The sequence below is a fragment of the Talpa occidentalis genome, unplaced genomic scaffold (genome assembly GCF_014898055.3).
Source record: "Talpa occidentalis isolate TD23 unplaced genomic scaffold, MPIMG_talOcc4v2.1 talOcc4.17, whole genome shotgun sequence".
Taxonomy (NCBI): domain Eukaryota; kingdom Metazoa; phylum Chordata; class Mammalia; order Eulipotyphla; family Talpidae; genus Talpa; species Talpa occidentalis.
The window spans coordinates 58,252,466-58,304,131 of record NW_023601754.1 but is presented as its reverse complement, the minus strand read 5'-3'; the positions used below and the strand labels follow the sequence as shown (position 1 = coordinate 58,304,131).

At 57.9% G+C, this 51,666-nt stretch overlaps 3 protein-coding genes across 3 annotated transcripts; 2 read left to right on the top strand and 1 right to left on the bottom strand.

Moving 5' to 3' along the window:
- Positions 1-1,342: 1,342 nt before the first annotated feature.
- LOC119248826 (pregnancy-associated glycoprotein-like) lies at positions 1,343-9,032 on the top strand. The gene is made up of 9 exons (XM_037515700.1): positions 1,343-1,395; positions 2,801-2,960; positions 4,416-4,533; positions 4,625-4,743; positions 5,812-6,008; positions 6,871-6,987; positions 7,447-7,591; positions 7,678-7,785; positions 8,868-9,032. Exons 1-9 carry the CDS (start codon positions 1,343-1,345, stop codon positions 9,030-9,032), a joined length of 1,182 nt encoding a protein of 393 aa, XP_037371597.1.
- A 12,242-nt stretch (positions 9,033-21,274) lies between these two features.
- On the top strand, positions 21,275-28,999 carry PGA5 (pepsinogen A5). The gene is made up of 9 exons (XM_037517765.1): positions 21,275-21,327; positions 21,754-21,910; positions 23,814-23,931; positions 24,725-24,843; positions 25,443-25,642; positions 27,040-27,156; positions 27,535-27,676; positions 27,768-27,866; positions 28,850-28,999. Exons 1-9 carry the CDS (start codon positions 21,275-21,277, stop codon positions 28,997-28,999), a joined length of 1,155 nt encoding a protein of 384 aa, XP_037373662.1.
- Positions 29,000-32,441: 3,442 nt separating this feature from the next.
- Positions 32,442-51,347, bottom strand: VWCE (von Willebrand factor C and EGF domains). The gene is made up of 20 exons (XM_037517695.1): positions 51,238-51,347; positions 49,587-49,681; positions 49,383-49,472; positions 48,806-48,931; positions 48,380-48,496; positions 47,198-47,314; positions 46,243-46,371; positions 44,446-44,873; positions 44,256-44,349; positions 43,072-43,154; positions 41,671-41,758; positions 40,434-40,519; positions 39,460-39,577; positions 38,870-38,955; positions 37,393-37,489; positions 36,066-36,148; positions 35,039-35,129; positions 34,877-34,959; positions 33,969-34,059; positions 32,442-33,784 (listed from the first exon to the last, which is right to left on the bottom strand). The coding sequence occupies exons 1-20, from the start codon at positions 51,345-51,347 to the stop codon at positions 33,147-33,149; spliced, it is 2,850 nt and encodes a 949-aa protein (XP_037373592.1). The 3' UTR covers positions 32,442-33,146.
- Between the last annotated feature and the right edge of the window lie 319 nt (positions 51,348-51,666).

Sequence of the window (51,666 nt, the reverse complement as noted above, 5' to 3'; positions counted from 1 at the left end):
CGGCACCAGTGCCTGCCCACGTAGTCCAGTGATGGGAGCTCACACTCCATGAGGGCCAGGGATGCCCAGCCTTACCCTGGGGGTCTGCTCTTTTTCTCCAGCCAAATCCATCTATTAATTCAGTAACCTTGAAGAAGTGGGCAAGTTTGTAGATCAAATAGTCTCTCAAGATGAAACCAAGAAGATACAGAAGAATTGAATAAACCCCATTACTAGCATGGAAATTGAAAGAGTAATTAAAAATCTTTGCCAAACAAAAGCCCAGGGCCAGACAGCTTTACAGACTAGTTCTATGAAAACTTTGAAGAACTTATGCCCATCCTGCTCAAATTATTGCTCAACACCCAAGAAGAGAGAAGGCTTCCTGGTGCATTTACAAAGCTGGCATCACCTTAACACTGAAACCAGAGGAAGAGGCCTCGCATCCATATAGCTAAATCCCTACAGAGTGTGAAAGAGTCATCCCTCCATCCCCTCCCCCACTTCAAAGTGCCAAGGTCTTTCTGCAATATCAAAGACGCATCACCCTTGAACCCAGACTTGGCTGGCCCTCCCGCTTCAGCCACATATTCCCTGAACAATACATAAGACGTTGCATCGAAGCCTCCAGAGGCTGACTGGAAATTGCTCTAAACGCAACCCAGTCCACGCAGGAAAAGGGTTCATGTTATATGAGTAAGAGGGGGCTAAGGGGAGCCACCAGGTTGCCAATCTGGGCACAAGCCAGGCTTGATCTGCCCCCAGGCCCCGGTAGCTGGGCTGCCCCCACCCCATGCCTAGATCTTGGAAGCAGAGTGGAATATAGGTGTCCCTGGCCTGCATCGTCCCACTGGATCCCACCCCAAAGCCACTCATGAGCTGCCCCCCAAGTCGTCACGCTCCCATTTAACCTCTTTTCCTCCTAACAGTCTCCTTTCCAAGGAAGGCCAGCAAGGCGTGCTGGGTGGTGGGGTGGGGGGCGGCTCTCTGGGAAGAATGCGGGGTGATCCTAAACACCAAGCGTGACACCTGGCACTTACTGTTATCACATTATTAGCGGGCCTTTCCCTCCACGGTGGTCCTCTTTATTACACCATGTGGTTCTGATTTTTTTAACCAAGTCCCAAGGAAGAGATCGCAGTAGAAATCTCTGTTTTTGAAGGATTTCCTAAGTGTCCTCCTCAAGAACACTGAGTGGGGGCGGGGAGAGGGTTAAAGATCATATCAGGTAGATTTGTCTTTCTTATCAGGATCCTTAGCAGCCCTGGGGGGACAGCTAGGGCAGGTGCAGGTGTACATAAGGACCACGGTGCTGCAGGCGCAGAGCCAGCCCCGCCCTGAGCACTTGAGTCAGGAAGGAAGCATGAAGTGGCTTGGGGTCCTCTGGCTGGCGGCCCTCTCAGAATGCTTAGTCAAGTAAGTTTGGGGACATGGGAGAGACGGGAAGTGGGGGGGGCAGCAGCCTTCTTTCTGGGTTCTTTCTTGCTTCCTTCTTCTCCCTAGCATCCGGGGAGAGAGAGGGGAGGGCAATCTTTCTCCATCTTAATGTTCTGGGCCGCGTGTACTGCTGAGTATCTTGCCACTTGCACTGTGGGGCGTCTGAAATCGGCCCCCAGTGCACGGAGGGTATTGGGGAGAAATGAGTGACCACTCCGCATTGGTGGGGACGGTTTTTAAAACCGAGGAAGCTGACTGTGACACTTGTCTTAGCTGCAAGGCAGTCAGTTTTCCATACCTGGCCAGCAAATCTTCCAAGTGTCTGTGAAGGCCTTCATCATGGACACTGTCCAGATGGTCTTGTGAGCTCCTTTGATCTCAAAGATGTGTCCTTAGGCAGCTTCTGGGAGCGGGGAAGGAAGTAGACCCACATTCCCAAGGGGATGGGAGGAGCCTCTCTGCCCTGGTCCAGCTGTGCAGTCACCCCTCTGATTGTCTTCCTCCCCAGGGGCCCAGGGGTGCTGGGGCAGGCCTGCAGAGTTGCACAAGTCCTGGGGCGCCCCTCACATCAGCAGTGATGTGCAAACGGCGCTCTTTGGACTTGCTCAGTGCACATCCTGTGCAGCTGTCCGCTGGGTCCCAGCTCCTCCTGCTCTGTCCACTCCAGGAGTGGGTGTCCCTCCGTCTTCCTCTTTGTAGACCTCCCTTCTATTTCTCTCTATCTTTGGATGTCTTTGTGTGCAGAAATCTCTGGGATTTTTGTTTGTTTGTTTCTGTTTTGATTCTTTCTTGTTCCTCTGCCCTTCTCATTTCCCTAACGTATTGTCTGTCTCGGCCCCCTTGAGTGTCCCCATGTCCTAGTTCCTCTGTCACCCCTCCTGTCTCGATAAACCCTGGAAAGAGAGCAAAAGGGCCACATCTAGACCCAGCTTTGCCTCAAACAAGCAGTGGGCCAGCGACTAAGTCACAAGCTCCCTGAATTTCCACTCCCCCCTCCCTCCCTCCCAGGGCTTCTTTGAGAAAGATACAGCGAGGTTGCCACAGCAGCTGTGGTGCAGACGATCGTCACCATCAAGACCTCCCGACATGGGAGTGTGACAGCCTCACCCCACTTAATACCCAAACATCCCAGAGAAGGGGGTCATCATTCCACCTTTTCACAGATGGGGAAACTGAGGATCTGAGTGGTGATGTGGCTCACTCAAGATTACACCATCGACCCTGTAGCCCGACCTAGGTCCACGACTGGCCCCCTCATGTCCTGTCCTAAGACGACGCTCAGGAACACAGCGGACGATCACAGCTCGGGCGCTGCTGCAGCTGGCAGCCCTGGCAGCTGGTTTCTGTCTCTAATTTCTTTCGCTTTCCCAATGTTGCCTTGAAGGATCCCCCTGAGGCAGGTCAAGTCCATGAGAGAAGAACTCAGGGAAAAATACTTGCTGGACGGCTACCCAGAGAAGCAGCCCGACATGCCAGCCTACAAGTATCTTCACAGATATCTGAACGAGGACAAGACTTTCATGCCCCTGAGGAATTACCATGACGTGAGTGTGGTGGAGGGGACGGCACCCCCGAGCGCACCCCAGAGTTCTGGATGAACATGGGTGGTCTGGAGGCGGGAGCGAGAATATTGGGGCAGGGGCTCCCATAGGCAGAAACACCATAGGGCAGGGACCCCAAGCCTGCCGTGCTCGAGGGGAGATATGAGGTATGCTTGCTCTCAGGTCTTGGGGTGCAGTGCCCAGGCCCAGGTGGCAATGAACACCTGTCTCTGTGCCAGCGAGTTATCACCAGGCACCAGTGAACCATGTGTCTGGTTTGAGGGGGTTTGCACTGAGCTAGGTGAGTCACTGGATTTTAGGTGAAGGCTGAGCCACATCTGATCAAATGACAAAGTCAAATGAAAATCGGGCCTCCCCGGTGGCGCAGCGGTTGAGCGTTGGGTTGAGAAGTTGCCCGCAGCCTCTGCAGCGCTGGTTCGATCCCGGCTGCTCCCCGGCCACCGGAGGAGGGTCCCACATGGCGCGCAGACCTCTCCTGCCGCCCGCTGCTCCCCTCAGCAGTGTACTTCGGTCCTTCTGCCTGCTCTGCTCCCCGCTCTGGCTCTGGTGAATTCTCTCACCCTCCCGCTCTTTTGACTGTACCCGGTGCTTGTATAAATAAATAAAAATAAATTAAAAAAAAAAAGTCAAATGAAAATCAAGGTCAGTACCCCAGGTAGAGGGGTGTAACCCCTGCAGCCCCAAGAATGACTCCAGTTAAAAGTCATTGAGCCCTTATGGTACAGGATCTTGTAAAAAACTAACATTATGGGAACTGTTATTGATAGCAAAAGGTCCTGTCTCTTCTTCAAGAAAGCATCGCTCGGGCCTCCCCGGTGGCGCAGCGGTTGAGCGCTGGGTTGCGAAGCTGCCCGCAGCTTCTGCAGCGCCGGTTCGATCCCCGGCTGCTCCCCGGCCACCGGAGGAGGGTCCCACATGGCGCGCAGACCTCTCCTGCCGCCCGCTGCTCCCCTCAGCAGTGTCCTTCGGTCCTTCTGCCTGCTCTGCTCCCGGCTCTGGCTCTGGTGAATTCTCTCACCCTCCCGCGCTTCTGACTGTACCCAGTGCTTGTATAAATAAATAAATCTTAAAAAAATTTAAAAAAAAAAAAAAAAAAAAAGAAAGCATCGCTCAGCCTGAGACAGGCAAAGAGTAAATAGTGTTCAGTAAAAGGTACTGATGTGACACTGTGTTGCTATGACATGTTTTGAGTTTAAAGGAAGTGGCCTGGGGTCACCTAGGAGGGCTTCCTGGAGAAAGAAGCACTCTAGCTGGGCTCTAAGAGTAGAAAGGCTTCAGGGGAGACCGAGGCACTGGCCTGAGCAGGGGCTGCAAGGTGGGGCAGATGCAAAGTGATTTCAGGAGACCTGGGGACACTCTGATGGAAGCAAGCACCCCAGGAATTAGGGGAGACCTGGGTAGCCAGGCCTGCCCCTTCACCTCAACTCCACCCTGCAGATGGCCTACGTCGGCAACATTCATGTTGGAACACCCCCTCAGAACTTCAAGGTCATCTTCGACACGGGTTCAACCCACCTGTGGGTGCCCTCCATCTACTGCTCCAGCGCAGCCTGCAGTGAGTACCCCGTCCCTCCTTCTGCATCCCATACCCCCCTTGGTCCTTGACAGGCCCTAAGGATGCTCACCCCCTCCCATGTCTCCTGCAGCTAATCACCAAGTCTTCGACCCTCAGCAGTCATCTACCTACGTGACATCTTACGAGACTTTTAGCATCTTCTACGCCTCCGGGGAGGTGTCCGGATTTCTGGCCTCTGACAATGTTCAGGTAGCGAGGAGACGGGAAGACCAAGAGGTTGCTGCGGCCAGCCTGCCGGGTGTGGTCGCCGCTTACTGGCCAGCCAGGAGCAGCCCATCCTTTCCAGCAGCTGGCTGCCTGCTGAGGGGTCTGGGGGCGGATGTGGCTCTACTCCCTTCCCCGTGGTTACAACTCAGGGCTGCTTTGGGCGTGAGCAGGCAGAGGTGAGGAAAAGAGGTGGGTACCTTTGTGTTCTCAGCGCCCCTGCCAGGCACCTTAGCCAGAGTAATGCCCACGCGCTGCCACAGCCCCACGCAGCAGCCACAGAGAGTGAGTGCTTTGCCCAAGGGCACATCCTGGTGAGCAGTGGAGAGGAGTCAGAAGTCATACATGCGGGGGTCGTGGCGGGGAGAGGTGTGCTGGAGGCTCTTGGGGCAGCCAGGGCTCCAGGTCCCCGAGTAGGGAAAGCCAGACCCCAATAAATGGGTGCTTACCTTTGGGGGCCTGAAGGATCTGATGAAAACTAGATTCTTAAAGAATCTAATAAAGACTATGGACTGTGTCCCCCAAGGCACCTGAGCACGCACACACACACACACACACACACACACACACACACACACTCGCACCCATTTCCAAAAGCACATTTCCCAGGTGGAACTTTCACACCAGCCCTGATGGTCATGCAATGTCACGGGCCTCTGTGTTCCTGGGTGGACGCAGACTCCACCAGGAACCGCAAGGAATTTGCTCTCTTTCTGTCATCAGACTAGCAGAAGATAAAAAAAGGCTATCCTGCTCTTCGCTCATTTTGTCCTCAAGGGGGAACGATTTAGTCCCCTTCTGAGCCTCAGTTTCCCCACCTGTTAAAAAAAAGGAACCAGGGATATTTGACAATTCAGAAGATGTTGGCAAGGGGAGCAAGAGTTGGAGCAGACTGCACAAACACCACCCACATTCCTGATGAGCTTGTTACACCCATCGGGGCTCAACTGGGGCACTGCCAGGCCTCAGCTTTTCATGGTAATGCCCACCTCCACTCAGCCCAGCCCTGCCACATCTCAAAGCCTTACACGGGAACACCTTTCTCTTCCTCAGATCGGGAACCTTATTGTCATGAACCAGACACTGGGCCTGACCCTGAAGGAGGGCGAGGCTATGAAAAATGGGCCCTTCGATGGTATCCTGGGCCTGGCCTACCCTGGCCTCTCCCGCCTTAAGATCACCCCCTTCTTTGACAACCTGCGGCAGCAAGGCCTCCTTTCTCAGGAAGTCTTCGCCTTCTACTTAAGCAGGTAAGTCTGCATTGAACAAGCCCTTTCTCCAACACAATCTGATCCAGAAGTTTCCTGAGAGATAGTCTAGTACAGGGGTCAGTCAACAAACTGTGGTCTGAGGTCCAAATCTGGCCCACCACTCACTTTTGTAAATAAAGTTTTATTGGCTCACAACCATGTTCATGCATGTATGTTTGTCTGTGGCCGCTTTTGCTCTGTAACGGCAGCCTTGAACAGTTGCCAGAAAGATCCTGCAGTCTGTAGTGCTAAAATATCAACAAGCTGGCCCTTTGCAGGAAAGTTTGCTGACCCCTTGCGGTTCAATTCCCTCATTCGACAGATGGGGAAATGGAGGCTCAGAGAGGAGGTTTGCACACAATTTCTCTGTTGGTACTGGAATTGGCAGCACTGGAATTCACCCCTGAGGTGCACCTCCCCAAGAGCAGGGGTCACAAGGGTTCTGGGAGGGGAGGGGGGAGACCACAGACCAGAAGATTGAGGGTTGGGAAGACTGTGTCTTCCCACCAAAGGCAGAGGTGGACCCATGATTCCATGTGTGGTTGAGCTATGGGCTCCAGGAAACCTGGGTTCAAATCCCAGCTCTAGAGCATGATTGGAAGCTGCTTAGTTGATCTCTCTGAGCCTCCAGAACCCTGAGCCCAATCAAAAGAGATGACTCATTCAACAAATATTTTCCAAGCAGGTAGGGAGGGCAGGCAAGGAATACGTATAGACGTGAAAGCTGTATGAGGTGTGGCCCACGGTGGACACAGCCCCAGACAGTACCTGGCATTTCACCGCGCTTGTAGAGAGTCACCTGTTACTCCCCCCCACCCCCCCTCCCCCGGTAACAAGCTCTTCCTCTTCCTCCTCCCCTCAGCAAAAGCAAGGAGGGCAGCGTGGTGATGTTCGGAGGGGTGGACCCCACCTACTACATTGGCGAACTCAAGTGGGTGCCCGTGTCCAGACCCCTTTACTGGCAAATAACCGTGGACAGGTGAGTCCCTCCTTCCAAGGGCTGTCACGAAAAATGCTCCATGCACATGTGTGTGCACAGCGTGGACACACATAACTGCACATAGACACACTCATGCACACACAGAGACACACAGGTGCACACACAGACACACATAGACATGCTTGTGCACACACAGGCACACAGATGCACACACACATAGACACAGACACTCATGCACATGGACACACACAGACACACTCGTGCACATATAGACACACACATAGACACACAGACGCGCTCATGCACACACACACAGACACGCTGCCCAAGGATTCATAAACACCCCCCAGGTGCATGCAAGAACGGTGAGGGTGGGCTTGACCAGAGCGAAGGAAACGGGGGGCAGGATCGAACTGAAGGCTGTTCTGGGGATACCAGGGATTGCCGGTGGCCAGAAAGGTAGCAGAGTGACCCAGGTGACTGCTTGTCCCCTGTCAGCATCTCCATGGACGGGATTGTCATTGCTTGTTACGGAAGCTGCCAGGCCATCCTGGACACCGGGACTTCGCTGCTGGCTGGCCCGGCAACGGAGGTCCTCAACATCCAGAAGAGACTCCGTGGCAGGCACTACTACAATGAAGAGGTGCAGGGTCATGCCTGGGGTCACCCGGGGCTCCCCTCAAGGAAGGATACGCTAGGCCAACCTTGTCCCCTCCCTTCCCCTGACAGTTGGTGGTCCCCTGCGAGGCCAGGAATACCCTGCCTGACATCGTCTTCACCATCAATGGCTTCGACTTCCCTTTGCCAGCCAGCGCCTACATCCAGCTGATCCGCGTGGTGAGGGGTCAACCCCTGGTCTGGGTCTCAAATGTGGGACTTGCAGGAAAGGGGGGCTGCCACCCAGAGGCCAAGTCATGCCAATGCAGGCACTGCTGCGCCTCCACCCTCACCCCCAAGTTGAGGCGGGTGCCTCCCACAAAACAAACCTCCAGGTAGCAAAGGGCAGCCAGGACACCATCATCCTCAGATAAACAGGGAGCACCCGCCGGTGCAGCGGGGTGCTAGGCATAAGCAGAGGGGACACATGGCCTCTGTCCTCAAGGAGCTTCAGTTGAACCAGGACGCAGGGGTGGGGGAGCCTGGAAGTCAGCTGTGGCAGGCCCCAGCCAGGCGGCAGGAGCAGCGACAGGCGGGGACAGTCCCGGCGTGTTGTCCCACCATAATTACCAGCCAAGCGCGCTCCTCTCTCCAAGCGCCCTGGACCTAAGGTCACCCTGGACCTAAGCCACGACTTCCCCTTGGTAGCCCCAAGTCCGGCTCTGCGAAGGGGGGTATGAGCCCCTCCCCTGGTGGGGTGGTCACATGCTGCAGTGAATAAAAGATGCAGAGAGCTGGCAGCACCTGGCAGTGGCTGAGGCTGAGTAGATGCCAGCCCGGCAGCGTCTGCAGAGGGTCTGCAGAGGAGACCCAGGGGGTTCGTGAGCCTTTAAGAAAGAGGGGGCTGAAGCGGATCTAAACCCCAGCCTCACCGCAGCCCTCGGGGGCCTGCTCAGGGCAGGCGGGTCTGCCGGGGCTCCATGCCCAGGGCACCCCAAGGTGCCAGGGTACCAAGAGGCGCCGGGAGCAGACCCTGCGGGCTGCAGACCCCGGGGAGCAGGGGAGGGCGCGAGCCTGGGCAGGACGGCTGCCGGGGTCCCTCTCGGAGAGGAGGGGCTGGAGGACCGGGGAGAGGACAGGGGTTCTCTGCCGGGGGAGCAGCCCGACCGGCTGGGAGGGGATCCCGGCGACCCTGGGCCCCCGTGCGCTCCCCTCTTCTGCAGCGGCGCTCGCCCCCGGAGGGCAGGAGCGGGGCGCGGGGCCGCGGCGGGCTGGGGGTGCCGGGGCGGGCGGGCGCGCGGGGCTGACGGGCTTCTCCCCAGGGCGGGCCGCGGGCCCGGGACGGCTGCTACAGCAACTTCAGGCCGCTGCGCGACGCCCCGCGGCCGCGCTTCTGGGTGCTGGGGGCCGTCTTCCTGCGCAAGTTCTTCTCCGTCTTCGACCGCGAGAACGACCGGATCGGCCTGGCCCCGGCGGCGTGGGTGTGAGCGCGGCCGCAGCGCAGGCGGGACCCCCGGCGCGTCGGGCACCCCACTAGGGCCGCCGCCCCCCCAACCCCACCCCGAGCTCGGCGCGCGCGCAAAGCAGAGGGTTGCGGGGCGACGCCGGACCCCGGGCTCGCTCTCGGGGACCTCGGGGCGCCAGGCGCTGGAGGAAGGGGCGGCGGGGGCGGGGGGAGGGGGGAGCCCCTCCTCAGCCAGCAGCAATTTCAGGGGAGCAGGACGAGCCGGCGCTGGAGTCCGCTGACAGCGCGCTCAGATCACCCCGCGGCTCTGCGCCCCTGGGCTGTTTTAGGACGGTAGAGCTCATGTCAAATGTTTTACTAAAATAAATAAATATTTTTCCAATGGTCCCTTCCTGTTGGGGGGCGGGGGGAGTAGGAATGGGGCTTGAATCCTAACGGGTATGGAGTTTCGGGGGGCGGGGGGGTATGGAAACATCCTAAAACGGAATCGGGGTGATGGCAGCATAATTCCGTGGATGTGTAAAAAACCACTAAACTGTACACCTTAAATGGTAGAACTGATGACATGTGGAGCTCATCTCAATAAGGGTGTGTGTGCATGTGCGTGTGCATGTGTGTATGCATGTGCGTGTGTATGTGCATTGTGTGTGCGCATTATGTGTGCATGTGCGTGTGTGTGCATATGCGTGTGCATATGCGTGTGCATTGTGTGTGTGCATTGCTTGTGTGTGTGCATGTGTGTGTGCATGTGTGTGAACTGCAGGGCCCACCCCTAAGGCTACTGTGCCGGTTAAATGGACTAAGCTACAGGAAGCCTTTAGGGCAGTGACTGTCCCTGGGTGGCGCGAGCAGAGAAGGCCCAGAAGGATGTAACGTTGTTAGTTCTACCCAGGAAGCAGCAATAAGGGCAACTTTTCTCCTTATATTTTTCCTAGTTTTTTGTTGTTGTTGTTGTATTTGGGCTTGTTTTGTTTTGCTTTTTGCTGACAGCTTTTAAGAGGGGAGAAGGCCTTGCATCATTCTGTAAAAGGCAGAGGGTTCCAGCAGGAAGGGGGTCCCCCCTGGCGGGGTTACCTGCTGGAGAAACGGTTTCCCGCAGAAAGGCGTTTGCGGAGCAGCTGGTGACGGGCCGCCACCCCGCGGCCCGAGGCCGGAGCGGGTGCCACAGCCACGCCCGCCGCCTCCCGTTCCCGCCCGTGGGCCTGACCTTGCTCCATCTGCTTCATGGCTTTTTAGCGACATGAAACCAGCACGAATTCTCCCACCTTTAGACCTGCTAATCCCACTTAGATAAATAGACTCCAAATATATACTCCCCCGCCCCTGGAATCTATTTATACCCGTGAGAGTTAGAGATCAGCCTAGATTCTAACTGCAGAGAATATCGGATCGACTATTTGCGGCTCTTAAAGTGGTGGCTGTACACTATGAGCCCCGCAAGACACCCCCCTTCCGTCAGGCCTTCTCAGGCCTCTTTGTCTAAAATATCATCTCTTTCCAGCACCCCTGCCCCCTGTCCACTGCCCTGCTTTCCCTTCCCCCAGCATCCCCACTTCACACTCTATCTCATCGCTTTGTTTACCCCACGACTATCCGTCTCTTTCCCTGGAGTGTAGAGTCCCGAGGACAGTGGCTGAAGGCTGTCATATTCCTCCACAGGTCCCCCCCACCCCGAGTGTCTAAATGAGGGGCTGGGATGGAATAGATGCTCCATAAATGTGGGTCGGTGGGTGGAAGGTGAAACCAGTGATAACAGCACACCATATCCTAGGTTTCAATTTAGTACAACTCTATAAAAGCAAAACACGAGGACCTACCCGGCCGACTACACGTATCTGCTTGGGCTGCCACAGGGACACGATACAGGGACACTGAATGTTCGGTTCCAGGCCATCTTAATACAGTGAATATCGCCATGAAGTCACACAAATGTTTTGGTTTCTCGGTGCATAAAAATGTTATGTTCAGACTACACTGTACTTGGTATGTTAAGTGTGCAATAGCATTGTGTCTAAAAAAAGGGGGTACATACCTTAATTTCAAAATCTGAGCCATCATCTGACCTTCAGCAGGTGCTAATCTCTTTGCTGGAGGCTGGGGTGGCTGTGTTGGTTTCTTAATATAAGGCAACGAGAAGCTTGCCACGTTCAGGGGCTTGTCCTTTCACGGAAGATTTCTCCAAGGCATGCAATGCTGTTTGATAGCAAATGACCCACAGCAAAAACTCCTTTCAAAATTGGAATCAAAGGGCCTCCTGGTGGCCTACAGGTTAAGTCTCAGCACTATCACTGCCATGGCCTGAGTTTGGTCACTGGCTAGGCAGCTACCCACATGGCACAGCAGACCACTCCTGTCTTACCGGCTGCTCCCCTCAGCAGTGTATTTCAGTAGATCCACCTGTTCTGCTCCTCCCTCAGTCTCTGGTGAATCCTCTCACCCCCCGCACCTCTGGCCTACACCCCAGTTCTTCTATGCAAAAATAAATTTTTTTTTTTTTTTTGTTTCTTTTATAGAGGCATGTTTTATTTATTTATTTGTTTGTTTGTTTTGTTTATACATGCACTGGGTACAGTCAGAAGCGCGGGAGGGTGAGAGAATTCACCAGAGCCAGAGCGGGGAGCAGAGCAGGCAGAAGGACCGAAGTACACTGCTGAGGGGAGCAGCGGGCGGCAGGAGAGGTCTGCGCGCCATGCGGGACCCTCCTCTGGTGGCCGGGGAGCAGCCAGGGATCGAACCGGCGCCGCAGAGGCAGCGGGCAGCTTCGCAACCCACCGCTCAACCGCTGCGCCACTGGGGAGGCCCTGCAAAAATAAATTTAAAAAAATCAAAATTGGAGTCAATCCTCTCAAACCCTGCAGCTGCTTCATCAACTCAATTTACATCCTCTCCTAACTCCTTTGTTGTCATGACAACACTGCTCAGAGCATCTTCAGCAGGAGAGGCTCCATCTCAAGTACCCACTTGCTTGTTCCTCCATGAGAAACTGTATCATGTGATAAAATCCATTCAAGTCTCATCACAAGACAGCAGCCATGGTCCCGGCCTCAGGCTGCACTTCTCATTATGGTTTCTCGCAGTTTCCGACACTTCTGCTGCTGCTTCCTCCACTGATGTATCAAAGCTCACCCATCAAGGTTGAATCAACATCTTCCAAACCCCCATGAATGCTGGTTTTTTGACCTCCCACGAATCATGAATGCTCGACAGCATCTAGAAGGGCACGAACTCTCCAGAAGGTTTCAATGTACCTTGCTCATACCCACTGGCAAGCTATAACCTAAGGCATGTGCTTCTTAGATAATAAGACTTTAAAGCCAAAAGTTCTCCTGGGTCCATGGGCTACACAAAGGATGTTGTATTAGCAGACATTAAAGCAATATTAGTCTCTGCGTCTCCACCAGAGTGCTTGGGTGGCCCAGGGCATTGTCAATGAGCACTGATACTTTGAAAGGGATCGTCTTTCCTGAGTAGCTGGTTGCAACAGTGGCTGATAATAGTCAGCAAACTGGGCTGCAAACAGGTGTGCTGTCATCCAGGCTGTGGTTCTGTTTCTAGAACACAGGCAGGGGAGATTCAGCATCATTCTTAAGGGTCCTCAGATTCGTGGGATGGCAAATGAGCATTGACTTCAACTGAGTCACCAGCTGCATTAGCCCCAGCAAGAGAGTCAGTGGGTCCTTTGAAGCTTTGAAGCCAGACACTAACTTCTCCTCTTAGCTATGAAAGTCCTACATGGTGTCTTCCAGTAGAAGTTTCTTTCATCTACATTGAAAATCTCATGTTTAGTGTATCTGCCTTCATCATGGATCTTAGCTACACCTACTGGTAACTTCTGCAGAGCCTACATCAGCACTTGCCTTTTTATGTGAGGGAGATGGCTTCTGGCCTTACACCCCATGAACCAACCTCTGCCCGCTTCAAGTTTTTCTTCTGCAGCTTCCTCACCCCTCTGAGCCTTCATAGAATTGAAGAGAATCAGGGCTCGCTCCAGATTAGGCCTTGGCTAAGCCAATTTATGCCTGGTTTGATCTTCTTTCTGAGACACTCCAACTTTCTCCATAAGAGCGGTAAGGCTGCTTCGCCGCCTTATGGTTCCTGTGTTCGCCGGGGAGCGCTTTCAGTTTCCTCCATGGGTTTTTCCTTTGCATCCACAATTGGCTCACTGTTTGGCACAAGAGAGTTAGCTTTCAGCCTGTCTCAGCTTTCAACCTGCCTTCCTCACAAAGCTTAATCATTTCCACCTTTTGATTTAAAGCAAGAGGCCTGAGGCTCTTCCTTTCAATTCAACACTTGGAGGCCTGTGGGGCTATTCCCTGACCTGATTCCAGTGCTGTTGTGTCTTGGGGAATGGGGAGGCCCAGGGAGAGGGGGAGAGATGGGCACGTCCGTGGAGCCATCAGAATACACACGGTTTGTAATTAAGTGGGTGTGCTTCCTGGTACCCCAAAACAATTACAACAGTAGCATCAAAGATCACAGATCACCATCACACACATGATAATAATGAAAAAGTCTGAAATGTGCAAATGACCAAAACGTGGTAGAGAGACGTGGCGCCAGCACGAGGCACTGACAGACGTGTGGACAGAACCCGTACGAGACACGCATCTGAGCAGCTCGGTAAGGTGAGACACGCCATGACCTTGAAATTCGTTTTCTGTACCAGTTCTGGAGCCCAGAAGTCCACGATCAAGGTGCCAGCAGGGCACTGTCCTCGAGGCTCTGTGCCTGGCTGGTGCACGGCGTGTCCAGGGCTCCCAACTCAGGCCCACACTGCGAGCTCATTCTGTCTTAATCGTCTCTTCAAGGACCTTATCTCCAAACATGTTCACATCCTGAGGCACAGAAGGGGGATTCAGACTTCAACATATGAATTTGGGGGGACACAATTCAGCCCATAACATGGAAAACACAAAAAAAGTCTACAATGTCGCCAAAGAAGGTAGGAATCAGCCTCACGAGCTCCTGGGCCCACGGCTCCCGGAGGGGGCGGTCAGGTTGCATCTGCTGGGTGTGGGGGCAACAGAGGGGGGCTAGGGGGAGATCTGAAGGTTTACAGAGGTTGGGGGGCTCCCTTCTTCCTCCAGCCCTCCACATTTTGCTTCCCCCCCCCCAGCTCCACTGTTGCCCAACGTGCGGAATAAACGAATGAGAGGATTGAGGCAAAGGGTTCATGAGGGTCTGAGAACTCAGGAGCCCGGCCAACGAGGGTGGCACAGGCAGGAAGTGAGGTGTAAGAAGATGGCAGAGCCTCCCCTGTGGATTGCAGGCTCACCCCCGCCCCGGGCCAAGGCCTGAAGACCCCAACACTGCTGCAGCTACAGCAGGGCCTTTGGGTGGTGATGGCGGGTGGGGTGTCCTGACTGCTCAGAGAATGGCGTGTCCAGCCGGAGCTGGAGGCCCAGGACCGGGGTTTTAAATGCCCTCGGCCACACCACCAGCTCCCTCCCCTGGAGCCAAGCAGAGCAAGTCACAGGTCAGAAGCCAGGCCTCAGGTCACGCCGAGAAGGAGCAGGGCCCAGATAGGACCAGGTTAGCTCAGAGAGGACCAGGTCCAGAACCCTAGCGATACGGAGGACAAAGGAGCCGGGACCCCGTGGGGCAGGGGGAGGAACGGGTTATCACCAGGGCCTTGACCTCCAGACCCAAGAGAAGTTCACGTCAGGCCACCGGCTCTGATAGGCCCACACTCAGGGGAGGCACCCTGGGGAGGCGCAGGGGGCTAGGGGGGCCAGAGGGGGGCGTCTGACGAGCCCTGTTTCCCGCTGTGGGGCTTTGGGCCAGCTCCTTGGTTACGCTCCAGTTCCCGGGAATTTTCCATACCCTGGTTAACATCTCCACCCTCCGCCAGCCCACTCCCAGGTTCCGTGCTCCAGTTAACCCCTGCTCTGCCCCGTGCTGACTTTCTGCTTCCCCCAGGCGCTTCTGACTTTCACCCCAAGCAGGTGCAGGACTGATTCTGAAGACCTGGGAGGATGGGCCTGAGGCTGGGCATCCCCCCGCCCGCATGCCGTGCGGGTGAACACAGTCCCGCTGAGGGAGCCTCCGCCTCCTCCCATGTCCTGACCATCCCGGAGCTTGGACCAGGTGCCAGCACCTCGCAGCCGCGGGGCCCCAGACTCGGGACTTTCCAGGTGCTGGGTCTTACGGCCCAGGCTATAAGCCCCCAAAGATGAGTGAGCTCCTGCTAGCCCCAGGGGCACCTCATCCATTCATCCATCCATCCATTCACCTCATCAAGCTGTCGGGAATGGGTCCTGCTGCAGTTGTCAGACGGCAAACCCGCTGGGCTGGCACACCCCTGGGAGCAGAGCCCGCCACCTGCAGGGAGCTCCCACCTGCGGGGCGCTGCCCACGACCCTGGTGCTGCCCACAGTCCCTGACACTGCCCAGGGTCCTTGGCTTTCCTCTCCTGGTGGGCCTGGGGGTGGGCTTCGGAGCTCTGGATTGGGCCCTCTGTGCATGCCTCCGCCAGGAAGGGGCCTGTGTTTCCACCACATTCTGAGAGGCAGTAAATGCTTACAGGTGTGGGCTCGGGACCAGCCAGCCTGGGTGCAGACCTGGCGCTGTCCTGCCGGCTGTGTAACCTTGAACAACTGACTCTGCCTCCGGAGAATAAGGGTTTCCTTATTCTCCTTATTCTCCACCTATCCTAGGGTGGTGCAAACAATACTAAACTGACACACCAGCCTTCGTCCTTACTAGCACCATCGCATTCACAGTGTCTAGGCCTCGTGCTCATCAGCCCCTGTCCACGCTCTCGCCCTGGGGCCCAGGACTCCCACCTCGGCCAGGTGCCCGTTCAGGTAGGAGGGGCCTCATTCATCTGCCCCGGGGCCATTGGAGAGGCTGGGACCAGCTTCTCTCCCAGCCCTCAGAAACTCTGGAAGCGAGACCAAGCAGGAATTGGTTTTCCTTGGGGGCACGGAGGAGCGAGAGCAGCAGGAAGGAGCTACCTGTGCCTGTCCCTTTTCAATTACGAAGCACAACAAACATGTAAAAATATGCTCAAAGCAACAATATACAACCTAACATAGCAAAATATACACATGCCACCCCGCCCAGGCCAAGACCAGTCCCAGGAAGCCTCTCTCCTGACCCAGTTTCAGCCCCAATGCCCCCGAGGATGTCCCAGGCCGGGGGCAGGCACACGCGGGCCTCCAAAGCCGCCTGTGACTCCTCACTGCCAGCTGTGCCCCCTCCCTGCTCTGCGCTCCAAGCAAGCGGCGGGTCTCTCTGGGCCTCAGTTTGCCGGAAACAAATGTGTTAAACGGTACCATGTGGTCCTGTACCCATCTGACGAGGGGAGAACACCTGGTACCTGGCGTCACACAGGTAAGCGCTCAGCACCTGTGGGCAGTTTCCCCACTAGGACTCATTTGGCTCAGACAGCAAGAGGGGGGAGGAGCAAGAGGACTCTCAGCTCTGCTCCCCCAAAACTCCCAAAATTGCAAAGGAGACAGTTGCTCAGGAGTCAGGGTTTGAAGGGCCTTTATTTCAGGGGTTTTACAAACTGGGTTCCTTCCGTTCCCGGGGGAGCCATAGGAATGTCTTCCGGGGTTAGTCAGGCTTCGTTCCCCAGACACTCGCCTGTTCTTTTCCCCATAATGGCTTAACATGTGTGTAGGGTTTATCCAAAGATGTTCTCCAAAATTAAATAACTGATGTGAACGCCTACAAATTATGATGAAAGGCAAACATTCTTTTTTTTTTTTTTTGACTGAGCAAAAGTTTGAGCAAGCACCTAAAAAAACACCAAGAACAACAGAGGCATGAACATGTGCTGGGTATTCTTGACCATCAGGAAATGCAAACCAGAACCACAAGGAGGTGCTGTCTGGCCCGCCAGGAGGGCCGGACCCAAAACGCTGCTGCTGCTGGTGTCCACGGAGCAAGAGGGCCCTGGAACCAGCTGGTGGAGGCCCCAACTACGCCAGCACCTTCAGAAAACTGCCTCGTTTCTACTAAATGTGCCCAGCGCTCCTCTCCCGGTTCACACCAGCACACCCGCTCGCGCTCAGCAAGGGGCTCGTTCTAAACCATTCACAGCCACATGCTCCACAAGGCCCCACGCCCCACACTCCCCAAAGGACACTCCCCAAAGGCCCGTCGGGACAGCTCCCTAAAATGTCGACGGGCACCACAGAATCATTTACAGCGGTGAAAATCACCCACTGGCCCCATGCCAGGGGTGAACACACACACACCTAGCCTGAGCGAAGAAGCCAGACACAGACATGCCTGGCAGACGGTGGCTGGGCCTCGAGACCCAAACAAGCCACGTTGGTCCTTGCTGTTTGAGGGGAGACTGAGGATCTTGGATTTGCAGGGGCCTGGGGCTGTGCGTGGAAGGGAGCCTGGGGGTGCTGGGGGGCAGCTGTAATGTTCTCCTGACCTGGGCCGTGGCTCCATGGCTGTGTTCTCTTCAGGAAAATTCATCAAGCTATTGTGCCCTGTTCACACCTTTCTGTGTGCATAACGCGTATCGAGAAGAATGTTTAAATGACTTAAATCGCTTGGAAAATACCTGAACACAATCTTTCTTTTTCAAGGGGTCACTGAGCCGTGCGCTGTCCATCTTTTGCAGATAAATAATCTTCACTTACAACATTGACGGTGGTCCCTTCCGGGTAGTGGGGTTGTGAGTTGTCTTAACATTTCTTGCATAATTGAGCCCAAAATATGACAAGTTTAAATTTTAAAAAATCAAACAGGCTTCTGGAGCCCTGCAGGGCTGAGGCATGGGAAACGTGTGCTCCCCGAGGATGGAAGGCTGTGAGGCGTGGAGAGAGGGGGTAAGGCCTTGATTGCAAGCCCCCAGGGGACCGGCTGTCCCGGGCTTATCGCCCCGAGATAGCACTATCGTGCTGAAGTGCTCTGCCATGTGCCGCTGAGATTTGGCTCTTCAGAGCTCGTGCCGCACTGGGTTTGACACGTTCCGGCACATTTCTGAACACCTGTGCCCTTGGCAGGGGGTGCCCAGCAGCTCTTAGTGCCCCTCGAAGCCCAGTGCCAGGCAGGCTAATGGCAAAGTAAACTCTGTTGTCTAATCTCCCTTCCAGCGGGTCTGGCACAACACGACTGCCTGGGTGCCCTGCTGGCAGCCACCGATTGGCCCGGCCGCTAGGCAGACCTCTCGGGAACATGTGTTGCTGGCATCTGGAGCCCCCCGTCTCTCCCAAGAATTCCTCTGGTAAAGGGGGCCGGTGGGGAAGTTTTCTCAGGCCCCTGGGACAGAGGCTGCCGTCAGCACGGAATGGCCCCCTTAAACCCCAGCAATGGATAGAAGACAGGAACCAGGTCGACGTGTGTGGCCACAGAGCCTGGCTGGACTCATAGGAGGCCCAAGACCAGAACTTTCTGTGACTGGGATTCTAATCCCTCCTGGTCATTAATTATTTACATGAACGTACTGACCACTGAGCCCTTCCTTCTGACCTGCATGAGCGGGGGTCCTGCGTCTCAAAGCATTCAGGGAAGAAGAGCAGAGCAGTGGGAATGCAAGTCTGGGGGGGTTTGCAGAGCAGCAGCCCCGTGGCGTCATGCCCTCCTGCTCGGCCCGCTCCTGCCTGGCCAGAAAATCGCCTTGCACAGCACAGAAATGGCGCACAAGTGGAGAAAAGTGGGAGGCAGCTGGTGGAGTTTTCTAGGTTTCTAGCCCTGCATTAGCTGTCTGTGGCTGGCGATAAATGAACACAAACTTAACCTCTTAAAGCAGCTCACCTGTAAAGCAACTCACAGGAACCCAGGCTGTTTGGCGGGGTGCTCTGTTTCAGGGTCCCTCACAAGACCCCCATCAAGGTGTCAGCCAGACTCTGGTCTCATCTGTAGCTGGACTCGAGACGATCACTCCCAAGTCTCCTGGCAGCTGGTGGGAGTTCCTTCCAGACTGCCAGACTGCGGGCCTCAGTCCCTCGAAAGCTGTGGACCGGAAGCCACCCCCTCTTCCTGCCATGTTGTCCCTGTGAGTCAGCGCCCCCAGGAAAGACAGTGTCTTTCAGACTCTGCCGGGAAGCCAGAAGGGGCAGCCTCACATGTCACCACAAGTGCCACTGATATGTGGAATACCACACTAAATGTGTGGTATTTAGTTAATACCATTAGCTAAATTAATGGTCAGGTAAAGACAAGCTGAAAAGGCCGCACTTGAGAGCCGAGTACAGAACTGAGACACCGAGGGGCGAGGGGCGGGGCAGGGTAAGAACAACGAGGGAAGGAGACACTGGTCTGCGGTGGGGGACAGGGGTGAGGTGGTGGCGGGTGCACTACGGTGCTGATGCCTGATGGTGTGCCGCAGTTCAAAAGGCAAGGAGGGAGGGAGGCGGGGAGGGAAGGAAATTATAGATGAAGACCGAGAAACAGAACCTCTAAAGTCATTGCCTGCACATCACAAATGTCTTTAATCATATGTTCATTTTAGAAACCTGAAGAACCATGTCTGTTAAGTTCACTCAGGACTATAAGCAAGCGATCCATGGAGAAAATACAACCTACTACTACTGCAAAATAAATAAAATAAAATGAGTGCTTCCATGTACTACGGGGGAGGTGAAAGATGAGCAAAGCACGTGTGATGATCTGGGTGGCTGATGCCCAGCAGCCCAGTTCTGGGGGCCCCCTGCATACCCCGCTACCACTCAACCACAGTTCCCTCTGCTTCCAAGTTGAAAGGATGCAGAAAACACTCAGTCCTTCCTTCTCTCTTTTTTGAAAACATGTCATGAGCAGCTTCAGACATGCATGGCATCAAGCTTGGAGAATAACGACACCCACCTGTGCCACCGCCCAGTGTAAGGCCCCAGTCACCCCTGGAGAGCCTGAGGAGCACCCCTTCCCCTGCACAAGGGCCCCTACCTGCCGCCCCCTTCCCAGCAGCAGCCTTGAGCCACGGGCTCCCCTCTGTGCCCTAGGACTTGGGCAGGCATCGCCAGCACCACCAGTTCCTCCGGCTAAGTGCTGCGATCAGCCCCAGGCAAGAGCAGAGATAAAGGGAGGAAGGTTTGAGGAGGGGGGAAGGAGCCAGGCAGGAAGCAGCCCCAAAGATGTGAAAGTGAAAAATAAGGTCATGTTTTAGCAGGTGAGTTTGAAATGCAAATGTGCTCTGCCCTTGTCACAACTGGTCTGTACCTAAACCACACTGCCTACCCCTCCATGCCTACCCGGTGGCACTGGAGGAAATCTGGAATTTTATAGGATCTGTGTCTGCTGATGCTAGAAAAATCAGGGCCTCTGACTTAGAACAAGACCCTCAGGGCTATTTACCCGGAGACCTCACCCACATATTTCCCTCTGTGCCAACTCTTGGATCAAAGTCTCCATTCCACTTTGTCCATTGAATAAATGCTACCAAGTACGGAATCCATTTGGTTGTTTAGCATCCTCTTTCAAGAAGAGACCATCTCTAAGTCATTCACACTCTAGTCAGAATTTGCCAAGATTGCTTTGCTCTACAGCAGCTGATTTAGGCAAGTTTTAAGCATGTTTCCAGAAGAGTCAAACCCAGGTGGGATCCCAAAAATGGAAGATTCAAGCCACCTGAGAGGATGGGAGCAGAACAGGAAGGCCAAAAGCGAGGGGCACAGCTTCCAAAAATAACAGCCCATTTCAAGTTTGGTCCCTCCAGGAAAGAAAGGCAGCCTCCTTGCCCTTGTTCCACTGGCTTATTTTCCTCTGTAGCGTTGCACACGCCTCTTCCCCAGAATTCAGCCCAACTGCCACCAGAGGCAAGAGTGAAAGACTCATCAGCAACCCCATAGCATAACATTTCTGTGAGGAAATGAGTCCTCACCCCCAACCAACAACCTATAAACGTGCTTCAGGGTAGCAGCTCCAGGAGTATAGCCCATCACGAAGTTGGGGAGCTACCCTCAAAAATCCCAACTGCCTGTCCCACCAGAACAAATCACAGTTTATCAAACTTCTTGGACACTTGTTCCATAGAAAATGACTTTTCGCCCAACTTTGTCCAAATCCTCAGCACGCAAAAGAACCGGGCCTCCCTCCATCCTTGCTCTCTGCAGCCACGCAGCAGTGGGGCGTGGGTACAATGGAAATCTACTCAACTGGAAACTGCTCGGCACAGGGCTTGAGGGCGGGGACAATCTTATCGGAAACTTTCTGATTGGGGTGGGGTAGTGGGTGGCATTGGAGGCTGATAAGGCACTTTCGGGAGCTCCAGCGCTGTATATAAGGGGCGGCGGCCGCCTGCACTGTACACCTTCCTCCCATCTTCCCTTCTCTGGAGACTTGGGATCCAGAAGAACCATGAAGTGGCTGCTGCTGCTGAGCCTGGTGGCGCTCTCTGAGTGCCTGCACAAGTGAGTCCGGCGCGCCGCACACGGGCCTGCTTCCCTCGGCTCTGTCCTTTCTCCTGCTCTCCTTCCTCCCAGGCTTTTCTCCCCTCGTCCCCGTCCCGCTCCACTCTCCCCGGCCACCTCGGCCTCCTCCCTGGCCTCTCTCGCCGCACCTGGGGAGCGGCGGCCGCTCAGTGGTCACCACCCAGCCCTCGAGGCCAGCCTGGTCTCCGCTCCCAGCTCCAGCCCTGGCCCAGCCACGTTGGCCGCCCCTTCACCCCTCTGCACAGCTGTGCCCCAAACAGGAGCGTCCCCCGTCATGATGCCCCCTTCCTCCACTCTCGCACCAGCTGCCTTTCCTCCTGGGGCTTCCAGAGCCCCCCAGGAACAGGCTCCTTGCCTTGTTACTCGCACTCCTCAAACCAAACACTTGTAAATGTTCCTCCGCAGGGTCCCCCTGGTCAAGAAGAAGACCTTGAGGCAGAAACTGATCGAGAATGGCCTCCTGGACAAATTCCTCAAGACCCACAGCATCAACCCGGCCAGCAAGTACTTCCCCGAGCTGGCCTCCTCCTCCGACGCCGAGCCCATGACCAACTACATGGATGTGAGTGCAGGAGCGGAGTGGGCAGAGAGGCAGGGCGGGCTCTGACCCCCGATACACACACACACACACGCGCGCGCACACACACACACACAGGCAGTAACCCAGGGGTCCATCCCTGGAGCTCAGAGGCCCAGGGGTCAGGGAAGCTCATGGTCAGAGTGGTCACTCTCATTCAGTCATTTCTTTTTCCCTCCATTCACTGTATGTGAAGGCTCCTTATGTGTCAGGCGCCGTACTAGACCCAGGGGAGGCGGCAGGGACCACAGCAGACATAGCCCGCCCTCCCGGGGCGCCAGGTCTAACAGGGAAAGAAAGGCAGCACCTACATCTGGTGAAAAGGACCCCCAGGACGAGGCTACACAGTGAAGGGGTCATGCCGTGATGGTCCGGCAGGTGGCCACAGGGATGCCCCCAGGAGTTGAAGGAAGAGTGAAGGTTTCCAAGAAGACAGGAGAGAGCCCCAGGGAGCAGGGGGCTTGTGCACCCCCTCACACAGGTTGCAGAGGGCATTTCGGGACAGGAGACCCATGCCCACAGAGAGCAGAGCTGGAGGAAGGGCGGCAGGAGGGTCGGCAGTGGAGCCAGACCAGCATGGTGAGCCAGGGGACAGAGAAGGCGGCATCCTGATTGCCACCGACTCATCCAAACCAAAGGGGGGATGTCATCAGAGGTGAGTTCCAGGAAGATGGCACCAACCCCTCTGCTGGGGATGCCCCAACTAGATATCATGTATCTCCTCTGAGCTGGCAAAGGCCAACTCAGAGGAGACACATTCAGAGGAGACAATTCAAAGCTCCGGTGATTAGGAACATGCCCTGTGAAATCTGCAGACCTGGCGCAAAGCTGAGCTCCAGAGCTTCCCAGCTGTGTAACCCACCTGGGCAGGATTTAGGTTCTCTAAGTGCGACTCAGCTTCCTCTTCTGTGAAAGAGCCCCACTGATATCAGAGCGATTGCAGGGATCAGTGCAATCATGTCTTCTTGGCGTGCTTAGAACAGGGCCTGGCCCTCCGTGAATGCTTGGTAATAGAGCCATTTATTCATTTAAATATTTATGAAGTCCCTACTATGTGCCAGAGGCCCTTTGCAAGAAACTGAGGAAAGAATAGTGATTAAGCAAAGCTTCTAGAGCTACAGTTTAGCGCAGACAAATAAGAGACCAAAAAATAAATATGTAAGATACTTTCAGGAAATGACAAATACCCCCCAAAAAATTCCTTAATTAGAGTAAGGGGCAGAAGAATGGAGAGGGCCAGTTTTAGACAAAATAATCAAGTAGGGCTTCTTGGTGAAGGCAACATTTGGTGAGTATGCTGAATGATTAATGAGTAGCCAAAGAATGATCTAAAATAAACATTTTCCTAGCAATAGGAATAGTAGGTGCAAAGGCCCTGGGGTGGGAATGAGCTGGTCCTCAACAAGACCAGTGTGGCTGGAAACAAGCTGGCAAGAAAGCGTAGCCACTAGAACATTGTAATGTTCTTTCTTGAATCTTAGAATTAGGAATAACATATCTTGAGGGTGTTCCATCTTTAGGTAACTTTTTTACTTCCCGAACAATAATTTAACGAATGATCCTGTCCTCCAAAAACATATTCTCCAACAGGGCAAGACTAAGACACACAAGACGAGAGCTGAGGAGGGGACAGCAGATTATTATTAGGTGATCATGGTGCTCAGGCAAGAACAGTCAGAGGGTAACGGGAGCAATCAAGGAAGACTTCAAGGAGGAGGGGACACCAGGCTGGGTCTTGAAGGATGAGGGCACTGGACAGGCAAAGAAAGACAGGAAGAGTGTAGGGCAAGGCAGGAGGTGGTCTGAGGACACAACCCAGAGATGGTTCCTGGGGAGACCCAGGGTAGAACGTCCCCAGTCCCTGAACTGTGCTGTCCTCACTCCACAGACTTCATACTTCGGCACCATCGGCATTGGAACCCCTGCCCAGGAGTTCACCGTCATCTTTGACACCGGTTCCTCCAACCTGTGGGTGCCCTCCGTCTACTGCTCCAGTCCTGCCTGCAGTGAGTGTCCGCCCTGCCTGGGCCCTCAGCACCAATGACCTAGGAGCCCTAAATACTCAGGGGTTTCAATAGGTCCAATTGCAAATCTGCTGGAGTCACTCAGGGAGTCAGTCAACAAACCTTTGCTGAGCACCAACTATGCATCAAGCCCAGGGCTTGGTGGGGAAAAAGGGGTGAATCACACATGGTCCCTGTGCTCAAAGAGCTCAGTCCACTGGGGAGAAGCTCTCCGGAATAATCATAGCTGAGGGGAGAAAGGAGGGCGCAGAGGGTGTGGTCAGAGAAGGGGCGGAAGGGCTCCAGGGTGGGCGCTGGGGCAAGACGAGAAAGGAGCTCAGAAGCATGACCAGGAGACAGGAGCTGAGCATCAGCCTCGCTTGCTCTTAACTCATCAGTTTGCTGAAAGAGCTTATGCGCCCAGTCACGACGATGCTCCAAACCCCTTCCTCCTCCTGCCTTTTTTCAGAGGTGCCCGTGGGAGCCTCCACCTCGTCACCAGCTGTACTCACCCTGGAACTGTGACGGTGGCTGCTCCCAATTCGCCTGGGGGGCTCCTGGGGGGGGGGCTTGGGGTCAGCTCTGGAAACTTCCATCAGTGAGTGAGATGGTCCCAACTGGTTCAATCAGACAAGAGTGGAACCTGGGGGTTCTCAGACATCAAATTCTGGAGAAAGATGACCTTTCTCCTCCAAAACCACCTAAACCAAAGTGCACCCCCACCCCAGGAGAACACCCCCAGGTGTGACCCCAGCTCCGCTCCTGGAGGCTGACCTGTCTCTTCTTGCCCTGGCAGCCAACCACAAGCGCTTCAACCCTGCGAAGTCCTCCACCTACAAGGCCACCAGCCAGACCCTGTCCATCGCCTATGGCACCGGCAGCATGACTGGCATTCTCGGATACGACACCGTCCAGGTGAGCCCCGGAGAGCCTGGGGGCCAAGTGCACCCACGGACCAGCTCGTTCAACCCAGCGGGGCTCAGTGATCCCCTGGTTGAAGGAGGGGAGAGTGGCAGTGATGTCACAGTGATGTCACTTATTTGTGGGTAAGGGGTGGGGGTGCGTCTGGAGCCAAAAGCCAACCTCAGCCACGCCCAAGGGGAATGCTAAAGAGGAGGTGCAGGGAGAAAGCAGAAGCTTCAGCTCTTCTGCTCGTCTCTCCTCTTCCTCCCTCCCTCCCTCATCTGCGACACACCCCCAGCCACCAACACTCCACAAGCAGGGCCCCCCTCCAGCGCAGAGCAGGGCTTATGGGCTCCAATTCCCTGGGGTCTGCCTTGCCTCCCGTCATCAACTCACGCAGTGACCACCTGCCCTGCAGTCAGTTCTCACACAAGCCGCCAGCGGCAGCACCCCCACCGGGGGCTTCGAGCACCACTGGGACAGTCCTGATGCCACCCTGGGAAGCGGAGTCCTGTATGGGTGAACCAGAGATGTTCTGGGTGCAGGGCTGGGCGTCCCCGCAGGCATGACCCCAGAGACCTGAACGTGAGCTTGCCGGTCCCCCGCCGCAGGTCGCCGGCATCACCGACACCAACCAGATCTTCGGCCTGAGCCAGACTGAGCCCGGCTCCTTCCTGTACTACTGCGCCTTCGACGGCATCCTGGGTCTGGCCTACCCCAGCATCTCCTCCTCCGGAGCCACCCCCGTCTTTGATAACATGTGGAATCAGGGCCTGGTTCCCCAAGACCTGTTCTCTGTCTACCTGAGCCCGTAAGTCGCCAGAGAGGGGCCTTCCACGGTCCCCTGGCCCCGCAGGGGGGTGTCTAGGGCTGGGGGCCGGGGGCGGAGAGGGAGTTGGCAAGCAGGGGTGTGGCCAAGCGCAATGTCAAAAGTGGGAGGGATGCCTTTTTGGAGAGAACCCGCCAAAGCCCTCAACATGACGAACTTGTCTGCATCTTGCTTGTCTGTGGCTGACTCACAGGCCTCGGGGGTCTCCAGCACTTGCTCGCCAGCACCAGCGCCCTCTTAAGTCCCCTTGGAGCCCACCCTTATAAGGGAACCCGTTTCAAATAGGGGCTGAAATCCCATAGCCAAGAAGAAAAGAAAATCTGATCCGGACTGATATCTGGAACCATGAAAACGGTTTAAATAACGACAGCACCTGTCTAACTATTAACAAATCAGACGTGTCAGTTGTGACCGTGTCAGCTGCGCGCGGTCTAAGAATGAACAGAGAATAAACGGAGCCTGGCTTGGGTGGAGGAGAGCTTCCGGGGGACTGCCGGCCCTCCCTCAGCAGATCCTTTCCTTTCGAAGAGATCTGTCGTTGTCGACCTTCTCCTCCTGTTGCTACTGCGGTGCTGTGACCTGGTTGCAGGGCACGGCCTTGCACGTCAGGGGTCTGCAGCCGGTGAGCGGCCGTTTATCCGTGGTCAGTTCCACAGTGACTCACTGCTCATCATCCTCGGCATCGCCTTCCTGGCTCAGCCCAAACAGCAGAGGTTTAGGAAATGGAGCGCCCCGGGGCAAGACCCCTGCAATTAACAGGAAGGCCCCTTTGTGCTTTGTGCTTTTCTCCTCTCGGCCATTTATTCAAGTCTGCGCTTAAGCAGACCCCGCCTTTGCGGAACCGGAGCTCTCCTGGCTCTCCAACTGCAGGTTGCTCAGGTGACATTTTGAACCAGGTGACTCCTTGACTGTCCTGCGCTCTGCAGGGCGGCGTCTCCCACCCCCGCCCAATGACACTCAGAAATGTCTCTGGACACTGGCAAGTGTCCCCAGGAGGCAAACCTGCCCCGGCTGAGAACCCGTGGGGTCCTTGGGAGCAAAAAGCCGCACACCCAATTCTCTCTGGGGCCCCACAGCAATGGGAGTCAGTAGGTGCTGGAAAACACACCCTTGGGAGCCAGAAAGGCCTGGGCTTCATCTTGGTTCTGCCACTCCCAGGCTGTGTGACCTGAGCAGGTCGCGTCACCTCTCTGAGCCCGGCTTTCCTGGCTGTAAAGTGGAAATGATCATCGTGACCGTGGGCCCCGGTGGGAGGTCACGCGGCCAGCACCACTCTGCGCCGGCGAGGGCCCCCCCAGGGCCAGGTCTTAGCCCGAGCATGGCAGAGGTTCAGTGGGTCCAAGACGAGTGACTTCTTGTCTGCCCCCCACTTTCCACAGCAACGAGGAGAGCGGCAGCGTGGTGATATTCGGCGGCATCGATTCCTCTTACTACACCGGAAGCCTGAACTGGATTCCCCTGTCCTCCGAGACTTACTGGCAGATCACCGTGGACAGGTGACAGCACCATGGGTGGCCGCGTCCCAGCCTGGCCCCGCATCCCTTTCTTCACCAACTCCCCAGAACACCCCCAGGACAGCCAGGAGAAGGTGGGAGAGGACCTAGCAGAGATACCCCAGGAAAAACCTCTCACTGGAAGAGGGGAGCTGTCTCGGACTCCAAATGTTTGGCCAGGAGATAGATACATTCCTCCTGGTCAAGAGGCAGGACAGTCCACCAGCACCCCCAGGGAGAGCCTTGTGCCCCCCACCAGTCCATACCCATCAGCATTTAGGGGATCTGGGAACCCGCACCTACCCCCCCAGAGCCACCTGGCTCCTCTTTGGGGAGACACACCTGGGCACTCAGGGGACCTGTCTTGCATCTCGCCCTCAGCGTCACCATGAACGGACAGTCTGTTGCTTGCAATGGCGGCTGCCAGGCCATCGTGGACACCGGCACCTCTCTGCTGTCTGGCCCCACCAACGCCATCAGCAACATCCAGAACCTTATTGGAGCCACCAATACAAACGGCATGGTGAGTTCGGCCTGACCGTCCAGTTCTGACCCAAGTGGTTTGTCCAGCACGCAGAAGGGATAAAAGGCCGGTTAACCCTCGTTCCTTCTAGATGCTGGTCAGCTGCTCATCCATCAACAGCCTGCCTGACATCGTCTTCACCATCAACGGCGTCCAGTACCCTGTCCCCCCCAGCGCCTACATCATTCAGGTAAGGGGACTCCGGCCCCACACGGTGTGGCCACGTACTGGCATGAGGGAGCGTCCACGAACAGAAGCTGACATCCACTCAGGAGGGAGAATAAGAAAACATTCAAGCCCAGTGCAGGGATGAGGATGTGAGGCGGCCCCCAGGCGGGGGGAGGGCCAGGAGGGGGGTCAAGGGCGATGCTGTGAAAGGAAGTGTCTTCTGGAACATCTGACCCCAGCCCGGGCCTCCATGGCAAGCCCATTGATTCTGAACAGGTGACAGCCGTTCTCAGCCTCCGTTTCCTCCTTTAAATACTAGAGATGGTGCTTTCCTCATGCTCAGGGTGTGGCTGGGGTCCTCTCAGGAAGACCCCACATCAAGGCCACAAAGGACTGGGCAGGATCAGGGTTCAGAACCTTCCTGCTGCCTCTACCAAGTAACAGTCTTCAACCAGACGAGCCACAGGAAATCTGCTTTCTGTTAGAATGCCAGCTGGAAAACCAGCTTTGCCCGAGGGGGTCCATATTGTTCAGGAGGAGGTACTGATGTCCCCAACCTGCTGACATAAGAGCAAGTGAAGCCTGAGCCGGGGGTTTTCAAATCTCTCAGTGATTCTCCCACGCAGCCAAGGTGGCCGGTCCAGCGAGCTTGTAAATGAAAAGACCAAGCCGGTTTGTGCCCTTGGACGGGATCAGAATGAGAAAAGGCTGGGTCGCCGGGGCGTCCAAACCCTTCCCGGCAGCTGAGTTCTCCCTAAACCCCTGAGCTCCGATGCTGACGTCAGGGCTTACGCCTCTGCCAGCAACCCTGGATAATGTCTAGTAATCCCTGGAAACCAATAGTTCAGTGAACAGCTGATGCAGGCCAGCCCCAGGCCAAGAAGAGCCAGGTCCCGGGACACCGGCCAGGAAGTTCCTCCCGCCCTGCCCGGCGGCCGCCACAGGCCTTGAGGCCTTCCCCGCTGAGCCCATGTCCCATCTTCGGTGTTTCTCCCTGTTCTCCAGAGCGAGGGAGGCTGCTCCAGCGGGCTGCAGGGCATGAACGTTCCCACCGCCTCTGGCGAGCTCTGGATCCTGGGCGACGTCTTCATCCGCCAGTACTACGCCGTCTTCGACAGGGCCAACAACCAGGTTGGCCTGGCCCCCGTGGCCTAAGCCTCCGGCCACCCCCCAGGAAGAGGGCCCCCCGCCCCCCGCCTCCTCTCCCTGTGATGGTCCTCGTGGTTCTTACTGGGATGGTGGAGGCGCGCCCCTGGCCCCTCCCTGTCACCCACCTATAATGTAGAATAAAACAGAGCGCCTGAAAGATGTGCCGTGTGGCGAGTCGTTTCTCTGTCGGTGTCTCCTTCACATCACGGGTCAGCGGAACAGGGTGGGACACAGAAATGGCCACACCGCTTGAACGGCACCCAACCTGTGACGGGAGCCACACACGCTGCTGACACAGCCAGGAAGACCACGGGCCCCCACGGGCCCTGGCGGGAGCACCTCCCAAAGACTCGGGGGCCAGAAAGGCTGGGCTATTGCTTCCTCATACAATAGGGTGCTGAGAGTTTGGTTGAGGGGGTCCGCGTCGTATTTCTCCCAAAGCCACAAGAGATCATGAGAAAAGGTAAGAGGTGGAGGGGAGATGCCACGGAGAGTGACATCTCTAAGGCCCTACTGCCTGGAAGACGCAGGTGAGAGGTGACAGCAGGACAGCCACAACGACCGAGGCCACAACTACCGAGGGCGCGCTCCGTGATGGGCTGCTTGACCCAGACCCCAACACTGCAGGTGCCAGACACTGAAGGGGCCCTTACCCAGCAGTCACCCAAAGCGCTGCTGTCCCAGCCCCAGAGCAGCTGGCACGCGGGGAGGAGCTGAGCTTGCTCCTCAGCAAATCCACCCCAGCAGGAACTGCTTGGAGCAGAGCGGCTCAGCGTGGGCTGGCTACCAAAAGGTTCAATGAGCCACGAAGTGCAAAACAAGAAGGGAACGTGAGGTTCAAGGCCTTTCCTTAAGGCTCTTACAACACGTTCCCATCAAAGGCCCGGGAGCCTGCCGCCCAGGTGTCTCGCCTGACTCGGCTGAGCTGGCTCTCAGCCCTGCCTCTGCTAGGGACCAGCCACAGCCTGTGCACACGGGGGCATGCCCCAGCGCCCAGCTCTGCAGCAGCCGATGCCCGTGGCAACCCACTGGCTGCACTGGCCAGGCTGCAGCAGGAGCTCCTGCTGAGGGGAGGGACTTCAGGGTGCCAAGAGCAAGAGGGCCATAGCCACTTCCTTGACGTATCACCCCCATCTGTCATTTAACACACACACACACACACACTCACACACGAGGTGCTCTCAGCATGTCTCCACCCACCGGAGGACAAGCTGCCTGATGCAGGAAGCATTGAATAAAGTCAATTAGAGCTTTTTAAAAAATGTTGTTTGGAGTGAGCTTGGTGGCAAGATATTCAATGAAAAGCAAAGTTTCAAACCAAGAATGGAACGGGCTATATTCTAGATCCTTCTAGGAGGTTCCCAAGGGAATATTTCCTGAATAAAGGCTCACCTGGAAAGTGAGCTGTTTCACTTGGTTATAGATATGGGTAGATAAATATTACAACTGCGGCAATAATAATATTGTTATATGAAAGTGCATATTATCCTCAACATAGCACCCTCTGTCTACACTGTTTAATAAGATCATATGTATGTGGTGTTAGCTGCTAGGCAGGGTGGGGTGAGCTTTAGCACCCTACGCCCCAGGTCTGCTCAGGCCACGTATGCCCTCCCACACCCACTGTCCACGGCCGAGACATCTTGAAATGAATTTGGTGGCATCCCTCCCTTGCTGAGTCTGTGATGAATGAGTGCCCGGGCATCGCACTTAGAAAAAGGCAAGAAATCTTTGATGTGGCTTCCAGGCCCTCATGGTCTGGTGCCTTCGTTCCTTCCCTGCCTGGCCTGATCCCTCTGCCCTGCACACCCACCACACTGCCCTCCTCTCCACCTCCAGACCTTGGCACACACACTGTTCCCTTTTCCTGACCTACTAAGGCCAGGCATCCTGCAGATCACAGCTTAACCACCACTGTAGTAGAAGCTGCCCCAGGCTTGGGAGCGTAGTGGGGGCTCAGCTGCCTTCCTGGGAACCTTCCCAGCCACCCTCTGCCAGGCCGGCCTCCTTTACCTCCACGGTCCTTGCACAAGGCTGTCAAGCAGTCACCAGAGCTGTTTCAGACCCACAGGGCGGGGACTATGATCCCACAGGGCAACCATTGAAGCCCCGGCAGCCAGAGCAGGGTCTGGCGCATAGTAGGTGCTCAGCAAGTGTTGCCTGAGTGGTGAGCTCAAGGTGGCTTTTTAACAGTAAATAACCAAGCTAGGAGGAGACGCAGGAGAAAATCTGACACAGGCCGTGCTTAAGAGAGCAGATGTATCCACTCCTGTCCCCTCAACATTCTGTCCCTGTCATACTTCATCCAGGACAAGCAGGTGGGCTTCTCCGGTGTCGGGGAGGAGCATCATGAGGTCTTGGCTCCTCGGCTGTGGTGGTTCTTCTGACATTTCTGGAGACCCTCCTACAAGTCAGGCGGTGCGCTAGGCTCCGGGGCACAGAAAGGTCTTCTAGGAAGCTCCCTGTCTTCCTGCTCCTCCCCCTCCTCAGCCGGGGCAGCTGCAGACCACCCTCCCCCACCCAGCCCCTCTTCTGTTCCTTCACCCTGGGGTTCTTCCATCCAGAGTGGAAAGAGGCTCCCCATTAAACAGGCCATTTGCACTGAAGACCCTGCCTACATCTGCCCGACAACCCCCACTTTGCTCCAAACAGTGAGGAGTCACATTTCTGTTCTACAGTCTCAGGCCTCGTCTTCGCTCATCTCTCTCCTTTTGCTGGGGCCTGGGGGGCTCAGCACAGCTCCCCCATCTTTTACCTACACTTACCCAGGAGTGTTCATCTCAAGGTCTCCATCTAATCATCAGGGGAACCCAAACCCTCCCTGAAGGCACCTTCCCACATGTTGGTAATATCAGTCTCCATCAAAACTAGAACTGCACATAGGTCCAGTGGCCCCGTCATTTCACTTCTGGGAATTTATCCTGCAGACATACTTGCACACGTGCAAAATGACGTAAGTACGGGGCCGTTCTTTGTAGCATCTTTTGTGAGAGAAAGCCTGGAAACGACCCAAATGTCCAGCCGCGAGGGATGACTCGACAGCTAATGGTGCGGGGATGTGGGGGGCCGAGACCCAGCTGCAGAGAGGACACTGAGCGTGCGTGCTCAGTGCTGGGACAGGAGACTGTCCCAGAAAACAGAGACAGGTGACGACAGCGTCTATCCTAGGAGTTCGGATTAGAAAGGAAAGTAATTAGAGCTGCATTTCTAGCAACTTGCTTGCTTCTGATACATGCGTATCAGAAAGGATCCCCCAGAACCAGAGGCCACAGGAAGGAGAAAAGTGGGGGACTGGGTATATGTGGGATGGGGGCAACTTCTCACCAAATACAATTTGATGAACTTTAATCCTAGGGATATGGTGATATGACACTTTCAAAACAAGCTAAGGAGAGGTATTTCTCGATCTCTGACCACTTCCCCTCGTTAGGAACCTACGGTGGTTTGTCTTCAAGCCCCTCACCCCCCAGTAGCCAGCGCCAGCGTCAGGTCTCTGGAACCGAGTCTGATGATCTGACTCTTGGGGGCTGCTCAGCCCAGCGACTCCAGCACAAGCTACTGGCACACTGACCCCACCCTCTTCTGTTTCTCAAACTGCTAAATGTGAGATCCTGGGTAAGGGGAAACGCAGGGTGCATTCACCCAACATCTAACACCCACTGCTTGCTGGAGTCCAGACTTCACTGAACAGAGGGGTTCACACCTGAGCTGAAGACTTAGTAGTTCACTGGTGTGGGCTGGAGTGACCTGTCCTCTTTCCCAAGGCGAGAAGTGATTGAGCAGGGTGCCCTGGGGAAACTGAGCCAACCTTTAATCAGGAAACCCCAGGTAAGGACACAGAGGTGGCACCATGCCAGCCGAGGCCAGGGCCCCCTGATTCTCTTCCTCCAGTGAGGAAGCTCAGCGCCCACAACCCTCTTCCAGAGAAAAGTGGGCCGCCCAGGAGATGATGACCAGGGAGGACACCTCAGTGCTCACAGCGCATTCCAAACGCTTCCCAGGAACAAGGCTGTCGCGCCCCAGGGATCCGCCATCACAGCCAAGAGCCCCATGGGAGAGGCTGGGCCTCGGCATCCTCAGCCTCCTCCGTCCCAAGCCTCCCTGCAAGCTCCCAGAGTCTTCTGTGTCCAGAGTCCCCAGGGCACAGTCCTGCTTACTGGGCGGCCTCCTCCTCCCTCGAGGCCTCCGTGGCGGGTTCCTGTGCGCTGGCCGTGGCTGCGAGGGCTGCAGAGAGTCTGGAGATGGTGGGAGAGAGTCTAGGAGGCCTGAGGAGGGTGCTGGGGTTCTCAGAGGGGCTGGGGGCTGTCGAGGAAAGGGTGGGAGCTTCCGTCGGGGTGGTGACCGGCAGAAAAGGCCGTCTGGATGCCGTCTGGGCCCCGAAGGCGGAGGAGGAGGGTTCTGGAGTAAGAGGACGTGTTCCAGGAGCCCCGGGAGAGGCTGGAGGTAGAGGGGAGGCTCCTGGAAGGAGGGAAGGCCCTGGGGAGGGCCGAGGGGGCCGGGAGGCGCCGTGTTCCCCTGGGAGCGAGCCCCCTGGCCCGAAGGGGGCCGAGGGTGAGGCCTGGGCTCCTGAGCGGCTCGTGGTTAAAGTCTGCGCCTGGGACAGGTTCCCTCCTAACAGGAGCTGGAGGAGCTGGAGCGCTGGCCTCTGCGGCGACCCTGCCGAGGGGCCCAGGCAGGAGCTACAGTTGACGGGGGCCTCCGTGTCTCCCCGGGGGCTCCGAGCCACTTGGCTGAACTCCGAGTCTCCGCGAGGGGACAGCCCCTGGCTTCCTTCCGGAAGAAGCAGCGAATCTAGAGAGAGGAGGGAAACAAGACGCACGGTGGCTCTCCCGCGGGGTGAGGCGGCGGGGGACACCACATCCCCTCTCTGAGTCTGGGGCCTCCCACCCGGCCCTTTACAAGTCCTATGTTTCTGGGCAGACAAGCCAAATGGGAGGAGACGGCGGTGCCACCCCAGGACCCAGGGTCCCCTTACCTGGGCAGGAGGAGCAGCAGCCCCCTGGGGGCGCGGAGGGGTCTGTGCAGGCCCGGTGGCAGGGGACCCTCTCACAGCTCACCTCTCCCAGCTGGGGAAGCAGAAGGACACCCGCTGAGGGGGCACAGGCACCTCGCCCACCAGAACAGCACCCCGGTGTGGGGTCCCCGGCCCTCCTGTTGTCAGGGCTGTTGTCTCGTGCCCCGAGTTCCTGCTGGTTGAGCTAAACGTACAGTCAGGCAGGGGCCTCTCACCAGGGCAAAGTCCTGGTATGAGGAACCTCCTGGGAAACCAGTGTCTGCTGAGAACAGCAAACAGATATGGCCAGAGGAGCAAGATCAGCCAGGACACCCTCCTTGTGAAGATTAGCAGCAAGTTAGGAAAGAGCAGGGAATGGAGACAGTAGGCTCTGATTAGCAGGAACTATGGAGCCCCCAAGCATAGCCCCCGGTCACTCCACCCCAGCTGGCACCAGACGGTGACACATCCCCCCAAATGTGCATTCCCCACGTGTTGCCTTCTTCTCTGACCCCGCCTCTAAATAAACATGAGACTGCCCTTGGAGCGGGGCTGTCTCTGCTCCACAGGGACTTTGAGTAACCTTTCTCCACCTCGCTCCTCGAGGCGGCACCCCCACAGCCTCAGGCACCCGCAGCAGGACCCACAGGAAGATCCCAGGTCCGAGGATGCAGCGCCTGAGGCTCCTCTGAGCAACAGGGAGAGCAAACACAGTGGGTGCCTGAAAGGATCCAAACCCAAGGTACTTGGCAGGTGACTCAGACCCCAGCCCCGCTCACCTGGCACAGAGGTGACCCAGACCCCAGCCCCGCTCACCTGGCACAGAGGTGACCCAGACCCCGGCCCCGCTCACCTGGCCCGGAGATGACCCAGACCCCGGCCCTGCTCACCTGGCAGGTACACTGGGTGCAGGGCTCGTCGTCCAAGGTGAACACCTGGCCATTCACCACCTTCCTGCCCTCATAGTTGCAGTCTGCAGGGGCAGAGGAGACGGCCGTGAGAGCCGAGGCCCACCGGGGAGCCTCGGACGTGGGGCAGCTGGTCCCACTCACCTCGGCACACGGGGCAGCACTCCCCGTCGGGGTGGAAAGGGTAGGTGCAGGTGATGGGGCAGTCCACGGGTGAGCAGGCGACTGTGCCCAGCTGCGAGACACAGAAGACACTCAGTGCCCTTCGTTCCGGGGGCACCGGGGAGGGCGGGTCACAGCCGTGGAGCACCCATCAAGCCACCCGTGAGGGGCAGGGAAGGGTTCGTTCACCCAGAAGTTCAGCCCCTCAGGGCCCAGGGCCTGCCTCGTCCACCGAGTCCATCTGTCAACAGGAACCACCTGCTGAACAGACCTGCAAACCACCCAGGATAGAGAGCACCCAAAACCAGGGGAAGCCGAAGCTCCTGGAAGCCGGTGGCCACTCAGCCAGAGATGTTTACCCTGAGCATCCCAGATCTCTGCAGAGGCTGGCCTTTTCCAGCTGCGTCTGCACGCATCTCCCCACCCCAGCCGAGAAGCTCCATCCCACATGAAGCGTTTTCAGCACGTTGAGCAATAAGGATGTCCCCCGTTTTCCAGATCCCCAGTGACTATCTACATGCTGCTCCCAGGAGGCAAAGGGGCCGACGAGCCCCCGTGCTCCAGCTGACTAGCTGTGGGGTCTTGAGCAGGTGCCTCTGTCTCTTACCACCTGGCAGCGCCCACCCAGAGGCTTCTCCTGCAGTTGAACTGAGTGTTACACACACAGGGCTGACAGCAGGAACGGGCATGAGGCAGGAGCCAGCCACGTGACTACGTCAATGAGCCCCGGGCTTGCGTCCCTCACCTCCACCTGCATGAGACTCCCCGGGCCCCACTTTATACCATAAGGAGCCCCCGAGGCCCTGTCTGGTCACCCAGAAGCAGAGGACTTGGGCTGTGCAGGGTTAAGCTGTTTCTCTGCCTGCGGGTGAAGGTTCAAGGGCGTTGCTCCCACCGGAGCCAGGGCAGCCCCTCTCATGAGGTCTCTGGGTTTTGGCCCCAGGCCGGGAGCTGATGCTGGTCCCTGGGGAGCTCTGGCAGCCAGCGGTCAGGTCTGGGAGGCCCGTACCAGGCAGATGCAGCTCAGGCATGGGTCCAGCACAGACGGGAAGGTCTCATTGTTGTAGAAGATTCTGCCTGTGTAGGTGCAGCCTGCCGAGAGAGCACGCACTGAGCACCGGCCGGGGGAGGGGAGCGGCCAGGGCAAAGGTCTGAGGCTTATCTGGACAGCAAAGGTCAGGCCCACCACTGCCCCGGGGCCTGCCTAGTGCTGGCTTCTTTCAAACTGGCTTCAGCAATGGGACCAGTCATTACACTTCAGGTTCTCCCCCAGGGAAGGGCGTCCTTTCCTGCCCCCTCACCAGGCAGGAGGGGCCAGGAGACACCACCCGGCACCAGGCATCACGCCACCCTCTCTGCTCTCCCCACCCAGGCAAATCCCGCCTTCCAGAACATTCCCTCCCACCTCTGCTTCCCAAGGCCCCCTCAGGAGGCCAATCTCAGTGCCACCACTAGATGATGTTGATCACATACAGATAAGTATAGAAGAGGGTAGTGGATGGTAGGAAATATCTTTTATAAGAAAATATATAAGTATCTACTGCATGTTAGATCTAGCTATATGTTACAGACATGTTCGATATCAATGTCATATCAGGAAAAGAGACTATATAGAAATACCAAACCATAATGGGCCTTTTTTTACTCTTTTTATCTTTGCTTTCTGCCGTTCTAAGATAAAATGCTACTTTTGTAATTCTGAAAAAGAAAAAAACGATGATTAAAAAATCAAGTTCCAGGGCCTCCCTGGTGGCACAAGGGGTTAAGACGCAGCCTATGAAGCTATCCGTAGCCACTGCAGCACAGAGTTCGATCCCTGGCCAGGGAGCTACCCACATGGCACAGCAGACCTCTTCTGACTCACCCACTGCTCCCCTCAGCAGTGTATTTCAGTCAGTCTGCCTGTTCTGTTCCCCGCTATGTCTCTGGAGAATCCTCTCACCCCCACAAACCTCTCGCCTGTACCCCACTTCTTGTATGCATAAACAAATAAATCTTTAAAAAAAATCAAGTCCCATCTTGACAGCCTCACTGTCCACTGTGTCACAAGCTTTGCCTTCGTGGCCCCTGCAACTGGGCTGTCCACTCTGCAGAGCTTCACATCTGTTTCCAGCACTCAGACAGGCCTGCCTTGGGCAAGCAGCTTGACCTCTCTGAGCCTCAGTTTCCTCATCCGTACAATGGGGTTACCCCACCAGTCACAGCGAGGATGGCCTGGCACGAAGCCCATGTGTGGTGCTTAGTACAAGGTGAGCCTGGACTCGGGGCCTCCCTGAGGATCCTACCATAGCATGTGGACTGCAGTGCAGTCCCCCAGTGGGGGGCAGGGAATTTACCTGCTGAACAGTCTGGGCAGCACTGTCCAGGGATCCGAATCGGGTGAGGGCAGGAGTCCACACAGTCTGTCCTCTTGCAGTTCACTGAGCCGTCTGCCTGCAGGAAGGAGGAGCTTCACTAATACCCCACCCCCCGCCCCACTCCACCTACCCAGCAACCCCCAAAAGAAAGGGAAGCTACAAACTGGCCAAGCCATGTCCTAAGGGCACCATGATACAGTGGGGGGGCTCCCCAAAAGTGCACCAGTTACTTGGAAAAGGGGGTGTTAGCCTTCCAGGAAGGCTTCCCCTATCCAAGGAGGGGGAGGTGAGAGTTGGGGTTTAGTCTCCCTGGCTCCGTCTCAGCAGCTGCAGCTGAGATTGATTGCGCCATCATCCCCTCCAAATTCTTCTCTTAGCACTTCCCTGGAACCCTGGCTCACCCCAAATCTATGGAGTACAATAAAATCCTATTTTATTAGAAAATTATTGTACCGGAAATGTCTATGTCAGAAAACAGAAGTGCCATAGAAGGTTTCTTTTTTTTCCTAAGTATCTGCTTGTGGAGCTTTTGTGTTATTTTCTTCTCTAGGAGTCAAAAAGGAGAAAAAAACCAGCAGAGGTACTTTCCTCCAGCGATGACTCCAATGAGACATTTCCAAATTGTGTGAGGATCCAAGGCTTTTTCATAAATGGTGCGTCAAGGGTACTAGGGCTTCTCACACACCAGTGACACACTCGTCGCCGGGGGATTCAAGTGCAGATTCTAAGCAGAGGTGTGGGCAGACTTGACATTCCTCATGGTTCCCTCATGAGAAATAAAGCTCTAAACTCATAGGCACTAAAAACCCTTTTAAAGTAGAAAGGGAGGGCCTTCCTGGTGGCACAGGCGGTTGAGCACAGCGCTGTGAAGCTGCCCGCAGCCTCTGCAGCGCCAGTTGGATCCCAGCCGGCCAGCAAGGGTCCCACATGGCGCAGCAGACCTCTCCTGTCTCACCCGCTGCTCCCCTCAGCAGTGTATTTCAGTCAGTCTGCCTGTTCTGTTCCCCGCTCTGTCTCTGGGGAATCCTCTCACCCTCCTGCACATCTGGCCTGTACCCCAGTTCTTGTATAAACAAATAAATCTTTAAAAAATAAATAAAGTAGAAAGGGAAACCAATAAAGAGCTACAATGACTGTTTCCTGGTGGGCAGTTGTGTCTGCATTTCTGTCCACCTGCCCTTGCCTCTTGATGAGAGGTCGTGTGATTTGCATTAATGAAAGAATCATAGCAATTTCACAGCAAAGGCCTGAGTGACCAAGCCCAGGGGTGCTCTCCTCCCTCAGGCATCCAGACTCCTAGTTCCATCTCCTCTGCCAGCAGCTCCCTGCACAAGCCAGTGTGTCCCTCACCATGTCCAAGGCAGAATGTCCCCCAAAATGGATGGGGGGTAGGGGTGCGGTGGGCTAGGGGAGGGCGGCGGGGAAAGCAGCTGAAGGCGCGCAGGTTGTCATTCACCTGGCAGATGCATAACTCACAGGGATCACCAGGAGACCAGATCTGTCCAATCGGAAACTCAACCCCGTTGTCATCGAGCGAGCAGCCTGGCCGGGGGCGATGAGGGAGAAAACACGGTGAGCAGAAGCACTGGGGGCGGCCCTGACCGGCCACCAGAGCTCCAGCACCGCCCCTCCAAGATCACACGCCTCAGCTCACCCATGCTGTGTCGATGGCGCCCGGGGTGCACCTCAACCTTGCCCGCTGCACCCCGAGTCTGCCCTCACCTGCCTACCTGGCTCCCTCACTCAGTGAATTTTTCCTCCAAGCGTGCAGCTCATACACACAGACACAGTCACACAAAGGTGAGCTTACACACCCAGACACACACACTTCACACGCACAGAGAGCACACACAGACCGACATACTCATGCGGGTACAGACAGACACACTCACACAAGCACACAAACATGCACAAGAAAACAGATACACAGTCACACTCAGCTACCACTCACACACAAACTTAACCCAGAAACTCATACACACTCACACTCACGCGCACACTAGCGGTCTCGGCAGGCGCAGACCGGGCGCGGGCCGGCGGCCTCACCTGTCGTGGGCGTGGGCTCCCGGCAGGTGAAGCAGCACTGTCCAGGGCCCAGCCACCACTCCTCGCGGGGGCAGCTCAGCTCCGGGCACGGCGTGAAGGAGCACTCCACCTCCCCGTTCTGGAAGAGAGCAAGGGGAGAGGCCAGTGAGGGCAGCTCCGGGCCAGGCCGCTGGACAGCCAAGGAGGAGATGCAGGCTGCTGCCCACCTAACCCCCAAATGGTGACAAAAAGGCCCGAGGGAGCGCGAGAGGAGGAAGGGGGAGCTGGGAGAGGGCCCCTGGAAAGGGCGGCTGATGGGCTGCCATCCCCCGACAGCCACCAGCACGGTCCCCCCCACTTCTGCAGCCGCTTCCTGCTCCCACTCCAATCCACTCTCATTCTGCAGCCACAGAACTCTCTTGGCCACCCATGCGCTTCCGTGACTCCACCACTTAGAGCCCCTCAGCAGCCTCTGGCCTGGTTGACAGAGCTGTCACCCCCACACAGACCCTTTCCCCTAAGTTCTGCCCTGGTCTGATGGTGCCCTGGATGGCTTCCTCACCCCGGAACCCCTAGGCAGCAAGGGAGTCTGTACAACAGGCTGGGGTGGAGGAGCCCAGCTCCCCCCAGACAGTCCCCATCAGCCCCAGCACCCCTCCCTCCAAGAGGGCGTCCCCGAAGCCAACAGTCAAGCAAAGAGCCCCCCACCCCCCGTCCGCCGCCCGCCTAGGCCACGAGACCCTGATGAGCCTGTGCTGGCTGCTCCCCACCCCAGCCTGTTCCAGGCATACAGCAGGCGCTCTAGAATCCCCCAGGGAGGGGAAGGCTGAAGGGGGAGCGTCTGGGAGGCGGCTGGAAGGCCAGGGGGAATGTGGGTGCTCGCTCTCTCTCTACTGCCTCAGTTTCCCTTCTGCTGCGGCCATAGATATTCCTCCCGGCCAAGGGATCCTGGTCTGGGCCGCCCCCACGCCCAAGCCCCATCATTCAGCCCCTACCTGGCAGACACAGGTGGTGCACTCATCTGCACCCCCACTCAGCACAGCCCCGTGGGGGTACCACCGGCCGTGGAAGTAGCACCTCACTGTGGGGGAAAGGGAAACGCACTCAGGCCTTTGGGGAGTGAGGGGGGTGGAAGAAGAAGGAGGACAGGTGGGTGAGGGGCCCTGGGAAAGCTAACACCCTTCCACGGTCCTGCAGCACCCCCAACCCAGAGAACCCAAATATTGTCCCCGCCTCGAACCCGGGACAGGAAACACTGCCGCTTAAAAACCGGCAGGGAGGAAATCACATAGGAAATAAGGTCCTTCACCAGAAAGGCAGGGGAAGCCCTAAGTAGCCTAAGCTGAGGAGAAAAGAAGAAATGAAAGAGATGAGGGCTGCGAACGAGGCCGGCCCTGCAGGCGGGAGGAGCCTGAAAACCAGCCCCGGCCCGCCTGGCTTCAGTCAGGCTTCCCTGGGGTGAGCCCACTTCCCGGCACACCAGGGAGGGACTCTGGCCGGGAGAGTCCAGCTCCCCATCTGCACCGTGGGGTGGATCAAAGCACGCACCTCGGGGGGATGACCTTCCGCCTTCCGAAAATTTTTAATTGAAAATAATATACCATTAAAAAGTCCAGAATGAAAAAATACATAAGAACACCAGCTGTGACATCAGAGGAAGCCGAGCCTGCAGTTCCGCCCGCGCTAACTGGCCGTGAGTGTCTGGGCAGAGGCTCGGCCTCTCTGCGCCTCAGTTGCCCCAGCCGTAGAATGTCTTCCGAGCAGGCTCCTGACAGCTGGGCCATTCGTTTTCAGCACGACTGCGGGCCGCCAAGTGGCCCCGAGGGCAAGGACACAGCCAGAGGGCATATTCCTCACAGGGCTGAGGTCGCTCCAGCCAGAAGAACCCTGTTTTTACAAAGGCCTAACTCTCGCTCATGGGAAGGGGAGACCCCACCTCATCCAGAGACAGCAACGCCAGTGGACCTCAAAGCCCTTCACGCCCGTGATGGGAGCACCTCCCGAGCAGGGGGCGGCCCAGGCTGGGCCCAGTCCTGCAGCCAAACCACGTGCACACAGTAGGTGCTCAACTCAGACAGGCGCTTGGAAATACTTCCCTTGATAGGAGTTTCTCAAATGGAAATCACTCTCCCTTCTCTTTCCTCCACTCAGCCTGCTCCCGACATGTCCTCAAGTGACACCCCAACCCCCAACAGACAAAAAGAGTCCATTCCACCCCCGCCAGTCACTTACCGGGGACACAAGTGCAGCAATGCGAGGGCGGGGAGGTGTGACAGGGGCCGGGAGGACACTCGGGGGAGATGCAGGACACATTTCCAGCCTGAGGAGTGGGGACAGCAGGGAGGTGCGGGATGGGGTGTCAGAACCAGCTCATCCTATTGCACCCCATGCCGAAGACACCTGCCCCCCGCGAAAGCCTCCTCAGTGGAGTCCGGGCCCTTTGACCTTGGCCACAACAAGGACGCCCTGCAGGGACCCGGGTCCTGAGTTTATCATGGTGTGGCTTAAACAGCCCTGTTTCCAAGACGAGGGGCTGACCAGAGAGCAGAAAAAGAAGGTGCCTGGCCTTCCCTGGCACCCTCTTCTATAGCTCGTGCCCCTGGGCACCCCTGGAAGAATGCCAGAGACCAGAGCAGAGGTAACGCCACCGAGACAGCTCCTGTGCATCTGACTTTGGAGCCAGGTCACAGAATCGGTTACTGGAAGAATTACATTTCAAGATAAAATTTGAAAACCACAAAGCCCGGACTTTGGAGCAGGCCCACCTGAGGCCCAGTGTCTGCTCCAGATACCGATCGGCAGACTTCGGGCCAATGGCATGGCCTCTCTGAGCTCAGGGTCCCACTCTGTGACATGGGCTGGACACGGCGGCGCCCTCAGGACTGCTGAGGATCACAGAGCCTGAGATCGCCCCGAAAATACTGGCTGCAGCACGCAGGAAGACTTACAAAAGGGCGGTGGGCTGCCCAGCACCCCCCATTTACACCACCGCTTTCACCATCCCAGACCAGGGCCCACTTCTAGTGATGGGCAGAGGGTGGCAAGGAGGTTGGTGGGCAGAGCCGGGCTTTGCACAGAGGCAGACCTTGGCTCCAATCCCAGCTCTGCTTCTGCCCAGCCTCAGCCTTTCCAGAATGGGGTGTATAGAGGGAGCTACCAGCAGCCTCGAGTGAGAAAACAGGTGAAGCCCCGAGTCCCATGCCTGGTACCCAATAGGTGGCCGTCATCAAATCTGGGCAGCAGCACCTGGCAATTTCCAGCACATAGTAGGTGCTTAAAAGTATTCTTGGAAAAGTGACTTTGCCTGCAGGAAAACACACCTAACAGGCTGAGCCGTCTCCAGCCCAAATGTGGATATTTTTATTATGTTGGTAAACATTTTTCCTGAAGAGAAATACAAACTCCCCGGTGAGAAGTTTCCGAGGGCTCCCACCCCCCACTTCCTAGACAGGTGGGCCCAGCTGCTCAGCAGACGCCTTCCCGACTGCACACGTCCCCCGAGATCCACAACCAGAGAACTCTCCTTCCATTCAACCAGCTCAGCTGTAACACCCGGTCTTGCCCGTTCCCTTAGCTAAAACCCCCCAAAGGTCAAGAAAATGCCCGGGAGGCTCCGGCTCCCGGGAAGCTCACCAGACACACACAGACGGTGCAGTTCTCGTCGGGCGGCGAGAACACGTCCCCTTCGGCGTGGGTGACACCGCCATGAAAACAGCCTTTGAAAGACAAATAGAAGTGGGCATTGCACCTCTTCAGAGAAGAGGAAGCTTGAGGTCACATTACTTCTCCAGACAGGAGGTACCTGGAACCTTCTCTCACAGGTCCGGATGCCCCTGGAGCAACAGACTCAGGAGACCAAAATGGTCCTAGGACCCGGAGGAGCTACCAGACACACCGCACGGGATGCCCTGAAGGCTGCACTCGTGTCGGATAAACCCAGAGCAGGATTGGCAGCGTGGCGTTTAGTCCCATGAGGACAGGCGGCCTGGCAGCCCTGGGATCAAAACCTAGCCTGCCTGTCCAGCTGCCTGAGTGACCTTGACATGTCCCCTAATGTCCCTGGGCCTCACCGTCTTTACCGCAGAAGGGACACGCCACCTGTGCCCACAGGCCCTCGAAGGAACCCATGCCTCAGATATAAAGTGCCCAGAGCTCAGGGGCACAGTAAAGTTCACAATTATCATTAGGGTCGTCAGTCTCTGCCCTTCAGCCCAGCGCTTAGACTCTTGCACCGCTGCCCACGGCACCTCAGCCGGCCAGGAGCCGTACAGAGATGTGGGCGCTCAGGTGCCCCACCAGGCCCACTCAGGGGCGATCTGCGTTTGAACAAGACCCCAGGATTCACGTGCAGGGTGAATTTTCAGAGACCTGCTAAAGAGCCTGTGAAGTCCTCTGGGGTCTCTATCCTAACAGGGGCGGAAAGCAAATGAAAGGCTGCGAGCAGATGAGGGAAGGAACTGGAAAGCAGAGAGGAACTGACAGACGACCTGTGGCTGGAGATGGGAGCTGGGGGAGAGGAAGGGGGTGCAGAATGGATCTGCAGAAAAGGGAGGGAGGGAGGGAGAAAGGAAGGTCAAAAAGGATCCCCAGAAGGTAAGTGCCCCTGGAGGGCTCTCACGACACTGACCAGGGGTTCTCAAATGTGGTCCCCAGGCTCAATCATCACCTGGCAAGTTGTTATAAATGCAAATTTTGGGCCCCGTCCCACGCCTGCTAAATCAGAAGCCCAGAGAACAGACTTTCAACTCAGAGTTGGGGGGGCAGGAAAGAGGCAGGACCAGGTGGGGAACTCCCAGCCTCCCGCCGCCAGCCCCCACCTGTGCACGATGGGCAACAGCCCCCATCTCCGGAGGGAATCGGGTGGGAACAAGCAGCTTCACACGTCACCTTCTCACACGTCACCTCCCCATTCTGGAAGCAGAAGCAGGAGTTCCAGCCCCCGAAGGCCCAGGCCCAGGCCCAGGCAGGCGCCCACAGACCCTGACGCGCTCGCGCCCTCACACCCACCTCGCACCGGCACTGGGAACACCCGGGCCCCGTCCAGCGGCTGCCTGCCCCGTACATGGCTCCCAGGTGCCAGCACGCAGAGGGCGCCAGTGCCGGCGGCGTGGCTGCAGGACCCCTGGGCCAGGAAGGGGTCACCACCGCCTTCTGGAGTTGTGAGGGGGGTCCGAGGGTCCCCACCAGGGGGGCACTAGACATGGGGGTGGACCGCAGCAGCCCCGGAGCAGAAGGGGAGGATGTGGGTGGGGCGGGGGTGGGAGGCGGCAGGCGTGTGGTCCTGACTCCGCTCGGGGGTCCTGGGGCCCCGGGAGGGGGGCTGTGTCCTGGGGAGAGGGCAGGCCGGCCAGCCTCCGGGAGCAGCAGCAGCATCTTGGGCGGGGGCTGCAGGGGCTGCAGGATGGCGGAGGGGGCCAGCACGGCCTTTGGCAGAGCTGAAATGGAAACACAGGGGTCTCCTGAGGGAGGCAGCAGGGGCAGGAGTGGAGACTGGGCACCTGGAGGCAGCTCCGCCAGCACAAGCCGGGGGCTCTCAGGCCAGGCCTCCCCAGCACCGTGCCGCGGTGGCGGCCGCCGGCACCCAAGGAGATCGGCAGGAACGACCAAGAGCGGGCGGAAGCTACGGGCCGGGGACGCTGAGGGTCGGCTGCTGTGGAGAGTCAGATGCGCCTGCCCTCCCCGTCGCCGCCAAGGAGACCCGCGTTTCCTGAGCCACACACTTTTCTTGACCCTCAGGGATACGTCCTGGGAATGTCCTCCCTCCTCCTCCACCCTAGCAAGTGGGGAGCGTGTCCCCTGCTCCCCCAGCCAGGTGCGGCTTCCCAGGAGAGGATGTCTTGCCCAAACACACACACACTCCCACACAATCTCACACACACACACACACACACTTGGGAGGAGAAAGGGGCGTTTTCTTGCAGATGGACCCCACAGTCTAGAGACTGAGTGGGAAAAACTAAAAGAGGCGGGCGGGGCGGGGGTAGGAGAGAGGAAACAGAGTCACAGGCCAGGCTCGGGCCGGGCCGGGGGCGTGGGGCAGGCGAGCTCGCTGAGATCACCTGGTGGAAAGCTTGCCACGAACTACAAAGGACACTCCCGGTGTGCACGCGACAGTATAGGGAAGTCCAAAGGCTCCAGTGTGGCCGAGCACCCCGACACCACACAGTCCAGGAATCCCTGGGAAGCCAGCTTAGGGGGCTCTGCGGTCACACACCCGCCATCATTGGCTTTGGGGTTGTGTTTTTTCCCCTCTGACCAACCATTTGGGGGGAAACAGAAGAGTTAGGGAAATAGTGACCTGTACAGGGAAGAAGAATGTGTAAAGGAGAAGGAGGCCTCCCTGCTTGGCAGGAGTTAAAGTCTAGGTGCTATGAAGCTATCTGTAGCCACTGCGGCATGAGTTTGATCCCCGGCCAGGGAGGTGACCCACATGGCGCGGCAGACCTCTCCTGTCTCCCCGCTGCTCCCCTCAGCAGTGTATTTCGTCAGTCTGTCTGTTCTGCTCCCCACTCTGTCTCTGGTGAATCCTCTCTCTCTCTCTCTCTCTCTCTCTCTCTCTCTCTCTCTCTCTCTCTCTCTCTCTCTCTCTCTAGAGGGAACAGGGCACAAGGGGAGGGGGCTGATGCTTGGAGGGCAGGGCCAGGGACTTGGGGTGGGGCTTAGTGCCTAGAGATGGGGCCTAGAGGGGGGGAGTTGCAGAGGGCTAGGGCAGGAGGGGCCACCAGCCAGGTTGGGTCTGAGGCTGTGGGGCAGTACTGGCAGGGTGGGGCCGGGCGGGGGAGCCGGGCTGGGCCTGGCGCTCACCTTCACAGGACACGCGGTCGGCTCGGAGCCTGAAGCCAGGTCGGCAGGTGCACAGGAAGCTGCCCACCGTGTTATGGCAGGAATGGTGACAGATGCGCCTCTCTAGCGGCCTCCGACATTCGTTCACATCTACAGGGGAGCCGCGCTGTCAACAGGGCCTCGGCCCGGCTCTCAGCTCTTCTTCCTCCCGTCCCTTAGCCCAAAAAGCCGGGGAGTCTCCCTGCCAAGTTCTCATGGAACACATTCAGGGGGCTGAATGTGACTCAGATGTCTGGGGATGGAGCTGGAACCTAGTGCTAGTCCCCTCGGAAGCTCATGCATCCAGTAGGCATTTAATGGATGCACCAGTGACTCATCCCCCAGCACTTTACAGCAATAACTAAGTGGTGTCATAGGGGTGAGCCCCACTGGAACCTCCAGCCGTCCACCATCCCAAACGTCAGGAGGGTGGTATGAAAGGATCAAGTCACAGTTCTACCAGACAGTTCAGGACACAGACCTGACTCTGCCCAGGGGACCCCACCTTCACCCCAGGAGCCAAGCTCAAGTCAAACATGCCAATCGCTTTGTGGGAACTTCTGCTAATGGACTGAGAAAACAGGGGGTCTCCTTCTAAACCAGAGGAACCAAGACATAACGTGCTTTATTTACCCAGGGGAGCAAAGGCAGCCAAGAAAATGGGTGAGCAGAGAGGAATCCTTGGGGTGTATCTGGGAGAAGGGTGGAAGAGAAACATAACAGAATGAAAGAGGCACGTCGCCAGGAAAAGTCCAAGACCGGGTCTCCCCTGGGGAGCCACGCAATCCCGGGAGAGGCCGGCTGGAGCAGAGACTCGGGCCTTGCAGACTCGGGGCCCGGAGGTGCAGACTGCTGACCTTTCCCTGTCCAGGGCTCGCCCTGTCCATCTCCCTGAAGGGCAGCCTAACTTCGAAGACAACAGGGTCCTCCACCTTACCTACACAGGAGTGCCGGTTGCCATGCAGGTGGAAGCCAGTTCGACAGGAGCACCTGTAGCTGCCGATGCTGTTTTTGCACCTCTGCTGACAGGGGGACCCTAGGCATTCATCAGTGTCTGGAAGGGGACAGCACAGGCTGGAGCCCATCTGCCCCGAAGAGTTTTGGAAGTGTGCGGGGGTGTGCCCTCTTTCTCTTCACCACCTCCCGGCCCCCTCAGGACCATGGGGAAGCAGCTTAACCCTCCTCTTTCTCATGGTCCACGCAAGGTCCATCAACTCTTAACCCCTCCCAGGGCCAGCTCACTTCTCCCAAGCCTCGGCCAGGCCCCAGCCCAGCCTCCTCCAGGGCCTTCCTCTGCACAGCCTCCAGGTGTTCAGGCCAAGGGGCACCTCCGATCAGACCGCTCTGCTGAAAGCCCCCCCCACGGCTCCCACAGGCACCCGTGATGCCCACAGCTCAGCAGCCCTCAGCGGCCTCTCCCACATCCTCGCCTGCCCTTGCCTTTGCTTTAGTTTAAATTCTTGCACCTTCCAAACGGGCTCCTCATGTGCCCAAGCTCTCGTGTTTGCCTGAACTGCTTTTCCACCTTGTCTGACTAGTCACACCCCAAACTCGGCTTGGATAGCCTCCTCTGCCAAGGCCTCCCCGCGTCCACGTTTGAAACTATGAAAAGCCGGCACCTGCCCCTGGGTGCCCGACAGGCTCACCCCACAGGCTTACCCCACACGCCCACCTCCCGCTTCTCACCTCCCCACCAGCAGGGCCCGCTGGAGAGCAGGACGGGTCTGTAACCCGCCCTGCCGCACCCCCCAGCCGGGGCAGGTGGAACAAATGAGGGAGTGAATGAATGACTGATTCCCGCACAGTCCCCTTTCCCACAGCCCCCTCTTCCCAGTGCCTCTAGCTCTCTCCCATCCCCATCCCTCCACCCTCGGTCCTGGGCGCAGCCATTTCTAGCGAACTGTGGTCTAAAACAAGGGCCCTGGAGTCAGGGTCAGGGACTCCAGCGGCCGCCTCCCCTTCCTGACAAGCCTCAGCTTCCTCCCGGCGGGTGGGGAGGCTAACACCCTCACGGTGGCACTCGGGGCGGCCGCCACGCCACAACTCTTGGAGGGCACGTGCTGGGCCTGCTCAAGGTGACCGTGGGGACGCAGCCTCCTCGCCTTCCAGAGCCGCTCACCTTGGCAGCTGTGGCGGTCGGCGGACAGCTGCATGCCAGGCCCACACTCGCACACAAAGCCGCCTTCCGTGTTCACGCAGTGGCCCTCGCAGGAGGAGCTCAGGCATTCATCAATGTCTGCGAAGAGAAAAAACTCTCTTGCTGGCCCTACTCCTCCCCTGCCCCCATATTCTGAAGCAACTAATACCAGGGACCTGCTGGCCGCCTGGAGCCCCAGCCCCTAGCTCCGTTCCTGGCCCATAAAAGGTGCTCAACAAGTATTTGTGGCCTAGCAGAAGGGACACACGTCCCTGTCAGGCGTGCCTGCCTGCCCGCTCTCGCGCTTCAGAGCTCAGCCTGGCTCCGCTTGACTCTCGGGGACCACCCTGGCAGGCTGGAGAGCAGACACAACACCCCCACGTCCCCCACTGCTCCCAGCGTTCTCACCCGTGCACCTGATGCCAACATCGGTCTCGGTCATGGAGAAGCCCACAGGGCACACACGGGCCACCTCCTGACAGCCGCCGTGGTTGCAGGCCAGGTCGCAGCCATACTCCCCGCAGGGCCTGTGGGCTTCAGAATCAGGCACCCCACGGTGAGCAGGCACCGTGGCCCAGGGCAGCCACCCACCTCCTGGGCCCTGAATTCCCTGGGGAAGGCGGCTGTGGAAGCCAACAGGACCGAGCTCAGTCACTCATTAGCAGTCACCCAGGGGAAGCCACTAACTCCGTCTCAGTCTCCTCATGTAGAGAAAGGGAGCGAAGGTGGGCCTCCCTGGTGGCGCAAGGGGTTAAGACGCAACCTGTGAAGCTGTCCGCAGCCACTGCAGCACGAGTTCGAGCCCCAGCCAGCCAGGGAGCTACCCACATGGCGCGGCAGACCTCTCCTGTCTCGCCCGCTGCTCCCCTCAGCAGTGCATTTCAGTCAGTCAGTGCCTGTTCTGTTGAGATGCTAGGACGCACCTCCGGTGTCCAGCGTCTGCCACATAATCTCAGTGCAGCGAAGGTGCTCCCACCCCCCTTACCTGGGCAGGTGGCCCCTTGCTCTCCATCCTGGCAGGAGCAGACGTTGGGAGCAATACAGATGCCACTCCCGCAGCCAAAGGAGCAGAGGGCTGAGAGGAGAGATGCAGGCGAGGGTGTGTGTCTGGGCTCCCAACCTGCCCCTCAGGACAGCCAGGGGAGGGCCCCGCTAGGCAGGCTACTGGGGCACAGGGATGGGCACTTACGAAGGGTGCAGTGCCCACTGCCCAAGGAGGGCGCCCAGCCAGGGCAGCAGCCACTCCCGAACCCAGAGAGGCAGACATGCGGTCCCAGCCGACGTCTACAAGAGAGGAGAGAGCGCGTTTCACCATCTCTAGGGGGGAGGGCGGGTGTTAGTCTACAAGTCAGTGAACCTCCCAGTCAGTCAATAAGTCGGTCAACAAACAGTTGTCAGAATCCCCTGGAAGGGCAACGGGAAATTTCCAAAGAAAAATGACGCAGACAGTGTCTCCTGGAGCCAGGACAAAAGGCAAAGGCGTCTTCCACAGACAGCTGCCACTAAAACACAGTGACGCGTGGCCAGGGGAGAGGGACCACAAGGCTGACGAGGAAAGACAGCCCTGGATGAAGAGTCACAGGAATGGCTGCCTCAGGGCCTTTGCACATGCAGTTCCCTCCATGAGGAAGGCTCTTCCACAGACACACCCAGCTCACGTCTTTACCCAGGACGCTGCCCGGGCCTCCCCGAGGGCACTGCTCCCGTGACGGGCTGCGCTGGGCTGAGGGAGCCGGGTCTGGTCTGCACTGGGAATCCCAGTGGACCCAACAGGGCGGTGAAAATCTACCCGTGCTCCGAGGCAGATGGGAATGTCCTGCCGCATGGTGACGACCACTGGCAGGTGGGCGACCAGACCCTCACCTGCCCTCGGGGAACGAGCTGCGTGGGCAGGACGAGTGTTGAGGAAAGGGAAGCTGGGAGCACCGGGCAGGGCGGAGGCTTCTGCAGAAACTGTCCCTGGGGCCTGAGGGAGGCTCCCCCCTCCTGAGGCCAGTGCAGAAGGGGGAGGCCGGGAGAGGCAGGCAGCGGCCGGGGGAGCTGGGGGGACGGCGGGGGGCGGCGCCCGCGGACAGGCCGGGCCGCGCGCCCGCCGGAGCAGCTGGGAAGCCTCGCGGGCCGGCGGCGGCCGGGGGACAGGTGGCGGGAGGGCCCCGGCGGGGCCGGCGCAGGAACCGGCGGGGAGCGCGCGACACCCAGGCGAACGGGGGGCCGGCGGGGCCGCCTCCCTGCGCCCCCGGGCGGAGCCGCGGCCCGGCCGCCCGCCTCGCCCGGCTCCTCGCCGCGCGCATCACGCGCTCGCCGCGGGCGCGGCCGGGCCTCGCCGGGAGCCTCGCCGGGGGCGCCGCGCTCGGGACGCGCGGGCGGACCCCCACCCGCGCCGGCGCTCGCGGGCGGAAACCGAAACGAGCCGGGAGAGCCGGCGCCCAGGTCCGGCGGGCGGGCAGCAGGGGCGCGGGGCGAGCCCGCGGCGGGAGGGGCCGGGACGGCCCCGGCAGCGCCCCCCGCGCGCCAGGGCGAACGGCCGCCAGCCCCGAGCCCCGAGGGCGCGCCCCGGGCTCCGCCGAGCCCCGCGCGCGCCGGGATCCCCGAGCCGCGTCCGGCCGGCAGAGCCGCGCAGGGCGCAGGGCGCACCCCCGAGGGGCACCGCGCCCGCCTCTTTGTCCGGCGCCCCGGGCTGCGCCGCGCGCGGACAGCGCCCGAGACAGCCGGGCTGGGGGCGGCCGGCCGCCCCTCCGCGCCCCCCGCGCCGCCGGCTCCCCGCCGCGCGCCCCGGCGCCGGCGCTCCCGGGCAGGGCGCGGAGGGGCGCGGAGGGGCGCGGAGGGGCGCGGGCGCTCACCTCTCGGCGGAGAAGAGCCCGGGCGGCTTCCTCCCGCTGTGGCCGCGGGCCGGGGCCCCGGGCAGCAGGAGCGCGACGCAGGCGGCCCGCAGGAGCAGCCCGGCCCACATGGCCGGCGGCGGCGGGTCCCCCGGCTCGGCTGGCGGCGGCGGCGCGCGCGGGGGAGGGGGCTGCGGCCCTCGCCCCTCCTCCCGGCGCCGCGGGGAGCGAACCAGCGAGCCCCGAGCTGGCACGCGGAGAGAGCAGGGGGCTGGGGAGGCAGCGGGGTGGCGGGGGGCCGCGTGGGGATGGTGGGGGGGGGACTGGGGGCGCGGGGTCTCTGGCACCTGAGAGGGAAGCACACAAAAGGCAGCGCCGCCCCGCGCAGGGCCTCCTAGGACGGCGCGGAGCCCCAGGCTAGGGCAAAGATCAGGGACCCCTGCGGGCGGG

Excerpts from the sequence above, each read along its gene's own strand:
- LOC119248826 (XM_037515700.1), top strand. The coding sequence starts at position 1,343 with ATGAAGTGGCTTGGGGTCCTCTGGCTGGCGGCCCTCTCAGAATGCTTA. Across the intron at positions 1,396-2,800 it reads CTCTCAGAATGCTTAGTCAA|GATCCCCCTGAGGCAGGTCA; the intron begins GTAAGTTTGGGG and ends GTTGCCTTGAAG. Across the intron at positions 6,009-6,870 it reads TTCGCCTTCTACTTAAGCAG|CAAAAGCAAGGAGGGCAGCG; the intron begins GTAAGTCTGCAT and ends TCCTCCCCTCAG.
- PGA5 (XM_037517765.1), top strand. The coding sequence starts at position 21,275 with ATGAAGTGGCTGCTGCTGCTGAGCCTGGTGGCGCTCTCTGAGTGCCTG. Across the intron at positions 24,844-25,442 it reads TCGGATACGACACCGTCCAG|GTCGCCGGCATCACCGACAC; the intron begins GTGAGCCCCGGA and ends CCCCCGCCGCAG. Across the intron at positions 27,867-28,849 it reads CCAGCGCCTACATCATTCAG|AGCGAGGGAGGCTGCTCCAG; the intron begins GTAAGGGGACTC and ends CCTGTTCTCCAG.
- VWCE (XM_037517695.1), bottom strand. The coding sequence starts at position 51,347 with ATGTGGGCCGGGCTGCTCCTGCGGGCCGCCTGCGTCGCGCTCCTGCTG. Across the intron at positions 44,874-46,242 it reads CGACCGCGTGTCCTGTGAAG|CTCTGCCAAAGGCCGTGCTG; the intron begins GTGAGCGCCAGG and ends TTTCCATTTCAG. Across the intron at positions 33,785-33,968 it reads CTGCTGCTCCTCCTGCCCAG|ATTCGCTGCTTCTTCCGGAA; the intron begins GTAAGGGGACCC and ends TCCTCTCTCTAG.